The sequence below is a fragment of the Oncorhynchus masou genome, chromosome 30, assembly GCF_036934945.1.
Source record: "Oncorhynchus masou masou isolate Uvic2021 chromosome 30, UVic_Omas_1.1, whole genome shotgun sequence".
Lineage (NCBI taxonomy): Eukaryota > Metazoa > Chordata > Actinopteri > Salmoniformes > Salmonidae > Oncorhynchus > Oncorhynchus masou.
In genome coordinates, this window is record NC_088241.1 from 16,993,039 (window position 1) to 17,063,557 (window position 70,519).

Sequence of the window (70,519 nt, forward strand, 5' to 3'; positions counted from 1 at the left end):
CATTTCATATAAAATCCTTACCTAAGCTTTAGGGTGTCTGTGGGTGTGTTGCAATGCTATCTACTTTCTGATCTTTCAGTCCGCCCTAACCTCCTCTCTTCAAAGTTGTTATCTTGGCACCTCTAAATGATTATCCTTATTGACAGGTCCTGCTTATCAGACCAAAATATGTCGGCTGGAAGATTAGACCTGTCTTCAAGAGCTGATGGTGAGGAAATGTGAAATGATCTACTGGGTATGTCTTAACATGTCAAGGTGGGCATGACAAGGAAGTGTAGGCGAGCAATCTCCGGCGATAGGACAGATATGTACGGTAGACTGAGGATAACATCAAAGGGGCCAGCTACCCCAACAAAAAGCCTGGGGGCCTCTGAAATGAGATGTGTGTGAAGTTGTTTCAGCATTTCTGCTGCTGGAAAACAATTGACCCTTTGTTGATCCTTCTAGCTCTGACCACACACACATCTACAGTTCCAAAACATTTCCTCCCCCATTCCGCCAGTGTTTTGCCACTGCCACACCACTATGGCAGAGGGAAAAGCAAGGCCACTGTTCCTCCTGCAGCTAGCCAGTGGTGCAAGCTAATACGACCCTTTATGACCCCAGTTCATTTCACACATATGCTCTCTGACACGGACTGAGCTCCAATAGGGGGGTTGAAAAGTCCCTTAATAACCTCTTAGGGTCTTCTATCACCTCTTTTGAAACTTAAATGTGATTACTATCGATCAGATACTTTTACACAGCATCCCCCCCCCCCCCGTGAACAAAATGACAGTCATATTAGTATGATTGACCATGCATCAAAGCGGGTCAGAGAAGGTCACACTTTCTTACAGTGTGCCCTCGGGCCATTACCTTCTGGTTACAGCCTAGACTGGATGGTTTGACTCAATTGTACAGTAAGAACAGAGAATGGTATGTCACTTCTTCTCATGTCTATGTTTACAAATAAAACTCAGAATTCATCACAACTGAATTGGTTTCTCGAGTCCAAAAACACATCAGACATATTTATTGACCTTTGTTAGCTTTAAGGGTACAGAAATGTGCTCTATATGCACACACTGAATGAGAGGCTGCCAGTGGTAGGAGAGGAAGTGCTTATGTAACCCCTTCCTGTGTACCCGTCCTGTGAATCAGCTACCCCTGGCAAAATCAGTAGGCTGGGTCAGAGAGGTTAACCAATGGGGCACCAAGCTGCTGAGACAGGCACTTTAAAAACAAGAAACACTTTGACAGGATCGGTGAAAGGGGACAGAGGGGAGGTTATGGTTTTCAGTTACTGCACAGCGGAGATTGGGAGCGATTGATTATGAAAATCAGTTGGAGCGAGGGAGGAGAAAAGAGAAAAAGGGAGAGAGGAGAGGAGGAAGAGGATGTGGACTACAATGAAAGGACAAAGAGGTGGTGACAGAGACATATTACAGGCATTTGTTTCTTCATTAGAGGACTGTCTTAAGACTGCTGCCTTGGACAGGAATTAGAACTACATTTGTCCACAGCACTACATGAAGGGGGGAGGGAGTTGTAGTGTATAGGAGAAAGCCTCCACACTGCTGAATCCTGGAAGGAACAGTACAGTGCCTCATGAGACTAACCTTGAGAATGATGTTAAAGTCACAGCGAATATCAATACATGATAACATATTACCAATATTAACCATTGTAAGGCCCTAGTCTCTGATACAGTAGAAAAGCAAATTGACCATGTTTTTGCTTTGTTGTTTAACCCCCTATTTTAATATTCAGCAAGATGATTGCATGATAATTAATATGTGAATCATATTCCACACTATGTTTAATTGTAAGTAGATAGAAAGTGGACATAGATATTTTTATGGATAAGCGTGATAATTGCATGAATAATGACACTGTCAAAATGGATAATTGAATGCTCTACTACAGGCCTGTATGTCTCTTTGGTCAGGTAACAAAACCTTGAAAATAAAACAAATAGACATGATCGTTTCAACCAGCTTCAGTCTTCATTCCTAGAGACAGTATCATCACATGAGAGAATGACTGTGATGTCGAACAACACAACCTTTTCCAGGTCATCCTCTGTACCTCCCCAGAACATAACAAATAAACCTATTTTTGGCTACTGTCCCAGAATGCACCTGGCTGATTGACTGACAGGCTCTTTACTGAGGATGTTAACGGAGAAGGCGCTGGTGCATTTATATACATGTAAGCTAGCCCGCTCGCCGAAGCCACGCCAGTAACAAATAATTCCTCACGTTGACAGGTTGCCATCTCTCCTAATTTCCGGCAGACTGTGCCGACATATTTGCATTCGGCTCGGATTAAACAGCTGCAAAAATGAGCTCCCAATCAATTTTCCAAAGGAAAACACTGGGGCCCTGTTCACCCATTTCTCCCCCTACAGAAGATACTGCCATCCATCTAAAACAGACAAGAGGGTGCACTGGTCCTAGGGGAGATAACTCGGGAAACAACCTGTGCAGGAACAGAAAGCCACAGCAAACCGATACAATCGTGCGCAAGCCCACGCACACACACACACACACACACACACACACACACACACACACACACACACACACACACACACACACACACACACACACACACACACACACACACACACACGTACACACACCAATGACTGTATATAAACGCACGCATGCATACACACACATGCGCACATACACAATCATGCACATAATAGCACACAAAGATGCCTACACACACTTACTCAAACGCACACTCACACACTTTGTGAAGAACATCACCCTAACGCACACGCTAACACAATAAATATATGATCAGCGATATAAAGAAAAGATCTATGGTTGTCAAAACAAATCATTAGCCTTGCGACCAACCCCTCCCTAAAAAATACATGAGTCAGCTGCTACGTTTGCATACCCATTGATGCACATTATTGATAGCAAAATGTTCAAGGCATTTCAATGAGGGAGCATTCATTCTTGAGGTTATCAGTAATAGAGAAGGCCAAGAGAGGAGAGAAGCATTAAAGAAACAGTCAAGACAGAACATCTATTAGATACCGTCAGTCTCAACCAGACCAGCTGCTCAGGAAAGAGCATACATGTGGTCATGTAGTCACAAAAACTGGTTGAAGTCTGTTTTGTCTGTATTTTCTCATGTCTGATTTGGCATCTTAATGCCACAATGGATACCATTGACAAAGCACCGGTTTCATGAATGAATGCACCACGCTTTCTCTCTCTCACGGTGAGGGTGGCTCTGTTGGGGTGGTGATATCAGGGCTAGACAGGTGTTATTCATAGGGCTGGCTTTATCCCTAATGCGATAAAGGAGTTTATTTTTGGAGGTCACTCAGTGTCTGGCGCAGTGAGTGGATTTGGGATATGGCCAGAGCTCCCTCTAGTGGAGAGAAATCAGAACTAACTTCATTCATTTGGAGTAGGAAAATGTTTGGTATGGGGTTCTTCTGTGCTATTTTTACTGAATGGTTGGATAAGGCTTTTAATACACAACACGTTCACTTTGTTAATAAACTGTTCTCTAAAACAATACAGCCTTGCAAATTAAAATGACATAGAAAGTCATATCGAAGTGTAATAATTACAAATACAAATAATTACTGTCTGGAACAAAATTAGTTTATTGTGAAATTGGCTTGATGCTGTGATGCTTAAAACAGTGATAGAAAACAATCAGATACTGTAACCTGGAGGGTAGCCAATATGGTTTCTGCTTCCAAGTCCAGAGACAGTATGAATGTGCCCTTGAATAGGGTACATGACCTGTTGGCACAGACAAATATGTGGCTGGATAAATTAAAAGTGTGCCTTGGAACAGCAGCAGTTGCCAAACATAGCAATTGAAGTCATGAATCACTATTGCTGTGCCCATAATCCTGTTATTTCCTAGGTCAAAATCTCAACATCTCCCAATGTACATAAAGAAGATGGGCAAAGACTTCTATGCTGTTCCAGGTTGACATGACATGGACAGCTAACTGTTCCCTGTGTATCATTCAGGTGTTGCTTGACTGAGTGGTTTTATGACAAAGGTGCAGAGGAGACCCCAGTGGTCACTGGTAAAGCGTTGACAGTCATTCAACCTCTCCAGGCCCACCAGGGTTATGCCATCTGGGCTGACCTTTGACCCCTCGCCGGCCGGCCTCAGGAAGATGCGGTCGAAGCGCAGGCGTGCGGGGAAAGGTAGGTCCTTGTTGTCATTGGTGACACAGTCCCAGGTGTACCGGCAGTCTTCCGGCTGGCCCAGGGACTCCCATACGTCACAGATGTTCTCGGGTAGACCGCCCTGGTTCTTCACCTGGAAACACACACAGACACGTTGCAGACATACACACATGATGTACATGTCAAACACATCGCTCCCTCTCTCTCTGTCTCACCTCCCAGTCCCTGAGGTTGGTGTCTCCCCCAAAGATGACGCTGTGGTCCTGGGGCTGCTCCCTCATTGTCTTCCACACCATCCTCAGCTGGTTCTGGCGTTCCAGGGATTGGGGCTTCATGCTCTCCATGTGGGACGTCATCACACACAATGGATGGCCAAGGAAAGAAACCTGGTCCATGACAGAGAGCAGAGAGACACTGAGTCAGGGCAGAATCGTAACTTGAGATCTGCATGTGTAACTTGAATATCTGTGCACATTTTCTAGTATTTAATGAAATTTGATGGAATGAGAGACGACAGGAAAAGATAAAGCAAGGTACAGAGAGAGTTCTTACATGGGCCATAAGCAGGTTTCTCCTCATCTCTGTGGTAGGGTAATTCACTATGCTACTCTCCAGAAGTTGAACTCTGGACTTCCTCAGCAGTATGGCAGTGAAATAGCTTCTGTCACTACCTGGGATGAACCATATCAACACATGGAAGGATAACCATAAACACAGTACATAATTACAGTCATATAATCCACAATAGCATTGATGTCATACTGAGAGATTGATTATTGAAAAAAATATTATTAAAGAAATTGAATTTTTATAATGTTATTGCTTACCCGGCAACACATGATACGGCTTCAGAACCTGCTGTAAAACCTGGTAAATTGGTGAAATAACCTCTTGCAGTAGCACAATGTCGGGGTGGTACCTTCAAGGGAGAAAGAACACGAGAAATCAACACAATGCTATTTCACTGCTTAAGAGGTTGTTTAATGACTCGTAAACATATCATTCTGTTCTGTGACTTGACCAGGCAGTTAATGAAAAAAAATAACATTGTTTTTGATGGAAAATAAAGTTTCATATGTGCAGTTTTAAAGGGGAGGGTAAAAATAATTTATTCTGTGACAAAAGTGAATAAGAAAATTGTGCCGAAGATGAACCTAGGACAGACTTAATCTCATTAACTGTGACGACTGTCTCCCTCCTAATGGTCACAGTTCTCTCCACGCAGTGGGGGGGGTTACAGGAATGACACACAAACTTCTCATCCTAAAAACTACATGATGAAATGTGTTGTGTGTTGATGTGACTCACTTGATCAGGTAGTCCAGTAGCCTTGAGAGACGTTCCTTGATATCGTTCAGGTCCAGGCCATCTATGTTCCAGGTCAGAAGGGAAAGTTTGTTTGGATCTCCCTTTTTCTTAGGTTTGTCCTCGTCTGGAGATGACTGTGATGACTGATCTGGATGTTTAGGTAATAACTGTTGTGGAGATGACTGTTGTGGAGATGACTGATCTGGTGATGACTGGTGTGGAAATGACTGATCTGGTGATGACTGGTGTGGAGATGACTGATCTGGTGATGACTGGTGTGGAGATGACGGATCTGGCTGATCTGGTGAAGACTGGTGTGGAGATGACTGATCTGGTGATGACTGGTGTGGAAATGACTGATCTGGTGATGACTGGTGTGGAGATGACTGATCTGGTGATGACTGGTGTGGAGATGACTGATCTGGTGATGACTGGTGTGGAGATGACGGATCTGGCTGATCTGGTGAAGACTGGTGTGGAGATGACGGATCTGGCTGATCTGGTGAAGACTGGTGTGGAGATGACGGATCTGGCAGATCTGGTGAAGACTGGTGTGGAGATGACTGATCTGGTGATGACTGTTGTGGAGATGACTGAACTGGTGAAGACTGTTGTGGAGATGGCTGATCTGGTGATGACTGGTGTGGAGATGACTGATCTGGTGATGACTGGTGTGGAGATGACTGGTGTGGAGATGACTGTTGTGGAGATGACTGGTGTGGAGATGACTGAACTGTGGATAACCGGGTTGGAGGACCCTGATCTGGATGTGGTTGGGCTTCAGTTGGCTGGTCCTTTGACTGGGTTAGGGAGAGATGGTCTAAAGGTGGTTGGGATAGGGTAGGGTGCACTGGATTGGGTTGCTCTGGTTGGGCTTGATTGGGTAGCGCTGAAGGGAGCGTGGCTGGGTTTTGATACCCTGTAAGTGGTTGGGCAGGGTTACGTTGTGCTGGTTTGGGTGTCTCTGGTTTGGGTTGCTCTGGTGTAGGTTTCTCTGGATTAGATTGCCCTAAGGGTGGGTCAGCTTGCACTGATGAGGATTGGGCTGGGCTAGATTCCTCTGATTGTGATTGAACCAGAACAGACTGCAATGGGGCAAATTTGTCCATCTCTCCCTCTTTGTCCTCCATCTTCTTGGCACTCCTCTTTTTCTTTCCTCTCTTCTTTCTCCCCTTGGAATTTCCAGGGGCTGTAACCTGTTGGATGGAGTCACTCCTCTGGTTCTTATTGCCATCTGCTGGCCTGTTTATGTAGGTATCATAAGAGGATCACAAGAGAGGTATTAATCAATTATGAATGGGAAAATAGACTGACTTTACAAAATGCCAGACACCTATAATAATATGGCCTCTGATTTAGTAGATGCTTTCTTTAATCCAAAGTGATCGCTAACATGATTCGGTGCTGTATGTGGCTCGTGAAGGAATCAAAACCACCACATACCAAATGTTGTCACACCGTGCCCCCGACAGAGCCTATAACCTATCGTAAACATATCTGGCTTGTCACTTACCTTTCCACTGAGTCTTGTTTCTTGTCCCCCATATCTGTTCACTTTTTCACTTTTCCACAACCACGAAAACAAAAACTGCATTCAGCTCCACTTACTCCCAACTGACAGAGTAGGCCTACAGGTCCTTTCCAAATAAGGTGACATGTAAGTTAGGCTGCTTACTTAACACTACATGTGATATAGTAATGCAGATTTTAAAATTCAGACTATAAAATAAATAGAACTATTTTCATGACAGACCATGGATTGCAGTAAAGGTTCAGACTGGAAACTTTGGTTTCGATTCTCCGTAAATACGCCCCTTCTCGGGAGAAACCATGTAGTCACTGGGTGAAACTGAAAGTGTTCAGACACGGGCCGCACAATAATAATAATAGGTGTTATAATTGTTTGTTGTTGTTTTGCTTGTACTTTATGTATTTATGTATTTATTAAATGGGTATAATTTATTTATTAATAGGTATAATGTTGATAATGGCGTATATGTATATTATGCCTATTACCCATAAGGTTAATTATCGTTCAACATGAAATTATTCAGTATACAGTACGAGTCAAAAGTTTGAACACACCTATTAATTCCAGGGGTTTTGTTTATTTGGACAATTTCATACATTGTAGAACAATAGTGAAGACATCAAAACTATGAAATAACACATATGGAATCATGTGGTAAACAAAAAAGAGTTAAACAAATTATTAGCATGGCTACCACAGCATTCTGAAGCGATATGCCATCCCATCTGGTTTGCGCTTAGTGGGACTACTACAACTATTAGTACTACTACAACTATTTTAAAACTATCTTAACGTGGCTTTCTTCAGGGGGACCAAGACGAGGAACACTTTTGAATGGTCTACAAAGAATGGCCCCAGGTAAAAGTTGGCTTTTGCAGAGTATGTTTGTATTGTTACTCCACAGCATAGTATGCTATCACAACTCTATTAAAAGGACATTCTATACAAGGTGTCACTTCAGTCCTTCTAATTGATGGGAACTACCACCATCCCCCCAACAAACCTCAAGTTAGCTATTTCATGCCAACAAAAGGCAACATCAAAAATGGCTCTCTAAAAAATGTTCCCTTCAGATTTGAACTCTCAAACTCTGGTTTGGGGAGCAAACGCCATAACCACTACTCTACCAGACAGACAGAGACAGAATGTTAAGGGGTACATCAAAATGCACACATCAAAGACAACATGGCAGAGGTTAGAGAATGGTGTGGTGGCTTTTGTGGGCATGAAAGAGCTAACTTGAGGTGTGTAGAGGGGTAGGGGATTGTTCCCATCAAATATCAAAAAATGAAGTGACACCTTATGTAGAATGTCCTTTAATAGAGTTGTGAAAACGTATCAGTAGTACATTTATAAATGATTTGACCTTCCCTATATTAAAAACCAGACAGCATAACTTTCTTGTTTTTTTATTTAAGAAATAGCCATGGGAGCACTCAGACATGATTTACAAATGAAGCATGTTTAGTAAGTCTGCTAGATCAGATGCAGTAGGGATGACCAGGGATGTTCTCTTGATAAGTGTGTGATTTGGACCATTTTCCTGTCCGGCTTAGCATTCGAAATGAAACAAGCACTTTTGGATGCCAGGGAAACTGTATGGAGTAAAAAAAAACATTATTTTCTTTAGAAATGTAGTGAAGTAAAATTAAAAGTTGTAAAGAAACAGAAAGAGTAAAAGTACAAATACAACCCCCCCCCCCAGATATAAACATAATGTAGTGGAGTACTTTAAATACATTTTTTGTTAAGTAATATACACCGCTGGACTTGAAAGGAACACCGGTACCCCATATATATAGCCTTGCTATTTTTATTTGTGTACATATTACCTCAGTTACCTCGACTAACAGGTGCCCCCACACATTGACTCTGTACCGGTATCCCATGTATATAGCCTCCACATTGACTCTGTACCGGTACCCCATGTATATAGCCTCCACATTGACTCTGTACCGGTATCCCATGTATATAGCCTCCACATTGACTCTGTACCGGTATCCCATGTATATAGCCTCCACATTGACCCTGTACCGGTATCCCATGTATATAGCCTCCACATTGACCCTGTACCATCCCATGAGCCTCCACTGTATCCCATGTATATAGCCTCCACATTGACTCTACCGGTATCCCATGTATATAGCCTCCACATTGACTCTGTACCGGTATCCCCATGTATATAGCCTCCACCACATGTATATAGCCTCCACATTGACTCTGACCCTGTACCGGTATCCCATGTATATAGGTATCCCATGTATATAGCCTCCACATTGACTCTGTACCGGTATCCCATGTATATAGCCTCCACATTGACTCTGTACGGTATCCCATGTATATAGCCTCCACATTGACTCTGTACCGGTATCCCATGTATATAGCCTCCACATTGACCCTGTACCGGTATCCCATGTATATAGCCTCCACATTGACCCTGTACCGGTATCCCATGTATATAGCCTCCACATTGACCCTGTACCGTATCCCATGTATATAGCCTCCCATTGATGTATCCCATGTATATAGCCTCCACATTGACTCTGTACCGGTATCCCATGGTGACCCCATGTATATAGCCTCCACATTCCTGTACGGTATCCCATTAGCCTCCACATTGACTCTGTACCGGTATCCCATGTATATAGCCTCCACATTGACTCTGTACCGGTATCCCATGTATATAGCCTCCACATTGACCCTGTACCGGTATCCCATGTATATAGCCTCCACATTGACCCTGTACCGGTATCCCATGTATATAGCCTCCACATTGACCCTGTACCGGTATCCCATGTATATAGCCTCCACATTGACTCTGTACCGGTATCCCATGTATAGCCTCCACATTGCCTCCGGTATCCCATGTATATAGCCTCCACATTGACCCTGTACCGGTATCCCATGTATATAGCCTCCACATTGACTCTGACGGTATCCCTGTATATAGCCTCCACATTGACTCTGTACCGGTATCCCATGTATATAGCCTCCACATTGACTCTGTACCGGTATCCCATGTATATAGTATCCCTCCACATTGACTCTGTACCGGTATCCCATGTATATAGCCTCCACATTGACTCTGTACCGGTATCCCATGTATATAGCCTCCACATTGACTCTGTACCGGTATCCCATGTATATAGCCTCCACATTGACTCTGTACCGGTATCCCATGTATATAGCCTCCACATTGACTCTGTACCGGTATCCCATGTATATAGCCTCCACATTGACTCTCCGGTATCCCATGTATATAGCCTCCACATTGACTCTGTACCGGTATCCCATGTATATAGCCTCCACATTGACTCTGTACCCATGTATAAAGCCTCCACATTGACTCTGTACCGGTATCCCATGTATATAGCCTCCACATTGACTCTGTACCGGTATCCCATGTATATAGCCTCCACATTGACTCTGTACCGGTATCCCATGTATATAGCCTCCACATTGACTCTGTACCGGTATCCCATGTATATAGCCTCCACATTGACTCTGTACCGGTATCCCATGTATATAGCCTCCACATTGACTCTGTACCGGTATCCCATGTATAAAGCCTCCACATTGACTCTGTACCGGTATCCCATGTATATAGCCTCCACATTGACTCTGTGACTCGGTATCCCATGTATAAAGCCTCCACATTGACTCTGTACCGGTATCCCATGTATATAGCCTCCACATTGACTCTGTACCGGTATCCCATGTATATAGCCTCCACATTGACTCTGTACCGGTATCCCATGTATATTGACTCTGTACCGGTATCCCTCCACATTGACTCTGTACCGGTATCCCATGTATATAGCCTCCACATTGACCCTGTACCGGTATCCCATATGAGCCTCCACATTGACCCTGTACCGGTATCCCATGTATATAGCCTCCACATTGACCCTGTACCGGTATCCCATGTATATAGCCTCCACATTGACCCTGTACCGGTATCCCATGTATATAGCCTCCACATTGACCCTGTACCGGTATCCCATGTATATAGCCTCCACATTGATCTGACGGTATCCCATGTATAAAGCCTCCACATTGACTCTGTACCGGTATCCCATGTATATAGCCTCCACATTGACCCTGTACCGGTATCCCATGTATATAGCCTCCACATGTATCCCATGTATATAGCCTCCACATTGACCCTGACGGTATCCCTGCCTCCACATTGACCCTGTACCGGTATCCCATGTATATAGCCTCCACATTCGGTATCCCATGTATATAGCCTCCACATTGACCCTGTACCGGTATCCCATGTATATAGCCTCCACATTGACCCTGTACCGGTATCCCATGTATATAGCCTCCACATTGACCCTGTACCGGTATCCCATGTATATAGCCTCCACATTGACCCTGTACCGGTATCCCATGTATATAGCCTCCACATTGACCCTGTACCGGTATCCCATGTATATAGCCTCCACATTGACTCTGTACTGGTATCCCATGTATAAAGCCTCCACATTGACCCTGTACCGGTATCCCATGTATATAGCCTCCACATTGACTCTGTACTGGTATCCCATGTATATAGCCTCCACATTGACTCTGTACCGGTATCCCATGTATATAGCCTCCACATTGACCCTGTACCGGTATCCCATGTATATAGCCTCCACATTGACTGTCCCTGTATCCCATGTATCCCATATAGCCTCCACATTGACTCTGTACCGGTATCCCATGTATATAGCCTCCACATTGACTCTGTACCGGTATCCCATGTATATAGCCTCCACATTGACTCTGTACCGGTATCCCATGTATATAGCCTCCACATTGACCCTGTACCGGTATCCCATGTATATAGCCTCCACATTGACTCTGTACCGGTATCCCATGTATATAGCCTCCACATTGACTCTGTACGGTATCCCATGTATATAGCCTCCACATTGACCCTGTACCGGTATCCCATGTATATAGCCTCCACATTGACTCTGTACCGGTATCCCATGTATATAGCCTCCACATTGACTCTGTACCGGTATCCCATGTATATAGCCTCCACATTGACTCTGTACCGGTATCCCATGTATATAGCCTCCACATTGACTCTGTACCGGTATCCCATGTATAAAGCCTCCACATTGACTCTGTACTGGTATCCCATGTATAAAGCCTCCACATTGACCCTGTACCGGTATCCCATGTATATAGCCTCCACATTGACTCTGACGGTATCCCTGCCTCCACATTGACCCTGTACCGGTATCCCATGTATATAGCCTCCACATTGACTCTGTACCGGTATCCCCTGTATATAGCCTCCACATTGACTCTGTACCGGTATCCCATGTATATAGCCTCCACATTGACCCTGTACCGGTATCCCATGTATATAGCCTCCACATTGACCCTGTACGGTATCCCTAGCCTCCACATTGACCCTGTACCGGTATCCCATGTATATAGCCTCCACATTGACTCTGTACGGTATCCCATGTATATAGCCTCCACATTGACTCTGTACCGGTATCCCATGTATATAGCCTCCACATTGACTCTGTACCGGGTATCCCATGTATATGTATATAGCCTCCACATTGACCCTGTACCGGTATCCCATGTATATATCCACATTGACCCTGTACCGGTATCCCATGTATATAGCCTCCACATTGACTCTGTACCGGTATCCCATGTATATAGCCTCCACATTGACTCTGTACTGGTATCCCATGTATATAGCCTCCACATTGACCCTGTACCGGTACCCCATGTATATAGCCTCCACATTGACTCTGTACCGGTATCCCATGTATATAGCCTCCACATTGACCCTGTACCGGTATCCCATGTATATAGCCTCCACATTGACTCTGTACTGGTATCCCATGTATAAAGCCTCCACATTGACTCTGTACCGGTACCCCATGTATATAGCCTCCACATTGACTCTGTACCGGTACCCCATGTATATAGCCTCCACATTGACTCTGTACCGGTATCCCATGTATATAGCCTCCACATTGACTCTGTACCGGTACCCCATGTATATATCCCATTGACCCTGTACCGGTATCCCATGTATATAGCCTCCACATTGACCCTGTACCGGTATCCCATGTATATAGCCTCCACATTGACTCTGTACCGGTATCCCATGTATATAGCCTCCACATTGACTCTGTACCGGTATCCCATGTATATAGCCTCCACATTGACTCTGTACTGGTATCCCATGTATATAGCCTCCACATTGACTCTGTACCGGTACCCCATGTATAAAGCCTCGCATTTTTTTTTTTTTTTTTACTTCTGCTCTTTATTTATTTGTTACTTTTAAAAATATATATATTTTTTTACTTTACACATATTTTTCTCAACTAAATAGTTGGTTTAGGACTCTGAATTCCACTGTAAGGTCTACATATGTAGTATTCTGTGCATGTGACAAATACTATTTGATTTGTTACACATGAAAGCATGTTGTGAACCAGGTGTGACATTATTGAAACTGTGCTGACACCTAGTGGACATAAAGAGAAACAACACCATACACACACACACACACACACACACTATAACCTTAACACAGATGGGATGCTTTACATACATTGCTCTTTTGTTTATTAGACACTAACATATATGTCCAATAAAAGACGTTCAAAAGTCGGAATGTAAAGCAAAAACGACTGGAAAGTTATTCAAAAGCAGGTGTAGTGAATCAAGCATCTTGGGGTTACCTGAAATAGGTCAAAGTATATATTTTAAATGTTCTAATTTATTTAATCTTTATTTAACTAGGCAAGATGAACTCAACATCGACATAGACACAAGTTACCTGCTATATTTGGGGAAAAGGATTAACACAGAGAGAACTTGGCAAAATACAACGCATGCTTCTGTAGTACGAGTAGGTATATACAGTATCATCGGGAACAATTGTGTACAAGCCATCTAGCTAATAAAATACTGGGGCTTGCGGTCATTAGTTACATTTCAACCACAGCGATTCCCCAATTGAGGCGCATCAGAGTTCACCCGCAAATGCAGGAACACCGGAAATAATAACTAAACCAACGAATGAGAAATGGTGGGGGCTACTAGAACGAAGAGACATTTTTTCCGAATAAACGTGGTGAGTGAAAAACGTAATTACATAGCTCGCTCCCTACCCGGTATCTCATTCTACTGTTATACGACTCTGTATGCGTTGCTTGTTGGCAACCTTGTTATTTACGAAGTTTTTGGAACGGAGTCCTATTGGAACGTTCCACAAATTATACCCACCCACATTTTTGCACCCTTCATCCTTGGTGAGTGTCTCACGTGTAGCTACATCTTTCGCAAGTGCTGTATGAGCAGTAACAGGTATGAGCAGTAACAGGTATGAGCAGTAACAGTGCCGGAGGGCTGCTTTGAATAGTTGAACTGCTCTGGCTTGCTCGGTAGTGTCTATTTCAATTCGATATCCTGTTGTAGTAGGCTACACATTTGAACCATGTTATCCCCTCAACAACCGTGAGGTTAGTAGGCTAATGACGTTGGCTTCTAGAATAATGTAGCAGACCCCAGTCTAGAAAAAAAAGTTGGTTGCATCAATATCAAAGGCCTCATAAACCCTATTTCTCCACTACCTCTCTCGCCGAGGGTAGTCGCTGTCCTTGGTGGTGAAACAGCGTTTTATAATATAGGGGATTGGGACAAAGTAAAGGAAATCAGCTTGTTGACTTTATTGGATGTAGTGTTTTAGTGCGACCACACATTACCAATATGTTAGGGTTACTCATGATTAAGTAATTGATTGATTCAGTGACTTTCTCAGCATGGTACACAAAAGCCCAGATAATGGGATCAATCCTGAGTTCAAATGCAGTGCTTTGTCCTGAGTTCAAATACAGTGACCCTTGATTTAACCCTATATTAGAATAATACTTTATCCTAACCACTACCCTTAACAATTAGCTGAAACAACATAAATATGATAATTGTTTACCTACACAGTAAGCGAACAGCAGGGTAACAGCAGTAACAAGTGACCACCAGTAGAGTCCACCATGGGAGGTATGGGCAGAGAGTGGTGCTGTGTCATCCTTGCCAAGGTGGCATGTGGCATTACACTGAGTCACACACCATCCACTCAACATGAGGCAGGAGGATACCGACGGTCATTCTCTGTGGGTAGGAGAATCCATGTTGCTTTTGTTAGTATCAAAGTTGTCATTGGTAGATACAGTAGGTGATGTGATTATCAGTATTATTATTATCTGGGACAATGTGTAATGTTTCTGATTTCTTCTGTGTTCCAGGTCTAGATCAGTCTGACCAGTGCATCATGCAGACAGGAGCTCAGCTGCTTCTCTGTCTCATCCTGCACTATGTGGAAGGTTAGGGGACATCTTTAAAATGACATTCTTGTGACTGTACCTAATGTTAAATTAATATTTTTGCTGTGTGTCCTATGTTGTATCGTAGAATTCATAAAGTTAACAAACAAAGGTCATGTTTGGACGGTCGGCAGGGTCAGGGTAGGCAGAGGTCAATAATCCAGAGGTGGGGCAAAGGTACAGGTCAGCAGGCAGGCTCAGGGTCAGGCAGAGTGGTCAGACAGGCGGGCTCAGAGTCAGGCAGAGTGGTCAGACAGGCGGGCTCAGAGTCAGGACAGGCAAGGGTCAAAACCAGGAGGGTGAGAAAAAGAGAGACTGGGAAAAGCAGGCGCTGAGGCAAACCACTGGTTGACTTGACAAACCAGGTGAACAGAGAACACAGGTATAAATACACAGGGGATAATGAGGAAGAGGGGCGACAGCCGGAGGGGGGTGGAGACAATCACAAAGACAGGTGAAACAGATCAGGGTGTGACACCCATGGTGTTAAAAAGACAATGGTTTCACTGAGAGATGCTTTTCCCAGGTTAAAATGAACAATTAGTAACAGGATAATGAACCCAAATGTGCCCTTTAAGTACCTCCAAAAAGCTTATTGATTCATTCTAAGAGTGGCAGTATATTTGGGTGATGTTTACCAGGATCTGCTTGTGTACTCAATATCCCCTTATGAGATCAGCAGAAGAATTACGTTTGCTGTTATTGAGTCCATTATCGTACACTCGCTACTGTGTTGTGTTCAGTGACACAAAGAAAGCAGCAGATGCCTTTTCCCTCAGTTATCAGATGATATTGTTGAGAGCTAAGATGTGAGTATACCTAGGCTCACAGTATCAGTGAAGTGATCACTGAATAATTAATGCTAGTTTTCCTCCGTTTAATGGTTCCATCTGGTTGACGCCTTAGTGGAGCATGTTGGAAGGCGACTCTTCCCACTGTGAAACAAGCTGATTGTATTGCTGACTTTTACTACTAAATGTAAGCAAAGTATAAGCAAAAGCTGTTTGACCATATATCTCTGTGCTCTGTACCATAGCTGCAGAGGCGTCACAGTGCTGGCAGGGTGCGACCTACTCAGAGGCTGTGGTCTCCCCGGCCCTGAGGAGCAGCAATATCTTGCGGGTGCCAGACATGTCATCTCTTGCGCAGTGTGCCGGGGCGTGTTGTGATCTGCCTGGATGTAACCTGGCCTGTCTGTTTGAGCGTCGCTGCTACATCCTCAGCTGCCAGCAGAGGGAGAACTGTCAGCCCAGACAGAGACCTGGAGCTGATTCCTATATGGCCTTTGTGCAGAGAGGATCCCCCCAGACCCTGCTGCTCCAGTCTCTGGTCTGGGGGAGCCCTACCCCAGTCGCTGGAGGCCCCGCCCCTCTGGGGACGTGGAGGCACTGAATGACCGAGCCCTGTTAGATGGGCCCCAGATGGATTTTGATGACCCAGGTGGGATGGGTTTGGAATACCCTGAGAGTGAACTTGGCCCTGAGAATAATGGTGGGGATCTTCTAGATTGGCCTGCAGCATTGGAAGGGAGGGATGGTTTCAACCTATCGGAAAGTGAAGGAAGGCTAGTGGGGCTGGGATTTGCAACAGAAGGGGCTGAAAGCGGTCTGCCCAGTCCTTCCACTGGGGCGACTATCAACCAGGGGGCTCCCCCCAGTGACCCCACGTCTGGCACTACACCTGAAAACAAGAAAGTAAGTTTCAGATGAAACAATGGGCAGGAATCATAACGCAACAAAAAATGATGGCATGGAAAGGGTTTCAGGCTGTATGAGGACCACATGTTTGCCAGGACACAGTGGAAATGATACTGGGTTACATAGATCCAATACAGTGATTAGATTTAGCTCACAATTAGTGGACAAACTGGCCATGAAAAAGCAGTCTGTCTAAATTAAGGCAGATAGTTGGAAATATCTCCTGTAAAACAGCTGGGACATTTTAAATAGGGTTACTTCCCTGAGGTATGATAAACGGTCACCCAGCTGACAGTCTGCATATATGTGTGTGTGTGTGTGTGTTATTACAGTGACATTTTGCTGACTCAATTGCTCTGTAGTCACATTCACTCAGCGCGCCTGACCTTCACATATCCTTTGAGAATAGGACCTACTGTAATCCACATAGCTTCTCTTACTAATGTAGGCTTGTCAGCCATTCCCAGGAGGGGGATTTGGAGGGTGATTTGGAGAGAGGGTTAATTTGGGAATTTGCAATACAGATTCTTTATTAACAAGTCTTGTTTTACTAATACAAATAGTAATGTATTTGCTGTTGTTTTCTTTGTAGGATAGTGAACTACAGAACACATGGCCAGCATTCACGCCCAAACCACAGAATGACAGTGTTCACTCCTCCCAACCGAGCCAAATAAAGACTTCCCATCCTACTAAAGCCCCATCTCATCTGTCCAGTACTGTACCCCTGACCACATCCACACAGACAGGTACTGCAATATGTTTCTGTTCATTGGATTTTTTTTAAACCTTAATTGGTGATTGTAGGTAGTCTTTTATATTCTTTGTTCCCCCTGTTACATAACCTGTTTCTATCTCATATTTTCTTGTTTTATTCTCAATCGCTTGTCTCTGTATAATCTGACAATCCTGTAGAGCAAACGTTGCCCAAGGACACAGTGGAACTGGCAGCCCCCATCGGCCCAGAGCCCCAAACTGGTCACAAACACAATGGTTTTTACAAGCATTTTTTATTTATTTTACCTTTACTAGGCAAGTCAGTTAAGAACAAATTCTTATTTTCAATGATGGCCTAGGAACAGTGGGTTAACTGCCTGTTCAGGGGCAGAACGACAGATTTGTACCTTGTCAGCTCAGGGATTTGAACTTGCAACCTTTCGGTTACTAGTCCAACACTCTAACCACTAGGCTACCCTGCCGCCCCAGCATGAGCTGAAGTTTATTTCCTGGATTAATTAGAAAGGGCACACAGCAGTCACACATGGCTGACAGTCCTAATGGATGGAATATCTCTTACTTTACAGCGGCGAGAAGGAACCAGACCCCCAAAGCCGTCACCCTCCCAGTAACCCAGGTTGTGTCGCTTTCAACCATCATCAACGGCAGCCGTATGTATGAAATAGTTGACTTTGGATGGTGACTAACCTTACCATAATGTTACTATTTACTTTTAGAGTAGGCCTACTAAAGATAAATATATATCAGATAAATGATCAGTCACAGCTCTGATGTACCATAAAACAGACTGATATGAATACAAATACTACACACTGTGTGTGGTTAATGTAAAAGTGTATTTTCAAACTAATAGATGCTGCAAACCTAAACTTAAAAGCAAATGTTGTTAGTGCTTGTGTGTGTATGGTGATTGGCTACGTGGCTGGGTGCAAATGCATATGAGTAAATATTAATGACTCTAGACTTCTTCTGGCTGGGAGGAATATTGAAGAAGCGTTTGGATTTGGAGTTCTCCTCGTTCCATCTGGCTGGCTGCTCTCTTCTGTACTTTGTCGATAGACCCCTTATCTGACGTACTTGCAGAGCCCCCTTCCATCTGGCTGGCTGTTGACTTCAGTCTGCTGCTGCCGAGGGCGGGTTTCACCTCGTCGCAGCTTGAGGATCACTTTAGGCCTCTGCAGCTTGCTCCAAGCTGTGACCAGGCTTTTCCCCTTGGAGACCAGCGATTTGACATGTAGGCCACTGTCACGTTGGACCCAGTGATTCTCCTCTGACTTAGATATATGAAATGTGGGGAAAATGCTTATTTCAGTTTACAAGCTGAATTTAAACTATTTCTTATAGCTACAATACATACTGTTTGCTTGACATAGAAAGACTGTGAGGACTTATGGGTTATACCTAATGAACATTAGAACATGTTTTAGCAGAATTGCTTTCAGGCCAAGCCAGCCTACTTTAACATAATCTTTGGGTAGCACTTTAAAATAAACAATGTCAAATACTGAAAAAAAGAGATGCTAGAACAAAACTTCCCAATGAAAGAGGGCAACAGAGAAGCGGCCATTTCCATCGTGGCGTGTATATTATACTTCTAAATGCCTTATAAATGAACAATTACTGTATTATTGAAAACAAAATAAGCTATCTGTTTCAAATATCATGTAATTGAATAGTTTGCATATAATACTATATAGCTGGGGTGGCAGGTAGCCTAGTGGTTAAGAGCGTTGGGCCAGTAACCGAATCCCTGAGCCGACTAGGTGAAAAATCTGTCTGTGCCCTTGAGCAAGGCACTTAACCCTAGTTGTTCCTGTATTTTGCTCTGGATAAGAGTGTCTGCTAAATTACTAAAATGTAAATGTAAGACCATATTCATTCAATCGAGAAATGGTTTTTGCATCAGTGTGTTCTTTTCCAAGTTTATAACAACCTCAATAAATAATTTGTTTTAGCTGTTGGATTCATGTATTATCTTAATATTTATCATCATGACAGTCCCCCAAAAATGAGAAATGGAAAGGAGAAATGTTCCCCTGTGGATGTTGAGATGCTGCTGGACATGGTGTTGATGAATCAGTAGAGGGCAGTCTTCCTCTTTCACCAGAGCAGTAGTATCAGACAGATGAATGAACATTACAGATCAAGGAGTTTAGTCTAATATCAAAATACTGGACTAAGAGCAATTAGGGCATGCACACTCAAATGCTCCAACATTTATTGATGTGAAACAAATACAATGTTTCAATCGAGGATGAAGATCTGTTTTGGGTCGAAACATTGTCTTACTGCTGTATTTAAATAATGTTAGCCCGTATTTAAATCTGTTGATGAATTTGAGTCCGCAGGTCCTATCCAATTATTTGACTGTGAATTCTATCAAGCACCCACCTAATGAGATATCATGTGCGTCCGTTTACAGAATAGATCTTGTGTTTGATGGTCCCTTACAGAGAGTACTGATGATGGAGTGATCATCAGCCATCACTGGGAGCAGGTTGGAGGTCCATCCATAGAGCTTGGAGCTTTCTCAGAATCCCAACCTATCCAACCTTGCCCCTGGGGAGTACACTTTCAGGTATGGATAGGACCTCTGTGGCCTAAACTTAGGGTCCAAATCAATTTCATCCCAGTCAATTCAAGCCTGAAATTCAAATAGTGAAATCAATCAAATAGTTTGGGTATGCTGCTCTACCATGGAACAAAGTTACAGTAGTTACAGTGCACGGTCTCTATTAATCATAGTTAGTGTTTAACTAACAATAATACAGGACCAAAGGTTTCCTGCCTTTAGATAGTTATATCTTCCCTATAAAAAACCTTCGCTGACATTCTTTTTAAATGTAGCCTCATGGAAACGTGACATTGATACTGTGTAAGCCATTGCCATCAATGTTTCCCCACCACCACAATACAAGCTACAAGAGTAGCTGGATTCATCTGGATTTTTTCCCAGGTTGACCATTACAGATTCTGCCGGGTTGTCAGACTCCACCATGGCTACAGTGAAAGTCATTCAGTCAGTGGAGAATGACCGACTGCCCTACCCCAGCCATGTCACTCTCACCTCCAGCCCTGGCCTTGCTGCTACCCTGGCCCACAGGCAGGATGACCCTACTGCAGCTACCCCCTCTGCCAGTGCCTGTCACTCAGAAGACAGGTAAATGACATAAGGACAGTATTAAGATTATAAGAGAGTATCAGATATGTTCTCCAGCATTGGATTGTCCTCAGGCAGTTAACTTCAGGCATTATTTTACCTTAGTCCACCTAGTAGTAAACCCAAGGTAAAGCCAAGGGTATCAAAACATGAATAGGACATGTTTCAACAAATTACCTGTTTTGCTCTGTCCCATAGAGAACAAAAGCACCCCCATAGCTGAGGTCAAGGTGTCAAACGGAGCCCCTGTGGTTATAGTGGGTCCTAACAGGCAGCTGACCCTCCCAGTGACCAGCGTTACCCTGGACGGAAGCAGCAGCACTGATGACCACGCCGTCACCAGCTACCACTGGGACACCATCAGGTACCAACACTGTTCATATAGGTCAAAGGTTGAGTCCATAAAAGTCTATAAAGAGATGAAGAACAAGCTGAAGAGCCTTCTTACAATGTCATTTTCTGTGTTGTTTTGTAGAGGTCCTCCAGGGTCAAGGACACAGGGTGTGGACAAGCCCATAGCCATAGTAACGAGCCTCAGAGCGGGCCGCTATACATGTAGTCTGACTGTGAGTGACCAGGAAGGGCTGAAAGACAGTGCCTTGCTCACAGTCAGGGTTCAAGAGGGTAAGAAAACACAGGTTGGCATTTATTGGGATGACACATGTACTGGAGGCAGCTCTGCAGAGTGGTCCCTAGCTGGCACAGACACAAAGTACTAAAATGTGATTTTAAACCTAACCTTAACCACACTGCTAACCCTAATGCCTAACCCTAACAATAATTCATGACAATAAACGTCAACCTGCTAAGAAAACACACAATGCTTCAAACACAGCAAATCTGTTCAAAACAAGATGAGACATCATCACCCAGGCTGGTTGAACATGATGGTATTCATCTACAGCCTGTTGTCCATCCTCCCTCAGCCAGAAGCCTTCCACCTGTAGCACATGCCAGCGGCAGCCACACCCTCACCCTGCCCAACAACTCCCTGGTGCTCAGAGGCTCAGTGACGGATGGTGACCCAGCCACGGTGCACTTCCTCTGGGTCCGGGACAGTCAGAGCCCTGCTGCTAGGGTGAGTGAAAGGAGTCTTGATACTTAGGTATACGGTAAATATAGTTTGAACTTGTAATATGCTGTTAGCTAAACTGATAGGAGGTAGGAATTACTTTAAGGTCGGAACTACTCTGTCCTGCCGTTCCCCCAGGACGTGCTGTATGGTTCAGAGCTGCAGGCCTCCCTGTACCTGGCCAACTTGGTGGAGGGGACCAATCTGTTCCAGCTGCGTGTCACAGACACCCAGGGACGCAGCAGCACCGCCACAGCCACCATGGAAGTGCGGCCAGGTAGATGTGTGTGTGTTCTCAGACTGTGTTTCCCCACGGACCATGACGATCATTAGGAGGAAGAGCTGAACAGCACGTACAGCATATGTGTGTTCTGTCAGAGTGGGAATGTTCTCAGACAGTGTGTGTGTCCACAGACCCTGGTGGTCATGAGGAGGTGGAGGTGGAGATGTTGGTAGCGCTGGCCCAGGTGAGTGTGTCACAGAAGGACACCGTGCTCAGACAGTTGGCCGCACTGCTCCACGTCCTGGACAATGGCATCCACCTAAGGGGCCTATGGGGACACTCAGATATCAGGTATTGCCCAATGCAGAAAATGCATACAAAGCACCCATGTTTTTTTACACATTGTGTGTGTGTGTGTGTGTGTGTGTGTGTGTGTGTGTGTGTGTGTGTGTGTGTGTGTGTGTGTGTGTGTGTGTGTGTGTGTGTGTGTGTGTGTAGCACAGTGCTGAGGTTCTCAGTGCAGGGTCCTGAGGGGCCAGTCCCTGGTCCTAAACTGGCCATTCTGCTGCGAAGTCAGCTGCTGAGGGAGAAGACTGCTTTTACTTCACTCTGCGGTCCAACTCATCCCAAACCATCTCAATTTGGTTGAGGTCGGGTGATTGTGGAGGGCAGGTCATCTAATACAGCACTCCATCACTCTCCTTCTTGGTCAAATAGTCCTTACACAGCCTGGGGGTGTGTTGAGTCATTGTCCTGTTGAAAAGCAAATGAAAGTCCCACTAAGTGCAAACCAGATGGAATGGAGTATTGCTGCAGAATGCTGTGGTAGTCATGCTGGTTAGGTGTGCCTTGAATTAGAAATAAATCACAGACGGTATCCCCAGCAAAGCACCCCCACACCATCACACCTCTTCTTCCATGCTTCACGGTTGGAACCACACATGGGGAGATCATCCGTTCACCTACTCTGCGCCTCACAAAGACACAGCAGTTGGAACCAAAAATCTCAAATTTGGACTCATCAGACACAAGGACAGATTTTCACCGATCTAATGTCCATTGCTTGTTTTTTACATTTTTTATTTGTTTAACCTTTATTTAACCAGGTAGGCCAGTTGAGCACAAGTTCTCATGAACAACTGCGACCTGGCCAAAATAAAGCAAAGCAGTGCAACAAAAACAACACAGAGATACACAAACAAACATACAATCTTTAACACAATAGAACAATCTATGTACAGTGTGTGCAAATGTAGAAGATTAGGGAGATAAGGCAATAAATAGGCCATAGAGGCAAAATAATTACTTAGCATTAGCATTACTTAGCATTATTTAGCATTAACACTGGAGTGATAGATGTGCAGATGATGATGTGCAAGTAGAGATACTGGGGTGCAAAATAGCAAGAAGATAAATAACAATATGGGGATGAGGTAGTTGGGTGTGCTATTTACAGATTGGGTGTGTACAGGTACAATGATCGGTAAGCTGCTCTGACAGCTGATGCTTAAAGTTCGAGAGGGAGCAGCATGAGTGAAGGAGGCTTTGTTGCGAAATAGGAAGCCGATTCTAGATTTCATTTTGGATTGGAGATGCTTAATGTAAGTCCGGAAGTAGAGTTTACAGTCTAACCAGACACCTAATATGTGTAGTTGTCCACATATTCTAAGTCAGAACCATCCCGAGTAGTGATTCTAGTCGGGCGGGCGGGTGCGGGCAGCAATCGGTTGAAGAGCATACATTTAGTTTTACTAGCATTTAAATGCAGTTGGAGGCCACGGCAGGAGTGTTGTATGGCATTGAAGCTCATTTAGAGGTTTGTGTCCAAAGAAGGGCGAGATGTATACAGAATGGTGTTGTCTGCGTAGAGGTGGATCAGAGAATCACCAGCAGCAAGAGCGACATCATTCATATATACAGAGAAAAGAGTCGGCCCGAGAATTGAACCCTGTGATACCCCCATAGAGACTGCCAGAGGTCCGAACAACAGGCCCTCTGATTTGACACACTGCACTCTATCTGAGAAGTAGTTGGTGAACCAGGCGATGCAGTCATTTGAGAAACCAAGGCTATTGAGTCTGCCGATAAGAATGTGGTGATTGACAGAGTCGAAAGCCTTGGCCAGGTCAATGAAGACGGCTGCACAGTACTGTCTTTTATCGATGGCGGTTATGATATCGTTTAGGACCTTGAGCGTGGCTGAGGTGCACCCATGACCAGCTCGGAAACCAGATTGCATAGTGGAGAAGGTACGGTGGGATTCGAAATTGTCGGTGATCTGTTTGTTAACTTGGCTTTCGAAGATTTTAGAAAGGCAGGGCAGGATGGATATAGGTCTATAGCAGTTTGAGTGTTTCTCCCTTTGAAGAGGGGGATGACCGCGGCAGCTTTCCAATCTTTGGGGATCTCAGACGATACGAAAGAGAGGTTGAACAGGCTAGTAGGGGTTGCAACAATTTTGGCGGATCATTTCAGAGAGGGTCCAGATTGTCTAGCCCAGCTGATTTGTAGGGATCCAGATTTAGCAGCTCTTTCATAAAAAGAGGGGGGGTCTTGGGCAAGTTGCTGCAGGGGGTGCAGAGCTGTTGGCCGGGGTAGGGGTAGCCGGGTGGAAAGCATGGCCAGACGTATATAGATGCTTATTGAAATGATAAATTATCGTAGATTTATCGGTGGTGACAGTGTTTCCTAGCCTCAGTGCAGTGTGCAGCTGGGAGGAGGTGTTCTTATTCTCCATAGACTTTACAGTGTCCCAAAACCTTTTGTAATTAGTGCTACAGGATGCAAATTTCTGTTTGAAAAAGCTAGCCTTTGCTTTCCTAACTGACTGTGTATATTGGTTCCTGACTTCCCTGAAAAGTTGCATATCGCAGGGGCTATTCGATGCTAATGCAGAACGCCACAGGTTGCTTTTCTGCTGGTCAAGGGCAGTCAAGTCTGGGGTGAACCAAGGGCTATATCTGTTCTTAGTTCTTCCTTTTTTGAATGGGGCATGCTTATTTAAGGTGGTGAGGAAAGCACTTTTAAAGAGCAACCAGGCATCCTCTACTGACGGGATGAGGTCAATATCCTTCCAGGATCCCCGGGCCAGGTCGATTCGAAAGGCCTGCTTGCTGAAGTGTTTTAGTGAGCGTTTGACAGTGATGACGGGGGGTCGTTTGACCATGGACCCATTACGGACGCAGGCAATGAGGCAGTGATCGCTGAGATCCTGATTGAAGATGGCATAGTTGTATTTAGAGGGCAAGTTGGTCAGGATGATATCTAAGAGGGTGCCCATGGTTACGGATTTAGGGTTGTACCTGGTAGGTTCCTTGATAATTTGCGTGAGATTGAGATAGCTTCGATTGTAGGATGGCCGGGGTGTTAAGCATATCCCAGTTTAGGTCACCTAACAGTACAAACTCTGAAGATAGATGGGGGCAATCAATTCACATATGGTGTCCAGAACACAGACGGGGGCTGAGGGGAGTCTATAACAAGCGGCAACGGTGAGAGACTTGTTTCTGGAAAGGTGGATTTTTAAAAGTAGAAGCTCGAATTGTTTGGGCACAGACCTGGATAGTTTGACAGAACTCTGCAGGCTATCTCTGCAGTAAATGACAACTCCGCCCCCTTTGGCAGTTTGATCTTGTCGGAAAATGTTGTAGTTGGGGATGGAAATTTCAGGATTTTTGGTGGACTTCCTGAGCCAGGATTCAGACACGGCTAGGACATCAGGGTTGGCGGAGTGTGCTAAAGCAGTGAATAAAACAAACTTAGGGAGGAGGCTTCTGATGTTAACATGCTTGAAACCAAGGCTTTTACGGTTACAGAAGACAACAAATGAGAGCACCTGGGGAATGGGAGTGGTTCTTGGGGCTGCAGGACCTGGGTTAACCTTTACATCACCAGAGGAACAGAGGAGGGGTAGGATAAAGGTACGGCTAAAGGCTATAAGAACTGGTCATCCAGTGCATTCAGAACACAGAGTGAAAGGAGCCGATGGAGGTAAGTACAGTGGAGGTAAGCCTCGGCATTGAGTGACAATGAGAGAGGTTTTGTCTCTAGAGGCACCAGTTAAGCCAGGTGAGGTAACTGCATGTGTGGGGGGTGGGACGAAAGGGCTATCTAAGGCATATTCGGTAGGGCTGGGGGCTCTACAGTGAAATAAGACAATAATCACTAACCAAAACAGCAATAGACAAGGTATATTGACATTAGGGAGAGAGGCATGTGTAGCCGAGTGATCATAGGGCCCAATGCGTAGCAATAGGTGAGTCAGGGAGCCGATTCAGTAGTCGCTACTACTCTCGGCCAGCTGGAGACACGGCGATTCAGACAGCTAGCGGGCTGGGGCTAGCAGATGGGCCTTCGGCGATGTCGCAATGGAAGAGCTCGTTGAAACCACCTAGGACAATTACATCGGCCAACCAGTCGTGATGGATTGGCGAGTCTCCGTGTCGGCAGTAAAGGGTCCAGGCCAATTGGCATAAGAGGTATTGTAGCTCAAGAATTAGCTGGTGGATCTCTTCGGCAAGCCTGGAGATGGGCCTAGCTCGAGGCTAGCTCAAGGCTAACTGGTGCTTGCTTTGGGACAGAGACGTTAGCCAGGAGTAGCCACTCGGATTGCAGCTAGCTAGCTGCGATGATCCGGTGTAAAGGTTCAGAGCTTGCGGTAGGAATCCGGAGATCTGGAAGAGAAAAAGCAGTCTGATATGCTCTGGGTTGATATCGCACTGTGCAGACTGGCAGGTATTGAGCGAGCTGAGGCTGGCTGTTGTCCGAGTTAACGGTGAAGCAGTGGCTAACAGTGGCAGTGGCTAACTGACTACTAGCTAGTAACTAGTTAACTGGCTAACTTCTGATGGGGGTTCCGGTTCTAAAGTATAAAAATAGCAGATCCGTACCACATTGGGTGAGGCGGATTGCAGGAGAGTATATTCAGTCCGTAGATGGAAAGTGAGATTAAAATATATGCTAAGTATATACAAGAGAAAACGAGGAAAATTATATATAAAACTATATTTACATGGGACAAGACAAAACACACTGCTACACCATCTTGGAAAATCAAGGTGTGTCTAATACCATGTTTCTTGGCACAAGCAAGTCTCTCTTTCTTATTGGTGTCCTTTAGTAGTGGTCTCTTTGCAGCAGTTCGATTCATGTAGTCTCCTCTGAACAGCTGATGTCGAGAGGTGTCTGTTACTTGAATTCTGTGAAGCATTTAGTTGGGCTGCAATTTCTGAGGCTGGTAACTCTAATGAACTTATCATCTGCAGCAGAGGTAACTCTGGGTCTTCCTTTCCTGTGGTGTTCCTCATGAGAGCCAGTTTCATCAAACCACTTGATAGTTTTTGTGACTGCACTTGAAGAAACTTTAAAAATTCTTGACGTTTTCCAGATTGACCTAATGTCTTAAAGTAATGATGAACTCTTTGCTTATTTGAGCTGTTCTTGCCATAATATGGACTTGGTATTTTACCAAATATGGCTGTCTTCTGTATACCACCCCTACCTTGTCACAACTGATTGTCTCAAACGCATTAAGAAGGAAAGAAATTCCACAAACTAACTTTGAACAAGGCACACCTGTTAATTGAAATGCATTCCAGGTGACTACCTCATGAAGCTGGTTCAGAGAATGCCATGAGTGTGCAAAGCTGTCATCAAGGCAAAGGGTGGTTACTTTGAAGAATCTCAAATATATTTATATTGAATATTGAGATTTTTGGTTCCAACTGCTGTGTCTTTGTGAGGTGCAGAGTAGGTGAACGGATGATCTCCGCATGTGTGGTTCCCACTGTGAAGCATAGAGGAGGTGTGGGGGTGCTTTGCTGGGGACACTGTCTGTGATTTATTTCTAAATCAAGGCACACTTAACCAGCATGGCTACCACAGAATTCTGCAGCGATACGCCATTCCATCTGGTTTTTGTTTATCATTTGTTTTTCAACAGGACAATGACCCAAAACACCTCCAGGCTGTGTAAGGGCTATTTGACCAAGAAGGAGAGTGATGGAGTGCTGCATCAGATGACCTGGCCTCCACAATCACCCGACCTCAACCAAATTGAGATGGTTTGAGATGAGTTGGACCGCAGAGTGAAAGTAAAATGCAGCCAACAAGTACTTAGCATATGTGAAGCTGGTTGAGGTGAAGCTGGTTGAGAGAATGCCGAGTGTGCAAAGCTGTAATCAAGGCAAAGAGTGGCTACTTTGAAGAATCTCAAATTGAAAATATATTTTGATTTGTTTAACACTTTTTTGGTTACTACATGATTCCATGTGTTTTTTCATAGTTTTGATGTCTTCATTATTATTCTACAATGTAGAAAATAGTAAAACATTTAAAAAACCCTGGAATGAGTAGGCGTGTCCAAACTTTTGACTGGTACTGTATATATACAGTATATCCACACTGAGTTTGGAATAATACTGTGAAATTGTGAAAATGATGATGATGCCATTTTAGTGTAAGAGCTGTATGAAAAGACCACATCTTGGTTGGATGGGGTTTCGGCCTGCCTGGTGACATCACCTGATGGTAAATTAGTTATTAGACCAATAAGAAAGAGAGCTCCAAACCTCTCTGCCAATAACAGCGAGTTTTCAGTTTTCTCCTCCCCAGTTAGAAAATCTTGCTTGAGAAATGGCTATTAGCTAAGAAACTATTTTTGTATCTTTTAGACTATTTGAATTGAAAACAATCACACTAAGGTATTTGTTACCCAGAAATTATTTGATATTAAGATTTGAATGCATTTGAACTTTAATAGAAATGTGTTTTGTTTAGGGGAGGCGCACTAAGGTCGGGAAGAAAACCAAGTACACTATACTGGACAACATGGACGAACAGGAGAAAATGGAGCTGAGGCCCAAATACAGTAAGTGTCTTATATTTCATTCAACACATTTCAAACATTTCCTGTTTTTGGTGACCCTGCCATGATCTACCTGGTCTGTCCCCTGCTCAGACATCAAACACAGGAGCACAACTCCAGCCTCATGATGTCAGAGCTGGACAGTGACCAGGACACCGTCTTCAGTCGAGACCAACCGGTCCGGAGCAGAAACCAGACCAATGCTCAGGCTGCCCGCAACGGGAACACCTACGGATGAGCAGGAACGCACAGAACTGGGCTGGTTATTGTACAACATGAGTGAAACCCATTCTTGGGATTATGGCCGGGGTGCACAGCTCGAGTGCCATAGTGTTTGCTTGTTTTTGGTCTCGTCTTCTATTCAAATACTGGTTTCGACCAGATGTGTACTTTCTATGACATTCATTGGACAACTCAGCACCAGGGAGATGTGAAAATCCAAGGGCTGTAGGATAGTAGAGTCTGGCATCCCTGGATTCTGGGAACTAACAGTAGCATTAACTTTACATGCACACAGACTGTTTGAATAATTTGACACTAAGGATGAAGGTGCTCTTTGTGAGGAGGTTCTGTGGCCTCACATACTTCTACAGATAACCAGATTGGTGAATGTACATACAACTATCCATTATGTATACTAGTCTACCGACTACTACTGACCTTTAACTTTGCCTTGTTATCCAATGTTTTTTTTACTGTCATTATTTTGTAGGAAATGGAGACAAGCCCAACCCTGGTTGTGAGCATCTGACGCCTCTCCTGTAAATGTTTTGACAAATTGGATTTGTCAAAATGGCTAGATGGAAAAGTCTAAATTCTTATGTTTAGTACCGAAGTCCATCTTGTGATGCTACTCGTGAATCATTTAATCAAACTCAATTTATCTGTGATCTCTATGAGTGTCTTGGACTTTGACATAATACATCACAGCATTATATTGTATTTGAACTACTGTTTTGAGTTAGCACACTTGTCCTCCAAACTAGTTATATAGTTTTGGTATCTTTCTCATTTTAAAGCTTCTTTATGCTAAATAAGTATAATGGGTCTTATAAATGGGCCCGAAGAAACAGAACCAGGCATTTCATGGGATAAGCCATAAAGGTGCCAAAATGCACTATAAGCCTGTGGCTAAGAGACCCTATTATATCCAAGTACTTGGTAATGCATCCATTCTTCCTTCCCTTGGCAAGATCTATTACCTAACTTGAACATGGTGGGTAACATGCTTTCAATCATTAATTCCTTTGCGTAATGATGAATTTTCCCCCCTCTCATTCACTGTCAGAATGTCTGATTACATGAGTATAGTGCTAAATAATGACACAGTTTAAGGATTAAGAAGAGGACAGATGGAATTGATAATTAACACTACTATGCAGGACAGGTAGCCATTGATGGAATGGATCAAATACTTGACATTAAAGCAACATAAGCATGTCCAATGGTTGCTTTACAGTTTTCTTCCCGTAAGGGACTGGGGAGATATTTCCCCAATATGGACAGAAACGCTAACAGCCATGTTATATTCATGGCTTTTTCCCATTACACCACCCAATTTTTGGTATTTGCTCTGTTTACTTAACTAATTACAGCTACCAATGTTTTTACAGAACACAATGCGTCAAATCAATGAACAGTGTTCTGAATTGTGTCATTTTCTTTCCTGTCCAAAATTAGTAGTAAGATGTAAGGCAGTTTCTACCAACCCTGGTCCTCCAGTACCCTCGACCGCACAAATTGTTATTCCAATGCTGGACAAGCATACCCGATTCAACTTGTCAACTAATCATCAAGCCCTCAATGTGTTGAATGAGGGTTGTCCAGGGCTACAAGTGTGTACTGTTGGGGTTACTACTGGAGGACCAGGGCGGGGAAACACTGATCTAACGTAAACCAATTGATATTGTTTGACAAACAAAGTAACAGTCATTTATTTTACATTTTCTGAAGTACTCCATTAATATTTACAATAGTTAGAAATATTTTTTTTTACAATGAGTGTCACAACCAGAAAACAGAATTGGTAAAATTATTCAAACGGCACTTGTTTGGCAAGAGACATTACTTCAGTTTCAGAGAATACGACAACATTTACATTGCAGGTTCAGATACAGAACATAAGTGGTACAAACTGTCTGAATATCAAAGGCAGCTCTACTGGATAATATATTGTATGTGGGAAGACTAGTTACCAACAACAATATAACCTGTACCAATGTAGTGGCATGGTCTACAATAGTTTTTAGTAGTTAGGACAGTTAACGATTTACAGAGGATGTTACACAGTACATTTCATTCTAACTGCTTAGCCCAACAAGGCTATTCCTCAACGGTTACCAAAATAGTGTCATTCATAATTTCACCACACTATTATCAAGTGACATATCTAATACAGCTGGGATCTGGATACAGCCAAGCTCCCTTTTCTAGAAAATAGCCAAATTATAAATAATCTTCCTATTAAAAACACAAGTCCCTTGTGCGTATCAATAATCTCAGTATTTGCAATTGATGTGCTTATTAAATCTACCCAACTCTATGCTAGGCTTCAAGTTCAAGTTATATAGTGCTTCACATTCAGGGCCCAATCCTACACTGAGAACACACATTTGTTCATTTGTATCTCAACATATGATTCAGCCCTAAAGGTCCAAATCGTTATGGGATCCCACAGGTTGGAGACGTCTATTGGGTTATGTCCAAATACTATTGTGGCTTCCGATCCTCTTTTTTAAAAGGGGCTACCCTTAAAAAGTTATCTGGGTAACAAGTACCTTACTGTGATTTCAAACATTTAAATTGAAAACAAAGGGAAAAAAATAGCTTCTTAGCAAAGAGCAATTTCTCAAACAAGAATTTTGCTAAGATTGGCTAGGAGTGGCCTGAGTGAGGAAGGGGAAACTGAAAATGAGTGGTTATTGGCAGAGAGGTTTAGAACTCTTTCTTATTGGTCTTTTAACCAATTTACCATCTGGTGATATCACCAGGCAGGCAATAACTTCAGGCGGTCTTTCCAAACAGCTCTTAAACTAAAAAAGGGCATGATCACCTTTTTCACAAAACTGATTCAAGCTTAATGTGGAAATATATAAAAAAAACTGGAAATTCATGTTTTAGACTGCACTAGGTCTTTAACTAACATGGATAACTGGTTTGGGTTGTCACCATATTGCTTTCCCTTCACCAGTTCTTATTGGCCAGTGGTCAGAGAGGATAAGGAGAGAAAACCATGTAGAGCATGGAACATGGATTTCTCGGCAGTGATGAAGGCTCTCAATGAGGATGAGGATCAGAATCACAATAATTTGTGAAGGAATCATATTTGATGATTGTCATCCATTGTTGTTTTTTTATGTTAAATATGAGTAAGTAACTGTTACTAGAGCCTAAGAATCCTCCCTTTTCCCAAATTCACCGCTTCCTACTTGGGGAAGTCCAGGAGTTGGGGGGGGTGTAGTGTTCCCTCAGGGGGTTAGCCCTCCAAAGCACATGTACTTGACGTCCAGGTACTCCTCGATGCCGTACTTGGAGCCCTCACGGCCCAGGCCTGATTGCTTGACCCCGCCGAAGGAGGCCTCTGGGGTGGAGAGGAGACCCTCGTTCACCCCCACCATGCCTACCTCCAGATTCTCCGCCACCCGCCAGATCTGACTGACGTCCTGGGAGAAGAAGTACCCTGGGGGGGGAGCAGAACATGAAATAGAATCGGTAAATCAGACAGGCTCTGTCAAATTAAAATAATAATTATAGGTTTGAGGGGTTTTCAGACATGACAGCAAGGTGCATACAATAATGTTTCGCTCACCTGCTAAACCCACATGAGATGCATTGGCAATGGCAAGTGCTTCCTCCTCTGTGCTAAACCTGTCATAAGGAAAAGACAAACAACTTTTAGCATTTTAGCATCCATCCATTCTTCAATTGTGATTGAGTTGTCTGATCTCTCCTAGCTCCACTGACCTGATGACAGGCAGGAGTGGACCGAAGGTTTCCTCTCTGGTACATAGCATGTCTGTGGTGACATCAGCCAGCAGAGTGGGCTGATGGAACGAGCCGTCCAGGCGCTTCCCCCCCCTTAGCACCTTGGCCCCCCGCGACACTGCATCCATTACCTGGTGCTCCACCTGGGAGAGACATATGATATATTAAGGTTATGTAACATATCAGAATATAAACAATATAATACAAACACCCACTTGACAGAAGGAACCAGGTTACCTTCTCAGAGGCACGGACATTGATGAGGGGTCCCTGGGTGGTGTTTGGGTCAGAGCCGTGGCCCAGACGGAGCTCTGCATCCATGGCCTTCCCCAACTTCTCTATGAAGCAATCGTGGATCCTACTCTGGACCAGGAAGCGGTTGGAGCAGACACATGTCTACGGGGGTCAAAGGGCACATTGAGGGACATGGAGGTTAGGCCATGACTTAAGACACCCCGTTTTAGAATGACACGCAACATTTCGATATGGTGCATTTCAGTTTCCCCCAGTAGACACAAAATTATTTGTTTTACGATAACTTCTATTTCAGTACCTGTCCCGAGTTCCTGAACTTGGAGTTCATGGCTCCCGCCACAGCCTTGTCCACATCCGCACTGTCAAACACAATGAAGGGGGCATGGCCACCCAGCTCCATTGAAACCCTCTTGACGGTGTCGGCGGCGAGCTTCAAGAGAATCTGTGGATGAGCGAGGAGTTATCAGGAAGATCACAGGCTTTTCATTGAAAAATGATCCACCTACAAGATTTAAGACTAACATGAAATGTATATTGCATTTTCAGGATTGTTTAAGCTCACTCTGAAGCCATTCTAGATCAGTGCCCATACCTTTCCAGTGGCAGTGGATCCAGTGAAGGAGACCTTCCCCACCAGGGGGTCTGTGCAGAGGACTGTCCCAACGGAGGGGGTCTTCTCTCTGGAGCAGGGCACCACGTTAAACACCCCTGCAGGGATCCCGGCCTGACTCGCCAGCTTTACACACACAAAAAGTAAACTTATGAATTAGACAAATGAAGTATCTCACTATTGGGGACCCAGTTGTGGAAACAGAAGCACTGACCTCAGCGAGCGCCAGGGCAGAGAGGGGTGTGTCCTCGGCAGGTTTCACCACGACGGTGCAGCCTGCGGCCAGGGCAGCACCCACTTTCCTGGTGATCATAGCACTGGGGAAGTTCCACTGTGTGTGTGTGTGGGGGGAGAGGCTAGATTAGGTGTTCCGCAGGAAGTGAAAAGCATTACAGAATTTCAGCTCTCCAGGACCGAAGTTGGACATCCCTGACATATAGTAGATGGATGAAGCATTACAGCTCACCGGAGTGATGATTGAGGCCACACCCACAGGTTGTTTGAGCAGTAGGATCCTACGGTCCTTCGCAGCCGAGGGCACAACATCCCCGTAGACACGGCGTGCCTCCTCAGAGAACCATTCCAGGAAGCCAGCAGCGTAAGCAATCTCCCCCAGAGACTCCTTCATGGGCTTGCCCTAAGAGGTGCAGAACACACAAGTGGTTTACTACTCAGAACGAAATACAAATCATTACACGGACAGCAAAACCAGCAAAACAATACTCACACACTCAAAGGTGATCAGCTTAGCAAGGTCCTCCTTGTTCAACGTCAACAGATCGTACCATTTCCGTAGAAGGACACTTCTTTCCTAAGGAAGAAAACAACATTAAAATCAGATCATGGAATCAGTAAGTTGCATGACGCACAAGAATCTGGAGGACCTGTCTGGTCTTACTAGTGCTCCCTGGGACTAGCAGCTCCTGATAACAGAGATGGAACTTGATGCAACAATGTGTGCTCTGTATTGAAAGTTAATAAGGTGTTGATGGTGAGTGGTGCCTCTGGCTGTTGCCTTTCCACTCACTCAGTCCCTCTCGCACTGAAGCTTGGCTTCACATGCATGGCAGCAGAGCATTTATTTGCAAGACGAAAATGGGACAGAGGGAGGGAGGGAGGGGGTGAAAAGCAGGGGAGGGGGTGTTTGTAGGCTGCATGGACTTAAACCCAGTACAATGAGGCCATCTTTACCAGATCAAAGACAAAACTGGCATGAACAGGAATCTCCCCAAACTACAGTATAAGATGTTGGAGTCAGACTTTGATATTCTCTCAAGGCTCCCTCCCTGCTTAGTGATGTACGCTTGGTGAAGTATTAATATGGCAGTGAGTGAGTTGGCTTAATAATTGCATAATCACTCACGGACACAACAGTAAAAAAAATATTTAAAAAACATCCCTGCAACCTGGAGTGGCTACTTTGCGGGCCAAGTAGTTCTTTGGCCAGGCTATTATTGAGCATACATACACTACAGGCCCCAAAACAATGAACCCTGGGGTATAGGCTATGACGCTTGTAATATATGTAATTGTGCACTTTGTCTATTAAGTTAATATATTCTGCCTAACATGCATGTTAGTCACAATAGTTAGGGAAAGCAACTGTCACACTGTTGATTTCATGCAACTAGGAAATGTGGGGAAAGCATCGGTAGATGATGGAAAAAAAATATCAAGATGTTATTAACAGAATTGCGGATCGTCATCTGTCAAGTCAACTGTATTTCAGCATAATTAAAGTAGAGGCATACCTTCGCTGTGTGTTGCTTCCAGGAGTAGAATGCCTTGTAGGCTGCGTCGACAGCTAGTTTAGCTTCTGCTGGACCGCAGTCGGCGACGTTCGCAATCTCTTCCCCCGTCGCTGGGTCCAGCACTGGGAAGGTAGAGGGAGCATTGATCCATTGCCCGTTCACATAGCCCTGCGTTCGGAGAAGCTGAGCGGAAATATCGAGGCTGTATTGCCTATGCATGACCAATGGTAGGCCGACCTGGCGGGGGAGACACAGACTTCTTAGGAGACAGAGACTACCCATAGCACGAGAATATCTTTGTCCACAAGGGGTTCCAAGTGGAATGCTGTATCGCTCTGTCAGTCAAAGCAAAACTGCTGCAGTGACTTGTGAATTTCAATAAGGATGTCGTCCGTGGATAGATACGAGTTTGAACCAGTCTTGAAGGCGGTCGCATTAAACACGTGATCATACACATTCACGCACACACAATACATTACTGACTAAACCATAATTCGTGTTCCTTCGCTCAAAATATATAACAATTGTCATTATCGAAAGCAACCAAATGTGTAGCTGCATGTATTCTTCGTATTGACTGCAAGTGCTACAATACGTTACAATGCAGAGACGGTATCTAAGATACTAGTTTGTTACAGCGTTACATTGTCAGTCTTTCCCATCGCCATTGATGTGTTCAGTTAGCCAATCCACACGCTTGGATATCTTCTCTTGCGTCCAATAAGAGCACACAAACTATAACCAGCTTCCCTGAAATGTAGGCATGTGTACGTTGCATCATTAGTAGTCTTAAATCTGTCAACTTTCAGTCACAAGCAGACTTTAAAGGCGAAGCTGACTAATCTATAAATCACATTGTATTAACTGCTCAATGGGCTTGATCGAAATTTCAGCAGACTAATTAGCTACATATCACCTTGCATCATAAATAATGACTCATTATTAATAGCCACAATTTCCCAATGATACATTTAAGCAATACGGCCAGAGAGGGTGTGGTATATGGCCAATATACCGCAACTAACAGCTGTTCTTAGGCGCAACGAGGAGTGCCTGGACACAGCCCTTAGCTATGGGGTGCCTTATTGGTATTATAAACTGATTACCAACACAATTAGAGCAGTGAAAACAAATCTCGTCATACCCGTGGTATACGGTCTGATATGCCACAGCTGTCAGTCAAACAGCATTCAAGGATCGAACCACCCAGTTTAATAATACTGTTTTGATCCTCTTGAAAACAGGCAATATTATTTAGTCCCTGCTATCCCGGATCCTCGAGCTATTCCTCAGCCCCATTTTACTTTAAATGTAAAATGGTTACGTAGGAACATCCCATGGATTCCAGATAGTACTGACCAATATGGTTTGTACCTCAGTCAGGCAGTCACAATTTACATGACATTGTGGTTTTGATGCGCTGTAACAGGGCCAATATCGTGACTGTTTACCACCTTAGTAATGAGTGTCTTTGCTTTAGCAAAACACTAGATAGACAAGTGTTCGTTCAAAAATCTGTAAATTTATATGCAGAACATTGGAAGACATTTTCATTCAATGACTTACTTTGTCAAAGGTACATTGCCTAAAAAGATCCAACTCTTCATTGAGCAAGGTACCTACATAAATCAGAATCCTGTACTGCATACAGAGACAAATTAAGGACTAAAACAGGATCTCATCAAAAGGGAATGATTAACAAAATGTACACATTTACATATAAAAACATGAAGTCCTATAAATGCAATCAAGGAATATTTTTGAAGACTTGACCATGACAATAAATACTTTTCAAAACTCAATTGAACAGCTTGCCATGCAAAACAATTTCACAAAATGTCTAGGGAGAATGGAAAAGGAGTGGAATTATTAGTCCAAAATGTTTTGCAACAGAAACCGCATACTTACTAAAATCAGAGTTTCTATTGGTCAAATTCCAGTAGGGCCCCCCATTTCGGTTCCTAGTGAATACACCCCAGCCTTGTTGCTATTAGGCTGTTTTATGTGCATCAAAACCAGAGGGAAAGATTTGAAATCCTCCGCAGAAGGCAAAGGCAGTGGATGGCTATAGTGAGGACCCTTCCATTTTGACTGGTCAATTCAGGAAATACATTTAAAATAAACTGTGAATTCATGCATTGCCTGAGGACATGTTTCCATTTATAGTGACCAACCTTGAATCTCTAAAACACTGTTCGTTTAGCCTAACACCCTTTGCTTGGGATCAGTAGAAAAACTGTAAAGTTAAAGTGTATTAACAAAGCACAGATTATTAACAAGCAATGACTCAAATGCATAAGCCTTAAGTAGCATGTTACATATGACCTAAGATAAGTGTGCAGTCAAATTAGAAATTACATAACACAAAAACATAAAAACATTACGATTGAAATAAAAACAAACACAACGAAGTAAAACGTGTGGTTTGAGCAGTTCTAAGAAGGTAGGCACATTCTTTTGATTATCCTTTTCCAGCATTGGAACATTCACAGTTATTTGTCACAAGGACTGTTTATGTCCTTTTCCCATGTTCTTTAGGAAATCAGCTGCAAAGAACAAAACAGATGGTTATACAAAGAAATCCAGATAAAACATAATTGAAAAGCATTCACACACCTTTTTTGGGGGGGGGGGGGGGTGTAATGACATTGACAGACTTGAGTAGTCTATAAGGCAAGCACAGTGCTGCTATTCCAGAACACCAAGGGAGGACAGGTAACTCACCATTTTTACTGTCTGCTTGACATAGTCCTTTCTGCTGGTCAGGTCATACTCTGGGTATGTGTCATACACCTGGGACAGACAAGTTGTTGTGTTAGACTTTTACAGGTAAACCAACCAACATTGTGATATCAAATCAGATATTTGAGAAGCAAACATACTTTCTGGCAGATCTTTTTCATGGTCATCTCCTCCAGGTTGGCGTCTTTCAGCAACCTCTTCACTGTTTCCTTTAGCTGCTCATCTGTAGGAGGCTTCTTGATCATCTTGATCAACGGCTCATCGTCATCCGAGCTGTCGAGTGCTGTTATGTAGGAAAACAAGCAAGGGAAAAACATAACAATACGCATTAGGCTACAGGTTGCCAATGACATATGAAACACGCTATAAAAGTAAATCTACATATTCTTACCATTGCCCTTGTTGGCAGTATTTTTCTGTTTGTTACTGCTGCTGTCTGCTTTTTTAGTCTTAGCCAGTGCTGCCCTCTTAGCTGACGGTTTCTTTTTTGGCTGAGGACAAATCAATCCATGAGTTAATTCCATTAGTTTAATATAAAGACAAATGGGTAAAAAGCCTATCCAGATATTATAGACATGATCTGTTACATAATATGAACACAAACCCAAACAGTTGACTTTTGTATTGAAAAGACTTGCTGTGAGTTTAGCAAATCCAGAATCAGAGACAGATTGACAGAAGAATCTCACCTTCTCAACTTCACTCTCGCTGTCTTTCTCATCTTCATCATCCTTGTCTGAATCAGACTCAGACTGGTCGGAGTCTTTTGTTTTCTTTTTGGCAGGAGCTGCCTTCTTTGCTGGTTGCGTGCGCTTCTTGGCAGGTGTTCTCTTACCCTTGGCTGCTGGATTTGACTTGGGATCCTGATTGGTAGGAGAGAAGGGACTTTGTGGTTAATCTGTGAATGACAGTTCTAGAATATTTATATAGTGGCACTAGTATTGTCCAAGACCAAATAGGGGAAAATACACATTTCCAATGGACAATACCTATCAGTTTACATTACAACATTTCAGTTCTCCTCACCTCATCGTCGTAGTCTTCAGAATCGTCGGTATCTTCATCGGTCGTCACCTTTTCCCGCTTTCCCGCTTTCTCGCTCTTCTTTTCAGCGTCTGACTCGTCTTGTTCTACTGTGACTCCTTGCTCGTCGTCATCATCGTCGTCATCATCCTCATCACTGCTAGAATCAGTAACGATGGCTTTGGACTTGCTCTCTGCTTTGACCTTCCGGGGGCTGCTGGATATACTCTTGGCCTTAGCCTTGGTCTTGCTCTTAGAGTCTTTGGTTGAGATATTCTTCTTAGACTTCTTCTTCCTCTTTGAGATCACAGGCTGCAGATGGGAAGGATTTTGTATTCTGTTTGACAAGACAACAAACTCAAGAAATGTGTATCTAGCTAAAGAGCAGTCACGACATGAAAACTGTTAGAGTTTTTTTGAAAAATAAAGACGACCTTTAACTCACCTTTCCTGATATTCTGGGACTCATGAGGAAAGTCATGATCCTGTCGATGAGGACAGACTGGTTTCCACCCTTCTCCAGGTCCAACACTTTACAGATGGTCCTCAACCTTACGCATGTTATCCTGAATCCGAGCACACAAATACTAGTCATTAGTTTGCTTGTTTATTGTGCAATAGAGTACGTTTGACCCACAACAATAGTTCAGATAAATGTTTAAACATGTTACTTCATTAAAGCCGTTAGATGCATTTTATCATAGCACACTGCGCTTTATTACGGGCGACAATCATAGTACTCATCACTGCATTCTCTACCAGAAAGTTGGTTGGCCCTCTGATGTCAAGTTAAGTAGGTTGATAAATTGCAATTTGCATTTATAAACAAAAAGTCCACTGTACCAAATATAATTACTCAACTTTAGACAAGTTACCTGACCCTGTCTCAGGGATGGTTAACTCTGGAAATTCCTTTGGTCTCAACTGAGTTGGGCAAATCAGCTTTTAGTTCTTGCACCTTGTGGAACAAACTTCAAAATGTTCTAAAATTGGATGTGTTGGTGCCTCGAGTGCAATTCAAAAAGCTGATTGAGGACCTTTTTACAGATTAATGTTTATTTCTAATGACCGTGTTTTTGTCTGCTTGCATTTATATGTTGATGTTTGTATTTTCTGTCATTTATTTAATTCAGGACTCATCTCTAAAAGAGACCGTGGTCTCAGTATGACTCCCTGATAAAGGTAAAAAATATATACAGTACCAGTCAAAAGTTTGGACACCTACTCATTCAAGGATTTTTCTTTATTTTCTACATTGTAGAATCGTAGTAAAGACATCAAAACTATGAAATAACACACACGGAATCATGTAGTAACCAAAAAACGTTCAAACAAATCAAAATATATTTCTTCAAAGTAGCCACCCTTTGCCAAGAGTGTGCAAAGCTGTCAAGGTATTCTCTCAACCAGCTTCACCTGGAATGTATTTTCAACAGTCTTGAAGGAGTTCCCACATATGCTGAGCACTTGTTGGCTACTTCACCTTCACTCTGCGGTCCAACTCATCCCAGACCATCTTAAAATTGGGTTGAGGTCAAGTGATTGTGGAGGCCAGGTCATCTGATCCAGCACTCCACCACTCTCCTCCTTGGTCAAATAACCCTTACACAGCCTGGAGGTCATTGTCCTGTTGAAGAACAAATGATAGTGCCACTAAGCCCAAACCAGATGGGATGGCGTATCGCTGCAGAATTCTGTGGTAGCTATGCTGGTTAAGTGTGCCTTGAATCACAGACAGTGTCACCAGCAGAGCACCCTCACACCTCCATTCTTCAAGGTGGGAACCACACATGCAGAGATCATCCGTTCACCTACTCTTGAGTCTCATAGCGGTTGGAGCCAAAAATCTCAAATTTGGACTCATCAAACCAGGACAAATTTCCACTGGTCTAATGTCCATTGCTTGTGTTTCTTGGTCCAAGTAAGTCTCTTCTTATTGGTGTCCTTTAGTAGTGGTTTCTTTGCAGCAATTGGACCATGAAGGCCTGATTCACACAGTCTCCTCTGAACAGTTGATGAGGTGTGTGTTACTTGAAGTCTGTGAAGCATTTATTTGGGCTAAATTTCTCAGGTGTAGTTAACTCTAATGAACTTATCCTCTGCAGCAGAGGTAACTCTGGGACTTACTTTCCTGTGGTGGTCCTCATGAGAGTTTCATGATAGCGCTTGATGGTTTTTGCAACTGCACTTGAAGAAACTTTAAAAGTTCTTGGACTGTTGATTCTCTTTGCTTATTTGAGCTGTTCTTGCCATAATATGGACTTGGTCTTTTACCAAATAGGGCTATCTTCTGTATACCAACCCTACCTTGTCACAACACAAATGATTGGCTCAAACACATTAAAGAAATTCCACAAATTACCTTTTAACAAGGCACACCTGTTAATTGAAATGCATTCCAGGTGACTACCTCATGAAGCTGGTTGAGAGAAAGCCAAGAGTGTGCAAAGCTGTCATCAAGGCAAAGGGTGGCTACTTTGAAGAATCTCAAATATATTTTGATTTGTTTAACACTTTTTTGGTTACTACATGATTGGATGTGTTATTTTAGTTGATGTATTCGCCATTACAAAATAATAATAAAAAAAAAAAAACTTGAATGACTAGGCATGTCCAAACTTTTGACTGGTACAGTATATACGCTACTATTGTTGTTTCAGAAGTCCTAACTGTGCAACCCCCTCTCCTTCTTACTTCGTCATCCTCTCCTTCTTCTTTATATAGGGTTCACTGTCAACCTCGAACGGGAAGCCATTGAACAGCCGCATATTTTTCCTCATTGTGGCAATCTGAGGAAAGAACCATCAATAATGACACAACCGACTAACAACTCTCAAGTTGTTTTACCCACACAAGGGTGTCCATTGTGACATTACTCAGCCTTTAAAAAAAAAGTGTAGGATACACTTACCTTACCTGGCATATCAAAGAGAATTGTATGAAGCGGTTTCAGATCTGGAACCTTCAGCTTTCCGAGGTGGTGGTTCACTCTCGCAATGTCTCCTAATTTATCTCCGCCACCTGAGAGGGAGTGAAAAAATTAGGGTTGTACTGTTAAATAATGAGCTGACTACTGAGGGCAAAATGGTGGTGGGAGCATTATATGGGATCCCAGCAGGGCTGGTACATGATACAGTTGCATCCCAATAGACTACAAGACTGATGAGAACTTATTTACAGACTTCATTCTGTCTCATGTCAACAACACTTTGGAAAAGTTCTCTGTGCACATCTATAGCCTTTGGTGATAGGCATGTCTGAGGATGCTCCATCTTACCATTTTCAACTTTCAGCACCTTCGCAGGTTTTGCAACCTGGAAATCAAGTCTTTGCACCATCCTTTTCTCTCTCTTCCCTTCAACTATTTGAGATAGAGCTGCAAGAAGAACATAACAGGTCAAATATAATTCAGTGCTGCTGGCTTCATCAACTGTAGCAAACCAGGCCTCTGTGCATGCAATAACTAACAAGTCGGATCCATGCAAATCTGAGGAAGGTAAAGGAGGGATGATAACTAGCTAGATACCTGTACTGAACTATAAATTAATAGTGTAGGTCTATATTGAGCAAAACGGGTTCATAAATATTATTGACTTATCATACTTATGTCTCTACTCATTTCATTCCGTGGTTTTTGGGCCTTTTCTGGTGAGTCCGCCAGATCTTCAACCATTGGTTCTTTCTCTACCTCATCCGACAAGGGACAGACCTCTATCTTTTCATCCATTGTTTCAGTCATGTCAGTGCACTTTGTAACATCTGCTGCCCTGTTTTGGGAAGAAAGTAGTTCCACCATCAGTTTAGCCAGATATCCCTAGAGAAGCACCGGACTACAGTCCCTCCTTTTTACGCGAATAATATAACTAAAAACATTAAGCTAACGTTACCTAGTCAACAACTTTCCATCGGACTTGACAATGTCTTGTCTGAGAACATTGTTAGATAGCGAAGTTAAGATATTAAGGGTTAGCAAGCACAAACAATACAACAAAAACTAACGTTAGCTAGTTAAAATGACAATCAATCACAATTTACCCACCACCAGATAGTTGTCATTATAAGTATACATAGCTAGCCAGCTAAAACAGTAAGTTCCATTCAATCTTGTGGTGTTTAACTTTTTGCAGTGTGGCGCCCGGAGACATAATTTGGCGCGCAGGTTTGTTTTGAACAGAGCGTTAGCTAGCTAGCCAACTGTACGCCATGTATCAAAGTTTAACACCACACAGACTGAAAACTAGCTAGCTATCTAGATATTTACTAACCCGTTGTATTGACATTGACGGTGTTAGATAGAAACATATCAACGAGATAGTTAGCTAGTAAAGACAATACGTTCACGCTGATGCTGCCTGACTTGGCTAGCTACCGCAGTTAGCTCAGTCTTCTTGTCAACGGAGCAGCCATCCAGCTCTTTTTAGTTACTGAATGCGTCCAACTGCTGAAATTTGTTTTATCGCTACAATGATACTTAATATGACCATTCTGGCTCATTGGAAATCTATAGCCAACTATTACAGTATGCCAATATACTCAATACTTTACCTTGTCACCAAAACAGAATTGGATTAGGTTCCAAATGGCGGGTTTGTTGCAGTGTGGGCGTCAATGGGCAATCATTTAGATGACGTACAACACAACATTAGAAATTAGTCGACCATGACTTAACTAAACCACACAATATTAGAAATGAGCCAATTGGGACTAATCTAACAGCCAAAGTCAGTATTTCCCTGGTTTTATTGGTCGATTGGATAATACATTCAATGAGGGGATTTGATTATCTGGCTCGAGTTACCCCGGTGGTAGGAGTTTGTAGCGGGTGAAGGGTGATTGCATTCGTTTTGGAACTGAGCTGCCTCCCGGGCGTCAACCGGGTGCCCCGTCAAAGTTCGCAGCGAAGTCGGCTCAAAATGCGCGTTCAAAAGAACTGGTTACTCGGAGCGAAAAAATGCACTCCAACTGGGAAACATCCATTTAAATGGTCAGCCAACTCGGAATTCCAACTCGGGAACTCGGACCTCTTTCACTCTTTCGCTCAGACTTTCCGACTTGAATATCACTGACGTCATGATTCGACCTTGTATTTTTCCGAGTTCACAGTTGTTTTGAACCGGCCATAAGCACATGGAGTAATGAGTATATTGTTGTTTTTTTACATACAAAAGTGATTGTTTTTGATTAAAACAAAAAAAAACTCTTTATCTGCCTTCCCACTGAAAACTATTTTGAAAATTCGAATACATATTTTATGGAAAATAGATGTGTTTATGTTTCTGGACGATGCATCATGCTCCCTTGTTGACAACATGATCTATTGGTGCAGATTACTGTTCGAGTTGAAACTGTCGCTCCTCCCTCGCGGCTTTTGCCCGTTTGCGTCACGGGCCATTGACCGTTGCTACGCGGCTCAGGATAATATAACTCCCTCAAGAGTTAACATTTTGACACGTCAATTCATCAGTCAACTACACTGTTACAGTACTTCGTGCTGCTACCACCTTTACCCTGTTGAGCAGGCAAAATAGCGGGGGCCAGGCAAGGGATTCACCTGGTAAAGGTAGGCCTTAAACTTGATGACACGACTTGCATTTGGGCTATTTCACAATATTAGTGCTTTTTCAGAATGGGATTTCTTCTATCCAACACGAGACTGACTATTGTAGGTCGACTTGATGGTCAGTAATAATAAGCTGAGTGTAATTAATCAAAGGCCAGGTTGCTTTCTTGGGTTAAAATATAGGTTTATTTATGTAACTGGAAATAACATATTTGACCTTTTTTAAGAAAATTCTGCATCTTTGATGCACTGTACACTCTTTATGACTTGTATGCTACACTCGTTATGGTTAGCAAAAAGCAGGTACCATCAAAATAAATCTCTAACCAGGAGAAAAATGACAATCTCCATCAAAGTTGACAGGCTCGACCCAGACAACCATTCTGCCATTGCTAATGCTATAAATGCCACGTTTTCATCTGTAACCACATCATTACCTACACTAAACCTGTCAGACCTAACTGCATTTTTGTCAGCTATGCCACTCCCCACTGTTGAACCATGGGAAATGCACAGGAAACGACTCTCCGTTTCAACCAGAAAAGCCCCAGGTCCTGACCTCATCAGTGGCAGACTCATCGGGGAAGTCGCTGTTGCAATATCCACCCACCTGACTGACTTCTTCAATACCTCCCTGTGTGAAGGAGTGTGTCTACATCATTGGAAGGAGACAATAGTCCTCCTGCTGAAGAGTAATCCACAGAGGATTGACCAGCTACGTCCCATCTCACTCACGCCCCTTCTGTGTGAAGGTTTTGTTGCTGAATGGGCAACACAGGATATTCAGAAGAACATCTCCAAACAACAGTTTGGTTGCCTCAAGGGACGCTCAACCACCCACTGCCTGTACAGAACAGCAGACACTAGAGGCACCTCCAGCACATGGGTCCTGACAGACTACAGCAAGTCCTTTGCTCTTGTGGATCACGCAATTGCAATGAAACACCTTTTTGCAATTATCTGTCCGACCACAGATCATGCCATGAATTTGAAACATCCATTCCTGCCGTAGCCAGGTTACAAGATCCCATGAGACTATCCCAGGCCCAAGAACTCTCCTGTGGCCTCCCCCAGGGCACACGGCTTGGTCCAATTGTTTTCGTGGCTCACGTCAATGGCGCAGGTAAGGGTGCTCTCGAGCGACTAGATGTTCTTTACCATTCGGCCATACCATCACTGCACATCCCTGCACTCCATACTCCTCTGTAAACTGGTCATCTCTGTATACCTGTCACAAGACCCACTGGTTGATGCTTATTTATAAAACCCTCTGATAGAGGAATTCTAAATTCCTATATGTTTTGTAGCCAAAACCAAATTCACACTCTATCTATTTCATAATAAGTTGTAAGTTTATCATTTTTGCATGAAATAGATCGAGACCAGTCTTAAAAGTCAGGTAACAGTGTTTAATTCAAGAGAGTACTAACCTAAAATACAAAGAACATTACATTTTAAAGGGAAGATAAAAATGACGTCATCAGTTTCTCACACTCTCTCCGATCCACACAATAGCGCAGTGTCTTCAGGTCTGGATATTGTCTCCTACTCCCCCATAAAGCAAACATTCCAATCTGTCTAAAAGAGGCCATCCTTCTCCCTTAAACCAGCAATGTACAGACAATTAATTTGTTTTACCTACATTTTTGATCATAGTTTAACCAAAAATCCATACATTTCATACCATAACATAATAGTATTAAAACTTAATGGTTCTGATAATAATGTATACATAATTAATCATTTCAACTATAATTTCCTCCAACACCCTCTTAGGCCTCACTCCTCCCTATCTGAGATATCATCTATTGCCAGTCACATTCTGTTAAAGTCCCCAAAGCACACACATCCCTGGGTTGCTCGTCTTTTCAGTTCACTGCAGCTATTGACTAGAACGAGCTGCAACGAACACTCAGACTAGACAGTTTTATCTCAATCTCTTCATTCAAAGATTTAATCATGGACACTCTTACTGACAGATGTGGCTGCTTTGCGTGATGTATTGTTTTCTCTACCTTCTTGCCCTTTGTGCTGTTGTCTGTGCCCAGTAATGTTTGTACCATGTTTTGTGTTGCTATCATGTTCTTGTCATGTTGTGTTGCTACCATGCTGTGTTGTCATGTGTTGCTGCCTTGTTACAGTGCCTTGCGAAAGTATTCGGCCCCCTTGAACTTTGCGACCTTTTGCCACATTTCAGGCTTCAAACATAAAGATATAAAACTGTATTTTTTTGTGAAGAATCAACAACAAGTGGGACACAATCATGAAGTGGAACGACATTTATTGGATATTTCAAACTTTTTTAACAAATCAAAAACGGAAAAATTGGGAGTGCAAAATTATTCAGCCCCCTTAAGTTAATACTTTGTAGTGCCACCTTTTGCTGCGATTACAGCTGTAAGTCGCTTGGGGTATGTCTCTATCAGTTTTGCACATCGAGAGACTGACATTTTTTCCCATTCCTCCTTGCAAAACAGCTCGAGCTCAGTGAGGTTGGATGGAGAGCATTTGTGAACAGCAGTTTTCAGTTCTTTCCACAGATTCTCGATTGGATTCAGGTCTGTACTTTGACTTGGCCATTCTAACACCTGGATATGTTTATTTTTGAACCATTCCATTGTATATTTTGCTTTATGTTTTGGATCATTGTCTTGTTGGAAGACAAATCTCCGTCCCAGTCTCAGGTCTTTTGCAGACTCCATCAGGTTTTCTTCCAGAATGGTCCTGTATTTGGCTCCTTCCATCTTCCCATCAATTTTAACCATCTTCCCTGTCCCTGCTGAAGAAAAGCAGGCCCAAACCATGATGCTGCCACCACCATGTTTGACAGTGGGGATGGTAGGGTCAGGGTGATGAGCTGTGTTGCTTTTACGCCAAACATAACGTTTTGCATTGTTGCCAAAAAGTTCAATTTTGGTTTCATCTGACCAGAGCACCTTCTTCCACATGTTTGGTGTGTCTCCCAGGTGGCGTGTGGCAAACTTTAAACAACACTTTTTCTGGATATCTTTAAGAAATGGCTTTCTTCTTGCCACTCTTCCATAAAGGCCAGATTTGTGCAATATACGACTGATTGTTGTCCTATGGACAGAGTCTTCCACCTCAGCTGTAGATCTCTGCAGTTAATCCAGAGTGATCATGGGCCTCTTGGCTGCATCTCTGATCAGTCTTCTCCTTGTATGAGCTGAAAGTTTAGAGGGACGGCCAGGTCTTGGTAGATTTGCAGTGGTCTGATACTCCTTCCATTTCAATATTATCGCTTGCACAGTGCTCCTTGGGATGTTTAAAGCTTGGAAAATCTTTTTTGCATCCAAATCCGACTTTAAACTTCTTCACAACAGTATCTCGGACCTGCCTGGTGTGATCCTTGTTCTTCACGATGCTCTCTGCGCTTTTAATGGACCTCTGAGACTATCACAGTGCAGGTGCATTTATACAGAGACTTGATTGCACACAGGTGGATTGTATTTATCATCATTAGTCATTTAGGTCAACATTGGATCATTCAGAGATCCTCACTGAACTTCTGGAGAGAGTTTGCTGCACTGAAAGTAAAGGGGCTGAATAATTTTGCACGCCCAATTTTTCAGTTTTTGATTTGTTAAAAAAGTTTGAAATATCCAATAAATGTTGTTCCACTTCATGATTGTGTCCCACTTGTTGTTGATTCTTCACAAAAAAATACAGTTTTATATCTTTATGTTTGAAGCCTGAAATGTGGCAAAAGGTCGCAAAGTTCAAGGGGGCCGAATACTTTCGCAAAGCACTGTATGTTGTCATAGGTCTCTCTTTATGTAGTGTTGTCTCTTGCCGTGATATGTGTTTTGTCCTGTGTGTGTGTGTGTGTGTGTGTGTATTTTCTTTTAAAATCCCAGCCCCTGTCCCCGCAGAAGGCCTTTTTGGTAGGCCGTCATTGTAAATAAGAATTTGTTCTTAACTGACTTGCCTAGTTAAATAAAGGTTGCATAAATAAAATAAAAATCAGAGGGTACCCTATCCAACTCCTGGGCCTTTGTGGATGACCTGAACCTCATAGAATCAAGACACCTTCCTCCATTATACATCTCCGGCCACACACTTGAGGTTGTGTCCAGCACCAAAGTGCTTGGTGTTACACTCCAAGCCAACCTAAAATGGGACATACACATCTCCGACATTACCACAAAAGGGAACCGAAGGCTCTTCATGAAGAACCATCATCACCACCACCATCATCAACCTGGAATCCGGTCGCACCCATCTCTGCAGATCCTTTGCCCAGAAGCTTGCAAAATCCCAGGATTACAACAAATGGCTACCTCAGAAGAAAGGCCAATTCAGTGGCAGATCTACCCGATCCAAACTCAAACTGAACCTTCCCCCTACTCAGATTGACAGATATTACAACATCCCTATGTCTTTGTGAGACTGCTTAGTGCTGCTTAACTGTAATATTGTACTGTATACTGCATATCATATTTTTTGATTTACTTACTTACTTACTTGCCTATGTATGCTGCAATTCAGCTTTTAGCTGACAATGTGTACAATTAAAAAATGATCCTTAAATATAATATATAACCATAAATTATTATTTTGATGTCCCTGAAGGAGAACTTTTTTGGTTCCTAGACCTTTCTACCTGGAACCAACCTTTCTACCTGGAACCAAAAAGGGTTCTCCTAAAGGGATACCACTGGTCAAAGAATCCTTAATAGTTTTAGGTAGGTAGCCCCTATTTTACAAAAGTGGTAGGCTTTCTTGGATTCATTTTCCAATGTCTTCCATGCAGGACCCCAGGCGAGAAGAGAATGGTTGCATTCGGAAAGATACTCCCAGTAGTTGGTGAGTTTGGAGCATTTCAAAATCGCCTGTTGTTGGCAATATCGATACCCAACATATTCATGGCCTTTCACATGTTCAGCCAAGTTTTCACAGGTATGAATTTTCCTCACCACTGCAACACCGACTGGATACTCGCCCGTGGACCCAAATTGACCTATGACCAACAGAAAAATCTCACACTTCCAATGAATGATGTCGGGGAATATGAGAGCTGTCGTATGTTCACACCGGTGGACTTGGACTTGGAAACAATTCAAGAGCAAGGAATCAACAGCACCATATATTGTACAGATGGGTGGGTTTACGACACACCCCAAGGAAACCCCACTCTGGTGACAGAGGTAGGGATGAGATCAATAACTGCATTACCCCAGCCCAACTCCTATTGAACTCTATGCACTGCCTGTTGAGAAGTTCAGTTTTGTGCAGATAGCCCAAGTTCGTTTGGTTCTGTTTATGCTATTTGATTTGGCAGCTTGACAATCGTTTTCATAATGTCACAAATTTTCTCCTAAAAGCTAAGACATCAATCACTATGTTCTGTGTTTTAAATCTGTGTCCCTTGAAGGAACTTATTGTATATAAAGTTGAACTCGGAAGTTTACATTCACTTAGGTTGGAGTCATTAAAAGTCATTTTTTCAACCACTCCACAAATTTCTTGTTCACAAACTATAGTTTTGGCAAGTCGGTTAGGACATCTACTATGTGCATGACACAAGTCATTATTCCAACAATTGTTTACAGACAGGTTATTTCACTTATAATTCACTGTATCACAATTCCAGTGGGTCAGAAGTTCACATACACTAAGTTGACTGTGACTTTAAACAGCTTGGGAGATTCCAGAAAAGAATGTCATGGCTTTAGAAGCTTCTGATAGGCTAATTTACATAATTTGAGTCAATTGGACGTGTACCTGTGGATGTATTTCAAGGTCTACCTTCAAACTCACTGCCTCTTTGCTTGACATCTTGTAAAAATCAAAAGAAATCAGCCAAGACCTCAGAGAAAACAAATTGTACACCTCCACAAGTCTGGTTCATCCTTGGGAGCATTTTCCAAATGCCTGAAAGTACCACATTCATCTGTACAAACAATAGTACGCAAGTATAAACACCATGGGACCATGCAGCCATCATACCACTCAGGAAGGAGACACGTTCTGTCTCCTAGAGGTGAACGTACTTTCGTGCGAAAAGTGCAAATCAATCCCAGAACAACAGCAAAGGACCTTGTGAAGATGCTGGAGGAAACGGGTATAAAAGTATCTATATCCACAGTAAAAACGAGTCCTATATCGACATAACCTGAAAGGCCACTCAGCAAGGAAGAAGTCACTGCTCCAAAACCGTCATATAAAAGCCAGACTACAGTTTGCAACTACACATGGGGACAAAGTTCGTACTTTTTGGAGAAATGTCCTCTGGTCTGATGAAACGAAAATAGAACTGTTTGGCCATAATGACCATCGTTATGTTTGGAGGAAAAAGGGGGAGGCTTGGAAGCCGCAGAACCCCATCCCAACCGTGAAGCACAGGGGTGGCAGCATCATGTTGTGGGGGTGCTTTGCTGCAGGAGGGACTGGTGCACTTCACAAAATGGATGGCATCATGGGGTAGGAAAATTATGTGGATATATTGAAGCAACATCTCAAGACATCAGTCAGGAAGTTAAAGCTTGGTCACAAATGGGTCTTTCAAACGGACAATGACCCCAAGCATACTTCCAAAGTTGAGGAAAAATGGCTTAAGGACAACAAAGTCAAGGTATTGGAGTGGCCATCACGAAGCCCTGACCTCAACCCTATAGAAAATGCGTGGGCAGAACTGAAAAAGCATGGAGGCCTACAAATCTGACTCTGTTACACCAGCTCTGTCAGGAGGAATGCGCCAAAATTCAACCAACTTACCGTGGGAAGCTTGTGGAATGTTACCTGAAATGTTTGACCCAAGTTAAACAATTTAAAGGCAATGCTACGAAATACTAATTGAGTGTATGTAAACTTCTGACCCACTCGGAATGTGATGGAAAAAATAAAAGCTGAAATAAATAATTCTCTCTACTATTATTTTGACATTTCACATTCTTAAAATAAAGTGGTGATCCTAACTGGTCTAAGACAGGAAATTTTTACTAGGATTAAATGTCAAGAATTGTGGAAAAACTGAGTTTAAATGTATTTGGCTAAGGTGTATGTAAACTTCCGACTTCTTCAACTGTATATCAGAGTTATACCTTAGTTATGTAAGAATGGCCTTGACTTGTTCATGAAGTCAATGCTTAGGTCTTGTTTTCAACCTTTATTCACTTTTCTATCCACAGATACTGTGCATTCCGAAAGTTTTCAGGCCCCTTGACCTTTTTCCACATGGTTACATTACAGCCTTATTCTAAAATTGATCAAATCAGATAATTCCTCATCAATCTACACACAATACCTGTTTTTTTTTTGTTTGTTTTTTTAAATACATTTTTTAAAACATACCTTATTTACATAAATATTCAGACCCTTTGCTATGAGACTCAAAATCAAGCTCAAATGCATGCTGTTTCCATTGATCATCCTTGTGATGTGTCTCCCAACTTGATTAGAGTCCACCTGTGGTAAATTCAATTGATTGGACATGATTTGGAAAGGCACACACCAGTCTATATAAGGTCCCACAGTTGACAGTGCATGTCAGAGCAAAGACCAAGTCATGAGGTCGAAGGAATTGTCCTTAGAGCACCGAGACAGGATTGTGTCGAGGCACAGATCTGGGGAAGGTTACCAAAAAATGTCTGCAGCATCGAAGGTCCCTAAGAACACAGTGGCCTCCATCATTCCTAAATGGAAGAAGTTTGGAACCACCAAGACTCTTCCTAGAGCTGGCAGCCACCCAAACTGAGCAATCGAGGGAGATGGGCCTTGGTCTGGGAGGTGACCAAGAACCCGATGGTCACTCTGACAGAGCTCTAGAGTTCCTCTGTGGAGATGGTTGTCCTTCTGGAAGGTTCTCCTATCTCTCCTAAAGGACAACCATCTCTGCAGCACTCCAACAATCAGGCCTTTATGGTAGAGTGGCCAGATGGAAGCCACTTCTCAGTAAAAGGCATGACAGCCCGCTTGGAGTTTGCCAAAAGGCACCTAAAGACTCTCAGACCATGAGAAACAAGATTCTCTAGTCTGATGAAACCAAGATTGAACTCTTTTACCTGAATGCCAAGCGTCACATCTGGAGGAAACCTGGCACCATCCTGACGGTGAAGCATGGTGGTGTTAGCATCCTGTTTCGGGGATGTTTTTCAGCGGCAGGGACTGCAAGACTGGTCAGGATCAAGGGAAGATGAACAGAGCAAAGTACAGAGAGATCATTGATGAAAACCTGCTCCAGGGCGCTCAGGACCTCATACTGGGGTGAAGGTTCACCTTCCAACAGGACAACGACCCTAAGCACACAGCCAAGACAACGCAGGAGTGGCTTTGGGACAAGACTCTGAATTGCCTTGAGTGGTCTCAGTCAGAGCCCAGACTTGAACCTGATCTAACATCTCTGGAGAGACCTGAAAATAACTTTGCAGCGTCGCTCCCCATCCCAACCTGACAGAGCTTGAGAGGATCTACAGAGAAGAACGGGTAGCGTCATCCCCACGAAAACTCGAGGCTGTAATCACTGCCTAAGGTGCTTCAACAAAGTACTGAGTAACGGGTCTGAATACTTATGTACAGTGCCTTGCGAAAGTATTCGGCCCCCTTGAACTTTGCGACCTTTTGCCACATTTCAGGCTTCAAACATAAAGATATAAACTTGTATTTTTTTGTGAAGAATCAACAACAAGTGGGACACAATCATGAAGTGGAACGACATTTATTGGATATTTCTAACTTTTAACAAATCAAAACCTGAAAAATTGGGCTTGCAAAATTATTCAGCCCCCTTGAGTTAATACTTTGTAGCGCCACCTTTTGCTGCGATTACAGCTGTAAGTCGCTTGGGGTATGTCTCTATCAGTTTTGCACATAGAGAGACTGAAATTCTTTCCCATTCCTCCTTGCAAAACAGCTCGAGCTCAGTGAGGTTGGATGGAGAGCATTTGTGAACAGCAGTTTTCAGTTCTTTCCACAGATTCTCGATTGGATTCAGGTCTGTACTTTGACTTGGCCATTCTAACACCTGGATATGTTTATTTTTGAACCATTCCATTGTAGATTTTGCTTTATGTTTTGGATCATTGTCTTGTTGGAAGACAAATCTCCGTCCCAGTCTCAGGTCTTTTGCAGACTCCATCAGGTTTTCTTCCAGACTCCATCCAGGTCCTGTATTTGGCTCCATCCATCTTTCCATCAATTTTAACCATCTTCCCTGTCCCTGCTGAAGAAAAGCAGGCCCAAACCATGATGCTGCCACCACCATGTTTGACAGTGGGGATGGTGTGGTCAGGGTGATGAGCTGTGTTGCTTTTACACCAAACATAACGTTTTGCATTGTTGCCAAAAAGTTCAATTTTGGTTTCATCTGACCAGAGCACCTTCTTCCACATGTTTGGTGTGTCTCCCAGGTGGCAACACTTTTTATGGATATCTTTAAGAAATGGCTATCTTCTTGCCACTCTTCCATAAAGGCCAGATTTGTGCAATATACGACTGATTGTTGTCCTATGGACAGAGTCTCCCACCTCAGCTGTAGATCTCTGCAGTTTATCCAGAGTGATCATGGGGCTCTTGGCTGCATCTCTGATCAGTCTTCTCCTTGTATGAGCTGAAAGTTTAGAGGGATGGCCAGGTCTTGGTAGATTTGCAGTGGTCTGATACTCCTTCCATTTCAATATTATCGCTTGCACAGTGCTTCTTGGGATGTTTAAAGCTTGGAAAATCTTTTTGTATCCAAATCCGGCTTTAAACTTCTTCACAACAGTATCTCGGACCTGCCTGGTGTGTTCCTTGTTCTTCACGATGCTCTCTGCGCTTTTAACGGACCTCTGAGACTATCACAGTGCAGGTGCATTTATACAGAGACTTGATTACACACAGGTGGATTGTATTTATCATCATTAGTCATTTAGGTCAACATTGGATCATTCAGAGATCCTCACTGAACTTCTGGAGAGAGTTTGCTGCACTGAAAGTAAAGGGGCTGAATAATTTTGCACGCCCAATTTTTCAGTTTTTGATTTGTTAAAAAAGTTTGAAATATCCAATAAATGTCGTTCCACTTCATGATTGTGTCCCACTTGTTGTTGATTCTTCACAAAAAAAATACAGTTTTATATCTTTATGTTTGAAGCCACCTATTTCCTTATCATCAAATGCAACTAAATTCTCTCCTCTTTCATTTCCTTCTCATCAGTTTAACCTGGTGTGTGACAACAAAGGTGTGAGTGAGGCATCACAGTCCATCTACATGACCGGCCTCTTAATAGGGTCCCTGGTGTTTGGACCTATGGCAGACAGGTAAAACACACAACCTACTTTTTAAATTGTCACAAGTTTAGTGAAGAGGTCACCCCAAAAATGTGAAATACCCCCGCAGGTTTGGTCGTCGCTTCGCCATCCTCGTTTCCCTGCTCTTCCAATTGCTGTTTGGAGTGGCCGCTGCCTTCTCCCCCAACATCTATGTCTACATTAGCCTTCGGTTCGTGGTCGGCATGACAATATCAGGCATTGCCATGAACACATTTGTGCTAGGTGGGGCAATACTCCCAGGTTGTCTCTTACCACATAAACTCCAATCTCTAATCTCAATTAGCCAAAATATAACACCTTGTACTGTCTACAATCATCAAACAGTGTTTGACTATTGGGTGAGCTGACAGCCCCAAACCATTGTCGTGTGTGATAGTTATTTTCCTATTTGGAAGGGGCTGAGTGGACCAGTACATCTAAGCGGGCCCTCTTCACCATCCTCTCACAATGTTTCTATGCCGTGGGGCTGATGTTGCTGCCGTGGATTGCCTACGGGGTCCGCAACTGGAGGGCCCTGCAGCTGGTGCTTTCCAGCCCCGTCCTCCTACTGGCTGTCTACTTCTGGTGAGCCTGAATTTCATACCTTCTGGTGAGCCTGACCTTCATACCTTCTGGTGAGCCTGACCTTCATACCTTCTGGTGAGCCTGACCTTCATACCTTATGGTGAGCCTGACCTTCATACCTTATGGTGGCTTGCGTGGGCAGCGGGTGGAGGGGGCAGCGGGTGAAGGGAAGGAACGATTAAATTGCCCCCAGATACTCATGTAAGGTTTGATTTTTATGTGGATGAGTTTGTCCTCTCATCAAAGCAAAGGCTTATTTATGTATTGTGTAGTTACCTCTTTGGAAGGGATATTTGGATGACCACACATTTTGGGGGGATTTGTAGACCAATATTGTGTGGGTGTGTACGCGCTAGGATTCTCCCAGAGTCGGCCCGTTGGCTACTAACTCAAGGCAGGCAGAATGAGGCCAGGCAGGAGCTCCAGAGGGCAGCTGCGGTCAACAGGAGAGAGGTCCCCCAGTCATTACTTGACATGGTGATTTAACAATCCTTACTGGAATACTTTTAATTTGGGGATACAGAATGTAAACATGTAAAAATATATATATATATAAATGAAGTTGCATTTGTGGTGTAGATTATTTAGTTGCATCTTCTTCTAGCTGGAGGCTGAGAACACGTCTACAACGGGCAGTATGATGGACCTCTTCAAGATACCTAACCTGAGGAAACGTGCTCTCACCATGAGCTACATCTGGTTTGTGTGACCAATGATTTAGCTAAATACAAACTCAACATCTGTTATGATCAATATTTAAAATACTGTTTAAATGCATTAATTCACAACAATTGTAGTGCATTCCAGCGTGGAGTGCATTTCTTCATGCCCCATCTTGTTTACACAAGCTGTTTTTCCAACTCTCCCTTGGGGCAGGTTTGTGACCAGCCTGGTCTACTTCGGTGTGAGTCTTAATGTGGGACATTTTGGCCTGGACATCTACCTGACCCAGTTCATCTTTGGCCTGGCAGAGATTCTTTCTCGCCTGGGCTGCTACACCCTCCTGGAGCGCCTGGGCAGGAGGCCCTGTCAGGCAGGCACCCTCTTCTTTGGTGGAGCAGCTTGTCTCCTAATTCTTGCTATTCCTGAAGGTGATTACCAAAGGCTGTTTCCAGTTATGCAAATGCTCAACCATCTACCCTATCTGTGTTTATACTGTGTAGCATTCAAATGTTTTATCTTTGTCCAATTTCCCTGAACTTGGTGTAGTTGGCGTTATATTCTGAAACATACCTGTTGGTGTTACTTATTTCTGTCTTATTTTGACCCTTAGACCTTCCAGTATTGGTGACGGTCATTGCAGTGACTGGAAAGTTTGCTATAGCAGCGTCCTTCACTATTGTCTATGTATATACTGCTGAGCTCTATCCTACCGTAGTAAGGTTAGTTACATTCCCAATGTATACTGTTTATTACAGCAGAATAATATCCTCATTCTTCATACTGTGTATACATGTCAAAATGTATCCTCATCCACCTTTGGATACATTTATTGCAATGTCCCTCTTCATGTCGTCCTTGCAGACAGAATGGTGTGGGTCTGAACTCCATGTGTGCCCGTGGGGCAGGCATCCTGGTCCCTCTGATGCATCTGCTAGAAGTGTACCACCATGCCCTGCCCATGCTCATCTGTGGCCTCCTGCCCTTCATCGGCGGGGGGCTGTGCTTTCTACTGCCAGAGACCCTCAACACTGAACTCCAAGACTACATAGACCCACTCGTGGAGAAGACAATGTGGGTAATCCCTCTGTTTTAGACATTTTAGCTGTCTATATTTGAATTGTGAAGTATATGAATTGAAGCAAGCACCATACTCATTGATTTTTACTTGTTGATCTTAGAACATCAGAGAGCGGGACTATTGAAAACGGACTCGATGAGGAGGAGAAACCAACTGAATTGAGGAGCTCAAAATTCTGATCACTGTCTGGTCCATACTCTCTGGAGGTGTGAGTTAGTTATTACTCTAAAATATCTCTTATTTTTTGTAAATGATACCACCCTTTTGGGACTAATTATTTGTTTAAATGAATGAATAATACAAAATTATTGATGTTGTGTATAAAATATGGACCCATCACAATATTAATCTTGGTGATCCCTTAGAATCATCCACCCCCCCCCCCCCCACATATGGCACCCCTGTGACTGATTTACAATGTACTAATAAAACTTGTGGTTTCTTTTTATTTTCTTGTTTTTGGCAAAAAGTAAACATCTAGAGATGTTTTTGCCGACATCAATACAGGCAAACCTTTAGCAAACTATTCATACTAAATCACTTGCCCCTGCCTGGTGCCAGGCCCAACAGATGCAGCTTCAAGCCCAGCAGCCCTGTCTCCCCATCCCCATACCCCTGAACCAGCCCTACTCCCAACCCAACCTCCCAAAGGAGGTGGGCAGCATTGTGTTGAATGACATGTCAATTGGCATAATTGCAGGTACTGCAATGCATTGAAGACAGGAAAAATCTCTGACACAGAGGCAGCCAATATCAGAGCCTTAAAGGAAGAGATGCAGGCTCTTAGAGATGGATGGGAGTCTCTCCTGTCTGAGGCAACACTGATTGCTACGCAAATGGATGTTGCACCTCAATTTAGCAAGGAACACAGCCGCCAGAGGAAAAGGAAGAGATTCCATGATGAGACCTCAAGAGGAGAGCTCAGGACAGTGCAGCAACGGTGTTTCAGAACACAGTGTTTTTTTTACTGCTATGGACACCATCATAAGTGACTTGGACACGAGGTTCCACACCACTGAAAAAATTGTAGAAGAATTTTCTGCTGTTCTGAAAGTTGGGCAGATTAGTGAGGATAAAGTCCCTTCTGTGTGCCGACAACTGATCATGAAGTATTCCAGAGGTCTTACACCTGAGTTTCATAGTGAAGTAAATCAAATCAAATCAAATGTTATTTGTCACATACACATGGTTAGCAGATGTTAATATGCTTGTGCTTCTAGTTCCGACAATGCAGTAATAACCAACAAGTAATCTAGCTAACAATTCCAAAACTACTACCTTATAGACACAAGTGTAAGGGGATAAAGAATATGTACATAAAGATATATGAATGAGTGATGGTACAGAGCGGCATAGGCAAGATACAGTAGATGGTATTGAGTATAGTATATACATATGAGATAAGTATGTAAACAAAGTGGCATAGTTAAAGTGGCTAGTGATACATGTATTACATAAAGATGCAGTAGATGATATAGAGCACAGTATATACATATACATATGAGATGAATAATGTAGGGTATGTAAACATTATATTAGTTAGCATTGTTTAAAGTGGCTAGTGATATATTTTACATCATTTCCCATCAATTCCCATTATTAAAGTGGCTGGAGTTGAGTCAGTGTGTTGGCAGCAGCCACTCAATGTTATTGGTGGCTGTTTAACAGTCTGATGGCCTTGAGATAGAAGCTGTTTTTCAGTCTCTCGGTCCCAGCTTTGATGAACCTGTACTGACCTCACCTTCTGGATGATAGCGGGGTGAACAGGCAGTGGCTCGGGTGGTTGTTGTCCTTGATTTTCTTTATGGCCTTCCTGTGACATCGGGTGGTGTAGGTGTCCTGGAGGGCATGTAGTTTGCCCCCAGTGATGCGTTGTGCAGACCTCACTACCCTCTGGAGAGCCTTACGGTTGTGGGCGGAACAGTTGCCATACCAGGCGGTGATACAGCCCGACAGGATGCTCTCGATTGTGCATCTGTAGAAGTTTGTGAGTGCTTTTGGTGATAAGCCGAATTTCTTCAGCCTCCTGAGGTTGAAGAGTCCCGCGCTGAGGTCTGTATCTCAAAGTAATGGCTGGATTGCCATAAAATATGTTGTGCACAATCAAGACCCCAAGTGAAAGAAACCTATTGATTTGGTGACCACTTGACCTTTCCTCTAGCGCCACCATCAGGCCTTTTCATTTCCGTTTTATTTTCCATTTTCAGTTTCCACTTTTACAGCAGCTTATTTTCTAGTTGGTATGTATACTTAGTTCAAAAATCTGCTGTTGATTTTATTCTTTTGTTTGTTATATCATTCTATAGATGATAATGTTAATTTATTGTAGTTGCATAGGATAATGTATATTTAAGTTATTTATTTGAAGTTATTCATTAATGTTAAGAGAATTTTCCATTCAAGAATTGTACCATTAAAATGTCATTTAGACTATAAAAGATGGCCTTTAGTACATTTCTTATAGAAGGTATCAGTCTTTGAACAAATATTGAATTCCACTGTATGCAGAATGCTGCATGCATGTCTGCAATGTGTTATATTTTCACAGCTCACTGTCAGTATATATCGTACAGTAAATAGTGGACTACAAGAGAGTTGCAAGCCTGCAAATGTAGAGTTATTTAAAGCTTTGAATGGCTTCGATTGGGTTCTGAAGGTGTGTGGTGACAGCAATTGCACAGGGTTGGTGTGGCCTGTGGTGATGGGGCCCAAAATCCCTGGCTGCGCCCCTGTTGGTGATACCTCTCATGAACAGCAGATGGTGCCAAGTAACTTTTCAATGGGAGAAATGGTACAGACATTACAGTGCCTCTGGAAACTGCACTCAAATTGCTTAGATAAATGTTAGTGGGACTGCAGATAAATTAAAAAGTCTCAATAGCACAATAGTATTCTATTGATATAAACTCAGCAAAAAAATAAATGTCCTCTCACTGTCAATTGCGTTTATTTTCAGCAAACTTAACATGTGTAAACATTTGTATAAACATAACAAAGATTCAACAACTGTCTGGTCCAGCGACGGTGGGTTTGTCCATAGGCAACGTTGTTGCCGGTGATGTCTGCTGAGGACCTGCCTTACAACAGGCCTATAAGGCCTCAGTCCAACCTCTCTCAGCCTATTGCGGAAAGTCTGAGCACTGATGGAGGGATTGTGCATTCCTGGTGTAACTCGGGCAGTTGTTGTTACCATCCTGTACCTGTCCCGCAGGTGTGATGTTCGGATGTACCAATCCTGTGCAGGTGTTGTTACACGTTGTCTGCCACTGCAAGGACGATCAGCTGTCCGTCCTGTCTCCCTGTAGCGCTGTCTTAGGTGTCTCACAGTAGGAACATTGCAATTTATTGCCATGGGCACGTCTGCAGTCCTCATGCCTCCTTGCAGCATGCCTAAGGCACGTTCACACAGATGAGCAGGGACCCTGGGCATCTTTCTTTTGGTGTTTTTCAGAGTCAGTAGAAAGGCCTCTCGTGTCCTAAGTTTTCTTAACTGTGACCTTAATTGCCTACCATCTGTAAGTTGTTAGTGTCTTAACGACCGTTCCACAGGTGCATGTTAATTGTTTATGGTACATTGAACAAGCATGGGAAACAGTGTTTAAACCCTTTACAATTAAGTTATTTAGATTTTTACGAATTATCTTTGAAAGACAGGGTCCTGAAAAGGGGACGTTTCTTTGCTGAGTTTATTAACTCTGTAGCCATATGAACTTGAAACCATAATTTTTGGTAGACACTGAACAGATAAACCTGGATCCTGATGTCATGCATGTCACCTAGGGCCCATTATATCCTGTTTTATACATTTTCTTTCCATGCACACGGGTGAACAATGTGAGAAGCGCCACCTATATATGGACAGTAATTGCATGTCTGGAGAGCTGTGGAGGTGCAGTCACAGCAGACAAAGCCTGTCGCAACGCTTTTATAATGCTTCCATAATTGTCATGGGAAGTGAAGAAAAGGCCCGAGGGCTTTCTGGGGTCAACGGAAGGTGAACTGTGACAAGTAGAGACGAAATGGGAATTCATGAACCTACCTTTGAAAATAGTGTCCTGGATCTGTACAAATAGATGTGGATATTTTAAGCACCAAAATCCTACAAAAATTACTTTGACGTTTCTCCTCTTCCTTGTCTTCCTCTCATAAAACAAGGAAGAAAAACAAATATCATTAAAGAACTGAAATGGCAGGGGAAATTTTAATTGAGGGCCCCTGACTCTGTCTGATTCAAAGCAAATGATTGGGGGACTTTTGCAAATGCATATGAGCTGATGTTAACAATGGTGCATGTAGATGAGCCCCTTTTCAGAGACATGTTTGAATGGACAAAAAAATGTGTTGCAGTTAGAAAACCTTTGAGATGGGTCACATTTTTTTGATGGAACAATTTTGTGAAATTGTTTAAAATGCCATTTCTCTGGAAATATCAACCTGCATAACGTAATATCATTAATGATAAGCCAGCGTTCAAAACTCATATGAAATATTTATTTTAATGGTTTCTAATATGAATAGGCTAAATTGGATTTTTAAAGAGCCATCATAAGACATTTGCATGCGCTATATTCAGAAAAACAGTTCGCTCCTAACGCCACTCCTTGCGTGTGCTCGTTGCTACTCAACATTTTGAAAAAGCACCGCGAGCTAAAAGGGTTAGAACAATCCGGAATCATTGGTTCCTCCATACCATAACATTAACCCCTACCATTAACCATAACCCTTACCTAACCATAACCTTAAACTATTTTTTATTTCAACTTTAAAGGGATAGGGACGTCCAAAGGATACACCATAACAAGAACAGAGCCAAGATGGTCGAGTGCGCGGTGCGCATCTGAGGTCATAGAGCTGTCTGAAACGCACGGAGTTTTGTCATGTTTTCTTCGAGTAACTGGCGCTCTTTTTCACTTCTGCTCGCAAGAAGATAAGAATCATGACCAACACGAGTGTCAAAACGCATAACTGGCTGTTTTTACGCTGAGTATAAAAAATAACTTGGCTAATGGAGAGAATGGAAATCTCAACCATCCCTTTTATCAAGATGAAAACTCTCGATATATAGCCAGGTAAGACCAATCTTTTCCCCATTGTTAAGTTGTTAAATTGGCTAAATTATATTAGTCGGGCTAGTTTCGTGACTACTACTGTAGTTTGGTGGTCCACTTGATACAGTACAGCCTTATCTTTCAGAGATGGTTCATTCCAGTAACCTAATTTCTCTGACAACAAATAACTATTTAATGCAAAACGTATTAATACATTATTTCAATGTAATAAATAATTGACAGCAACTTATATTGCATATTTATTCATGATTTATATAATAACAGGAATATCTACAGCTATTTGTCATTAGAAACACATGTGGTGCTCTGTTATTACATAATACAAACTGCTCACCCATTAGGCTTACAAAATGTCGGTAGTTATTTTATTTGCAAGTGAAATTAAAAACATGAGTACATTTCGTTTTCATTATGATGTTAAGCCAGTAAAATAATGTTGTTGTAGTTATTGTATAATAGGATGCCATTTTACAATGTTATTGTCTAGACACCCCCATTTATCCTGCCTTTTCTGTCATGTATTTTTTTTAACTAGGCAAGTCAGTTAATAAGAACAAATTCTTATTTACAATGACGGCCAACACCGGCCAAACTCAGAAGACGCTGGGCCAATTGTGCGCCGCCTTATGGCACCAATCACGGCCAGTTATGATACAGTATGCTCATCAAATATCTTCTGCAATGACCACATTCGTTAACGTGATTGCCTGCACGAAAATCCAATTTACTCGTGATTCTGGCGTCTTATTTTATTTTCTCATTATATGTGTATTTGCTCACACAGCCATTTAGAGACCTTAGAAACATGTAGAGTTAACATAATCAGAATATCTCCATACTCGGTAACTTGTTTGGTAGGATCAGACGTTTTTGATTTAAATTGCAATTGACAGTTTGCCCTGTAACGTCTGCTTCCAACTCACACTCTCAAACACGTAGATCCCCTGAATGCAGCTCACTCTCCACATCCCAATCACCTGAATTCTAATCACCTGTATGTCATTATCACACACTATCTAGTTCAGTTCTTTGCATGCCTTTGCCTGCCTCACTAACGACGCCTTTTGCCTATTCCCTGCCTGTACCTTAGCCTGTCGGATTTCCTGTTATCAACCTATTGCCTGATCTCCCGGACGACGTTACTAGCCTTTTCACTGCCTGTACTGTTGCGCTTTTGGACTCCCTGTGTATGACCTTCTGCCTGCCCCTGGACCCAGCTACCTGCCTCCTCCTGTGGTCCATTGCAATAAACACCTGCTGCGCCCTGCGCTTGAAACCAGCTCTCTGTCTCCCCTCGTGTTCATTACATAACCCTTTTGGATTTGTTACAATATCAATTGATATAGAATAGGTATTATCTTCCTCCTTTCACTTAAAATGGAGGAAAATCATCATCACCTTCACCACTTTTACACACAGAGCATGTTTTCACTATATGGTAGTTCCTTTCGGTTCATGACAGGTGAGCACATTCTACAGTGTCTGTGTTCTTGCCAACAGATCAACTGCTCTGATATCCATTTTTCAAGTGTATCTTTTAAATATGTGCGACTTAATTACCACCATGAGGATGTTAGATAGCAGATAGACTTAACAAGGGGAATTAATGATTACGGGAATAGGAATATTAGTTGTAATTAGGTAGGCCAGCTAAAATATTTAAATCTCCACAAAGAGCTTTGAATAACTAGGACACGGCCAGAGGCTCTTCCCCTGTCTTTCCCTCTGTCTCGCTCCCCTCTCTTTCTCTTGCGTTCTCTCTCCCCCTCTCACTCATTTGATGTCAGACACGATGCTCTTGGTAGGAGCAGCCAATGAAATGTGGATTCCTTCATTCATGGAGCAGAAGGAGTTTAACTGAGAATTAGGGATAACTAATGGCTGCTTCTAGCCAAGCTGTAAAATGTATTCCCTTCTCACAAGGCTAATAGGCTACACAGGGGATGGAACAAGCAGGGACAGAGTAGAGAATTCCTCTTGGAATTATTATGAAGATTCTGACTTACATGCTAACTGTTCTCTAGGTGGTCTTAATTGGCTTTGGTGCCAATCACTATTTTGAACCTGAACAACTGTTGACCTCAGTGTTTTACCTTTTCCTTGATACCCAACTGCACTCCAGGTGCCCTTCAGGTTTTCCCTTCCACCCCAGGCAGGCCTGTGACCGCCATGATGAGCAGCTCATCCAGCCCAGCTGAGTTCTACGGGGACAGCACCTCCCTCCTGTCCATAGACTCCAGTGTCTTCTACAGCGAGCCACCTCCTGTCTGTGGCGACCCACTGGACTTCTTCACCATCAATGTGGGAGGAAGCCGCTACGTTCTCTCCCAGGAGCTGCTGGCATCCCACCCAGAAACCCGGCTGGGCAAGCTGGCCCTGTCCACACGGGACTCTGCCCTGGAGCTCTGTGACGACACTGACTTCCTGGAGAATGAGTTCTTCTTCGACCGCAACTCACAGACCTTCCAGTATGTGATAAACTTCTACCGCACAGGCCACCTGCATGTCAGGGAGGAGCTTTGCGTGCTCTCCTTCCTCCAGGAGATTGAGTACTGGGGTATCGACGAGCTCTGCATCGATCCCTGCTGCCGGGGACGCTACTACCGCCGCAAGGAGCTCAAGGAGAGCCTGGACATGCGGAACGAGGCTGAGGCTGACGAAAGCCAGGACGAAGACTTCAACGACGCCGCGTGCCCAGATCTCCGCCGGCGCCTGTGGGACCTGCTGGAGAAGCCAGAGTCTTCACGAGCGGCACGCGCCTTCGGCACGCTGTCAATCATCTTCGTGGTGGTATCCATTGTCAACATTGTGCTCATCTCGCTGGACCTGGGGGATGTGGGTGGGAACGGGATCGGTGACGAGAGTGGGGGCAGTGACGGGGGTACACCTTTCTTCGTGGATGCACTGGAATATGTGTGCGTGGTGTGGTTCACCGGCGAGCTGGTGTTGCGCTTTGTCTGCGTACGCGACAAGTGCCGCTTCACCCGTAGCGTTCCCAATGTGATCGACCTGCTAGCCATCCTGCCCTTCTATGTGACTCTGGCAGTTGAGATTCTGCACGGTGGCTCTACAGAGCTGGAGAACATGGGCCGCGTGGTTCAGTTGCTCAGGCTCATGAGGTCCCTGCGCATGCTCAAACTGGGACGCCACTCCACAGGTAATGTAGTCATCTATCTATACATACTATCAAGGTAAGACCCAAGTGCAGACTATGTGAAGTAACAATGTTTGTGACAACAGGGGCAGGCAAACAACAGGTCAAGGCAGACAGGGGTGGATAATCCAGAGTAGGAGCAAAGGTACAGGATGGCAGGCAGGCTCAGGGCCAGGCAGAGTGGGCAGGTACAGGGACAGGCAGAGTGGTCAGGCGGGCAGGTACAGGGTCAGGACAGGCAAGGGTCAAAAACCACAAGGGCGAGAAAAAGAGAGGCTGAGAAAAGACAGGAGCTGACAGGACGAACGCTGGTAAGCTTGACAAACTAGACGAACTGGCAACAGACAAACAGAAAACACAGGTATAAGTACACAGGGGATAATGGGGAATATGGGCGACACCTGGAGGGGGGTGGAGACAAGCACAAGGACAGGTGAAACCGATCAGGGCGTGACACATACAGTATAATCATTTGTAGTAGTCACCTGGAATGCATTTCAATTAACAGGTGTGCCTTGTTCAAAGTTAATTTGTAGAATTTCTTACCTTCTTAATGCGTTTGAGCCAATCAGTTGTGTTGGGACAAGGTAGGGGTGGTATACAGAAGGTAGCCCTATTTGGTAAAAGACCAAGTCGATATGGCAAGAACAGCTCAAATAAGCAAGTCAGTCAATCATTACTTTAGGACATGAAGATCAGTCAATCTGGAAAATTTCAAGAACTCAAGTGCAGTCGCAAAAAACATGCCCTATGATGGAGAACCACCACAGGAAAGGAAGACCCATAGTTACCTCTGCTGCAGAGGATAAGTTCATTAGAGTTACCAGCCTCAGAAATTGCAGCCCAAATAAATGCTTCACAGAGAACTGAATAACAAGAGTGAGAAAGGGAACGATGACAGGCTAGGAGAAGGAGAAAAAAATATTAATTCATATTTCACAAATTTCCTCAGGGGATTGAGAAAGGGGGGCCTGACAGGTGAATGTTCCTGAGTCCATTTGTGTGTGTCTGTGTAAATTTGCGTCCGTGTGCGTGAATGGCTTGGATGTTGTGGATTTTGGCGAGGGATTGTGACATATTCCCTCTAGTATGCTACTTCAACGAATTGGTAAGTATAGCGTCAGGAAAAGAAGGAGAGAAAAATAGATTTCTCACTCTGGGTGATGGCAATTAATAAAACAGATGCTTTTAGGGGAAAAATGTGGATTTACAGGGCATGTTCTCCACTTTGTCTACATGCTGGTACATCTTGATATCCTTGAGGAGTCTATGACATTTGCTCAGTTTAAGTCCCACGATCTGACTAAAGTGACTTTAGTCAAACTATAAAAGCAGGAGTGTTCTTGCCATGTGTGTGACAATATGTCTGTAACAATATCCTGAACAAAGCTGCATCCCGATAACTGTATAATTTTGCAAACAAAGATACGTTTGCTCTACAGACCACTAGAGGAAAAAAACTACAGCCTCCTTTTTATACTTACCTCCTATTTGAATATAATGTCACTCTTTCCTCTGCTCCTGAAGCTCTCCGGACACAGCACTCAGGGTGTCTTTCTAATCTGATTAGATAAAGGGAAAAAAGATCATGCAAAAGCAATATGAAAACAGATACCTGAAGCTCAGAGAGACGGTAAAGCTGGCGTTGTCCTTGAGAGTGTGTTATTATTATGAACCCTCCTTGTTTGTGCTCTTGGAAAGCACCCATATAATCTAATAAAGAATCTAATACTTTTTGAGAGCTTTACAAGCAATCTCAGTGTGTGAATAGTCCTACCACCTGCTCAATCTCAGTGTGTGAATAGTCCTACCACCTGCTCAATCTCAGTGTGTGAATAGTCCTACCACCTGCTCAATCTCAGTGTGTGAATAGTCCTACCACCTGCTCAATCTCAGGGTGTGAATAGTTCTACCACCTGCTCAATCTCAGCGTGTCCTACCACCTGCTCAATAGTCCTACCACCTGCTCAATCTCAGCGTGTGAATAGTCCTACCACCTGCTCAATCTCAGTGTGTGAATAGTCCTACCACCTGCTCAATCTCAGTGTGTGAATAGTCCTACCACCTGCTCAATCTCAGCGTGTGAATAGTCCTACCACCTGCTCAATCTCAGTGTGTGAATAGTCCTACCACCTGCTCAATCTCAGGGTGTGAATAGTCCTACCACCTGCTCAATCTCAATCTCAGCTCAATCTCAGCGTGTGAATAGTCCTACCACCTCTCAATCTCAGTGTGTGAATAGTCCTACCACCTGCTCAATCTCAGGGTGTGAATAGTCCTACCACCTGCTCTGTTGTGTATATTTACAGTTTTTGCAATTGTTTTAACTGCCAGCTTGCTGTTAAATTTTCCCCACTAAACTCAGTCATGAGTTTCGCACATCAACACTTGTTGTTGTTTACATTAGCTGTTTGTGGAATACAGTGTATAAGTTGGATAGATGCACTACAGTACCTTCATGGTAGGCAAGTGAGTATTAAGACTGATTTAAGAGTTAATTATTCAGGTAAATTATTTTGCATACCATCAAAAGTGTACACTTTCAGCATGGTCTTCCTACAGATGGCATCATTCTAACGCGTCAGTGCAGACAGCCGTCAGACTACCTAACGTTAGACAATGCACTTTCAGGTGTACGACCTGAATAAGTAATCTGTCATTTAATCTCCTTACAAGATGTATAATTAACCCCAGCCCTCTGTATCCCTGTGTCTCCCAGGCCTCAAGTCCCTGGGCCTGACCATTGCCCAGTGCTACGAGGAGGTGGGTCTCCTGCTCCTCTTCCTCTCCGTGGGCATCTCCATCTTCGCCATGGTGGAGTTTGCCCTGGAGCATGACATCCCCGGTACCTCCTTCAGCAGCGTGCCCTGTGCCTGGTGGTGGGCCACCACCTCCATGACCACGGTGGGCTACGGAGACATCCGCCCCGACACCACCCTGGGCAAGGTGCTGGCCTTTCTCTGCATTTTGTCTGGAATCCTCATCTTGGCACTGCCCATCGCTATCATCAACGACCGCTTCTCTGCCTGCTACTTCACTCTCAAGATGAAGGAGGCGGCGCTGCGGCACGGGGAGGCGCTCAAGAGGCTGGAGCGGGGTTCGCTGGGTGACTCGGAGGTGGGTGGGGCAGCAAGGGGAGGAGGGGTGAACCTGAGAGATGTTTACGCCAGGAGTGTGACGGAGATGCTGAAGCTGCAGGGGAGGGGGAGGACCAGCACACGGAGTAGTGGAGAGGGTGAACTCTGGTGGTAGTGTGGAAGACGGACCACAAGGGCAGCTGTGGAGAAAAAACTATGGAAAAAGTTAAGTCAATTGGGTTAAAGATGGAATCTGCAGTTGGGGGAAACAACACTACTGGCTGCTCCAACACTGTTGTTTTTGTTGGTGAGCTGAGGAGCGTCGCGAATCGTGGTAAATATTTTAATCGGTTCATACTGTGCTCTTTTATCGCACGTGCAATGATGTCAGAGGGGGTAAAACATTGGAAGCGGACGTGGTTGTTTCACCATTAAGGATTCCAGCTTTAGGAATACCATCAGAATATGACAACAGTGTGTACAATGTATAAGACATATCTAAAGGATGATGGGGGGACAATTACTTAAATGTCACCTGAAAGATTTGCCACAACTTTCATGTCTAACCTTTTTCGGTGTTGTGTTCTCTGACACAACTGTTGCATGTTCTGTCTCTCTGTATGTGATACATGACCATCTGATCATTTATCACTCCAGTGTTAATCTGCTAAATTGTAATTATTCGCCTACCTCCTCATGCCTTTTGCACACAATGTATATAGACTTTTTTTCTACTGTGTTATTGACTTGTTTATTGTTTACTCCATGTGTAACTGTGTCGTTGTCTGTTCACACTGCTATGCTTTATCTTGGCCAGGTTGCAGTTGTAAATGAGAACTTGTTCTCAACTAGCCTACCTGGTTAAATAAAAGTGAGAATAAAAAAAAAAAAAAAGTGTCACATAGAGGGGATGTACAGTATAGACTGAATTATAGACTGAATTATATTGTGTTTGATATTTCAAAACTTCTCTCCACTGAAAGATGCAGTATGTTGTGGTGTATAGAAAAACATGATTTCATTGAAGAGCAATAAACAGATTGGACTTCTTCTTCACTCCGGTCTCTTTTTCCTGCGGGGTCACTGTGAAATTCCTTAAGGGTGCTGGGAGGAGGAGTCTCCGAGTCAAGTCTGTATGCAGAGCACACACAAATATCCTGAGCTGGTTAAAGTCATTCAACAGGGTAAGTTTAACAGAGCAAATAAAACGTGGCCATACTTCATCAATCATTTAACATCAGTGATACTATTGAGGCCTGTATAGCATTTGGGAGGTCATCAAACACTATTGTTTGAACTAAATTTAGACACATATAGGCTGAGGGTTTCAAGCTGTGATTGATTTCAAATGGAATTTTGATAATAATATAATTACAATATATATATTGGATTCAGGTCTGTGGAGATCTTCACAAATTGCTGTAATAATCTGTTGAGAATATCAAAAGGCTCTGACCACTTGCACCATGTATTTAAATAATCTCAATTGCAATCCAGGTCATTTGGTTGTGTTAGTTATGAAGTACAGTGACAACACGTTAAGTTGTTGTATAAATGAATAAACAAACTATCTTGTATTGTCATTTGAACGTTGTTGTGCTTT

At 43.3% G+C, this 70,519-nt stretch overlaps 6 protein-coding genes across 9 annotated transcripts; 3 read left to right on the forward strand and 3 right to left on the reverse strand.

Moving 5' to 3' along the window:
- Positions 1-3,595: 3,595 nt before the first annotated feature.
- Positions 3,596-7,278, reverse strand: LOC135522186 (uncharacterized). 2 transcript variants are annotated; one of them, XM_064948224.1, is made up of 7 exons: positions 6,985-7,278; positions 5,472-6,713; positions 4,991-5,082; positions 4,716-4,834; positions 4,379-4,549; positions 4,120-4,296; positions 3,596-3,761 (listed from the first exon to the last, which is right to left on the reverse strand). In XM_064948224.1, the coding sequence occupies exons 1-7, from the start codon at positions 7,014-7,016 to the stop codon at positions 3,672-3,674; spliced, it is 1,923 nt and encodes a 640-aa protein (XP_064804296.1). In that variant the 5' UTR covers positions 7,017-7,278; the 3' UTR covers positions 3,596-3,671. The 2 variants fall into 2 exon arrangements, with proteins under 2 accessions (XP_064804296.1, XP_064804295.1); XM_064948223.1 differs by having other exon boundaries at positions 3,596-4,296.
- An 8,012-nt stretch (positions 7,279-15,290) lies between these two features.
- Positions 15,291-30,665, forward strand: LOC135521592 (dyslexia-associated protein KIAA0319-like). The gene is given in 18 exon segments (XM_064947314.1): positions 15,291-15,362; positions 16,399-16,692; positions 16,695-17,056; positions 17,652-17,808; positions 17,975-18,052; positions 18,364-18,447; positions 20,251-20,330; positions 20,365-20,375; positions 20,754-20,865; positions 20,867-20,957; positions 21,156-21,321; positions 21,433-21,581; positions 21,884-22,035; positions 22,168-22,306; positions 22,444-22,603; positions 25,394-25,499; positions 29,030-29,124; positions 29,211-30,665. Coding segments are annotated over 18 exon segments (2,433 nt in total). The 5' UTR covers positions 15,291-15,310; the 3' UTR covers positions 29,356-30,665.
- A 356-nt stretch (positions 30,666-31,021) lies between these two features.
- Positions 31,022-36,415, reverse strand: LOC135522187 (succinate-semialdehyde dehydrogenase, mitochondrial-like). The gene is made up of 10 exons (XM_064948225.1): positions 35,718-36,415; positions 34,694-34,777; positions 34,433-34,603; positions 34,181-34,297; positions 33,949-34,092; positions 33,655-33,798; positions 33,339-33,497; positions 33,081-33,244; positions 32,926-32,984; positions 31,022-32,796 (listed from the first exon to the last, which is right to left on the reverse strand). The coding sequence occupies exons 1-10, from the start codon at positions 35,997-35,999 to the stop codon at positions 32,585-32,587; spliced, it is 1,536 nt and encodes a 511-aa protein (XP_064804297.1). The 5' UTR covers positions 36,000-36,415; the 3' UTR covers positions 31,022-32,584.
- An 804-nt stretch (positions 36,416-37,219) lies between these two features.
- LOC135522188 (protein DEK-like) lies at positions 37,220-44,160 on the reverse strand. The gene is made up of 12 exons (XM_064948226.1): positions 44,028-44,160; positions 43,086-43,249; positions 42,760-42,858; positions 42,394-42,503; positions 42,177-42,271; positions 39,928-40,048; positions 39,486-39,794; positions 39,149-39,322; positions 38,851-38,950; positions 38,600-38,742; positions 38,442-38,510; positions 37,220-38,263 (listed from the first exon to the last, which is right to left on the reverse strand). The coding sequence occupies exons 2-12, from the start codon at positions 43,219-43,221 to the stop codon at positions 38,252-38,254; spliced, it is 1,368 nt and encodes a 455-aa protein (XP_064804298.1). The 5' UTR covers positions 43,222-43,249; positions 44,028-44,160; the 3' UTR covers positions 37,220-38,251.
- Positions 44,140-60,010, forward strand: LOC135522189 (solute carrier family 22 member 13-like). Of its 3 annotated transcripts, XM_064948228.1 has the most exons (12): positions 44,140-45,042; positions 49,814-49,866; positions 55,196-55,299; positions 55,379-55,533; positions 55,707-55,875; positions 56,232-56,352; positions 56,480-56,574; positions 56,752-56,966; positions 57,149-57,257; positions 57,400-57,609; positions 57,717-57,822; positions 58,087-60,010. In XM_064948228.1, exons 3-11 carry the CDS (start codon positions 55,250-55,252, stop codon positions 57,793-57,795), a joined length of 1,203 nt encoding a protein of 400 aa, XP_064804300.1. In that variant the 5' UTR covers positions 44,140-45,042; positions 49,814-49,866; positions 55,196-55,249; the 3' UTR covers positions 57,796-57,822; positions 58,087-60,010. The 3 variants fall into 3 exon arrangements, with proteins under 3 accessions (XP_064804300.1, XP_064804302.1, XP_064804301.1); XM_064948230.1 differs by lacking the exon at positions 58,087-60,010 and having other exon boundaries at positions 57,400-57,613; positions 57,717-57,983; XM_064948229.1 differs by lacking the exon at positions 58,087-60,010 and having other exon boundaries at positions 57,717-57,983.
- A 4,809-nt stretch (positions 60,011-64,819) lies between these two features.
- LOC135523097 (potassium voltage-gated channel subfamily V member 1-like) lies at positions 64,820-69,960 on the forward strand. Its single transcript, XM_064949825.1, has 2 exons — positions 64,820-65,842; positions 68,559-69,960. Exons 1-2 carry the CDS (start codon positions 64,855-64,857, stop codon positions 69,089-69,091), a joined length of 1,521 nt encoding a protein of 506 aa, XP_064805897.1. The 5' UTR covers positions 64,820-64,854; the 3' UTR covers positions 69,092-69,960.
- The last annotated feature ends 559 nt before the right edge of the window (positions 69,961-70,519 follow it).

Excerpts from the sequence above, each read along its gene's own strand:
- LOC135522186 (XM_064948223.1), bottom strand. The coding sequence starts at position 7,016 with ATGGGGGACAAGAAACAAGACTCAGTGGAAAG. Across the intron at positions 5,083-5,471 it reads CTACTGGACTACCTGATCAA|GTACCACCCCGACATTGTGC; the intron begins GTGAGTCACATC and ends TCTCCCTTGAAG. Across the intron at positions 4,297-4,378 it reads CCAACCTCAGGGACTGGGAG|GTGAAGAACCAGGGCGGTCT; the intron begins GTGAGACAGAGA and ends GTGTGTTTCCAG.
- LOC135522187 (XM_064948225.1), bottom strand. The coding sequence starts at position 35,999 with ATGGGTAGTCTCTGTCTCCTAAGAAGTCTGTGTCTCCCCCGCCAGGTC. Across the intron at positions 34,778-35,717 it reads GGAAGCAACACACAGCGAAG|GAAAGAAGTGTCCTTCTACG; the intron begins GTATGCCTCTAC and ends TTTCTTCCTTAG. Across the intron at positions 34,093-34,180 it reads CTGCCCTGGCGCTCGCTGAG|CTGGCGAGTCAGGCCGGGAT; the intron begins GTCAGTGCTTCT and ends GTGTGTGTAAAG.
- LOC135522188 (XM_064948226.1), bottom strand. The coding sequence starts at position 43,221 with ATGACTGAAACAATGGATGAAAAGATAGAGGTCTGTCCCTTGTCGGAT. Across the intron at positions 39,323-39,485 it reads CTGAAGACTACGACGATGAG|GATCCCAAGTCAAATCCAGC; the intron begins GTGAGGAGAACT and ends CCTACCAATCAG. Across the intron at positions 38,511-38,599 it reads TGAAAAAGATCTGCCAGAAA|GTGTATGACACATACCCAGA; the intron begins GTATGTTTGCTT and ends TGTCTGTCCCAG.
- LOC135522189 (XM_064948228.1), top strand. The coding sequence starts at position 55,250 with ATGACCGGCCTCTTAATAGGGTCCCTGGTGTTTGGACCTATGGCAGAC. Across the intron at positions 55,876-56,231 it reads CTACTGGCTGTCTACTTCTG|GATTCTCCCAGAGTCGGCCC; the intron begins GTGAGCCTGAAT and ends TGTACGCGCTAG. Across the intron at positions 56,967-57,148 it reads AATTCTTGCTATTCCTGAAG|ACCTTCCAGTATTGGTGACG; the intron begins GTGATTACCAAA and ends TTTGACCCTTAG.
- LOC135523097 (XM_064949825.1), top strand. The coding sequence starts at position 64,855 with ATGATGAGCAGCTCATCCAGCCCAGCTGAGTTCTACGGGGACAGCACC. Across the intron at positions 65,843-68,558 it reads ACTGGGACGCCACTCCACAG|GCCTCAAGTCCCTGGGCCTG; the intron begins GTAATGTAGTCA and ends TGTGTCTCCCAG.